Source organism: Euleptes europaea, chromosome 1 (assembly GCF_029931775.1).
Source record: "Euleptes europaea isolate rEulEur1 chromosome 1, rEulEur1.hap1, whole genome shotgun sequence".
Lineage (NCBI taxonomy): Eukaryota > Metazoa > Chordata > Lepidosauria > Squamata > Sphaerodactylidae > Euleptes > Euleptes europaea.
In genome coordinates this window covers 136,664,370-136,736,458 of record NC_079312.1, presented here as the reverse complement: position 1 = coordinate 136,736,458, position 72,089 = coordinate 136,664,370, and the positions used below count along the sequence as shown (strand labels likewise).

General features: G+C 44.8%; 2 protein-coding genes across 2 annotated transcripts; one reads left to right on the top strand and one right to left on the bottom strand.

Annotated features, from left to right (window-relative positions):
• Positions 1-2,953: 2,953 nt before the first annotated feature.
• Positions 2,954-8,902, top strand: GPR142 (G protein-coupled receptor 142). Its single transcript, XM_056867010.1, has 2 exons — positions 2,954-3,080; positions 8,046-8,902. The coding sequence occupies exons 1-2, from the start codon at positions 2,954-2,956 to the stop codon at positions 8,900-8,902; spliced, it is 984 nt and encodes a 327-aa protein (XP_056722988.1).
• A 20,744-nt stretch (positions 8,903-29,646) lies between these two features.
• GPRC5C (G protein-coupled receptor class C group 5 member C) lies at positions 29,647-44,158 on the bottom strand. Its single transcript, XM_056867009.1, has 4 exons — positions 43,133-44,158; positions 33,120-33,214; positions 30,979-31,125; positions 29,647-30,177 (listed from the first exon to the last, which is right to left on the bottom strand). The coding sequence occupies exons 1-4, from the start codon at positions 44,148-44,150 to the stop codon at positions 30,145-30,147; spliced, it is 1,293 nt and encodes a 430-aa protein (XP_056722987.1). The 5' UTR covers positions 44,151-44,158; the 3' UTR covers positions 29,647-30,144.
• Between the last annotated feature and the right edge of the window lie 27,931 nt (positions 44,159-72,089).

Genomic DNA, 72,089 nt, shown 5'->3' with positions numbered 1-72,089 from the left:
TGAGACTGAGAAAATCTGCACTAAGTTGAGCTGGATAAATAGGGTAATTGTATGACATGTCTTTTAGCTTCTGGACAAGCAAACTGCTGAGTCCGGTGATCTTCAGCATCTCCAGACCCAGGACTCACTTTTAATCCCCTGGTGGGACATGGGTCATACTGAACTGCAATCACATGACAGGAAATCATATAACAGGAAGAGGGGAAGCCAGAGTTATGACCCATCCAGTGACGAGGCATAGACCTTGGGCAGCAGACCAAAAAAACACCAGCCAAGAACCAGGAGGAACAAGCCAAAGGTGGCAGCCATGGAGGAATTCTCTCCGCTACTGAGTGGCCCCCACCCTCACTGTGCTGCTGCTTCTCAGCACATGTCCAAGGAGTGGCAAGAGGTATGACATCCGTGCCCACTACCCATGACATCCTTGCAAAAAGCCACAGACAACATACAGGTAGCTCTACAGTGATTCACAACCTAGCAGGTAGGGCTATGTGACCCACCCATATTTCTTAAACTGTGGGGTTAAAGACCAGTGCTTGTGCCCATCTCTCTCCGCCCTTAGATTGGAGGTTTAACTGAAATGGGGGTGGGGAAGGATTTGCTTCCCTGAGCTTTGGAGAATTAAGAAAATCCTGCATCCGCAACCCAAGTAAAATGTGTGGTGTTGTTCCAGAAGAGAAACTCTTACTGCCAGGTGGATCATCAAACCTGCTTGGGACCCCCTTCCCCCCCCACCAAGTCCAACAATCACTGGGCATGTTAACTCTTATACACCCCCTACACTTCTGTGCTCCAAGTCCCCCTCCCCAAATTGTTTATCTTGTCAGATTGCAGACGCTAAGCAGGGTCAGCCCTGGTTAGTATTTGCGTGGAAGACCACCAGGGAAGTCTAGAGTTGCTATGCAGAGACAGGCAATGGCAAACCACCTCCAAACATCTATTACCTTGAAAGCCCCATGGGGTTGCCATAAGTTGCTGTGACTCAACAGCCCAAAAAAAAAATTAAGTAGATGCTAAGCATTTATTCCAATATGGCTGAATAAGTATTTGCTAATGCTTTGTTTCCATATTTTGTGTGTATTAGGATATTTAACAGAACTCTGGATGTATGACTGGTAATGGTGTCCCATGGCCAGTCCACCATCTGTGCTGATCATTCAGCACAGTCTCACTCTCCCCCCTCCTCCGACTACTCCCAATCGGTCTGCATCAAAGCACTCACCTGCTGCTCCTCCCTCTAGGCAGTTGTCTTGCTCAGCCACCCTCTTTTGCTTCTGTCTCATCTTTGATCAGGGCTGGCTTTCAGCGTTACAAATCTGGTGTGCAGTAGAGGAGGAGATGCCCTGTTTGGCCATCTGATCAGGGAGAATCAGCAAGGACAGGGCAAGAGACTATACAGGACAACATTTCCTGCAGAAGAATCATCAAGGTAAGATTCCACCAGGATCTATCCATTGGGAGACTGTGAATAGCTTTCTGACTGGACTGTGATGTTCTCTGCGGATGGATGCTGAGACACAAGCCATGCAGTAAACTAGAGGCATAAGTGTCACGGTGTCCATTTCCATGTGGCCCAGAAGAGAGATGGATGGGAAATTTTAGCTTACTAGGAAAGAGTGAAACAAGTAATTGAGTTTCATTATAAAGGTGACTGGGCAGGCATAATCTCTCTCTATGGAGTTAGTGATCTCCTGTTCAAGGTGAGCTTATCTGTCAAAACACGCACATATATGTTGCCTTATCCTATCCTTCTATTCCCAAATACCATCTGTCTTGTCGAAGGCTTTCACGGTCAGAGTTCATTGGTTCTTGTAGGTTATCTGGGCTGTGTAACTGTGGTCTTGGTATTTTTTTTCTTTCCTTCTTTTTTTCTTTCCTAACACTGTCCTTCAGTGTTACTCCTCTGAAGATGCCTGCCACAGCTGCTGGCGAAACGTCAAGAAAGAAAATACCAAGACCACGGTTACACAGCCCGGATAACCTACAAGAACCAACCATCTGTCTTGTTCCTATCCCGGGGGTTTTACTAAGTGGAGCCTCCAGCAAATTTTGTATCTGGTCATCTGCACACATGTCTGGAACAGGAGCATTGGCAGCTACTTATCCCCAGCACCCATTGCTTTGCTTATGCTCACATAGTTGGGGGGGGGGGGGAATGACCCAATCCTTCTTCAGGGGCAATGTCCCAGTCACTCACCAGATGCAGGATATTCCACCTCCTTAAATAGCAGTCTGTTAACGTGGAGGAATTTCTAAACAACACACATATTAAAGGTTAATAAAACTGTATTTAATAACTATTCACAAAGCCACCCAAAAGCAAACAACATCTTGGCTTAGGAGGCTTCTATAACTTTTACCTCAGCATATCTCAAAAAAACACTGTAACAGCTAGAGGGAGAAAAGACAGTGGCAGTTAAATTCAAGAATAACAGTCTGCAGAAGGGAAGGGCCGATTCCGGAGGATGGAAAGCATCAGTTCAGTGCTTCAGACCTCTTCCCTCCTGAAGTCATAGAATTTTCTTTCATTCAATTTAGGCTGCAGAGACTTTCCAACACACATTTGCCTAGCAAACTAATGACCAGCCTTTAACAAACCACTGGTGGCTCCCTGTCCATGATCTGGAGGTGATGTGCCATGGCTCCATCCGTTAGCCTTGCATATCTAGCAGTGTAATCCAAAGCAAAGTTAAATGAACATAAGCCTGCTTAGGATGGCACTGCAGGGGTCCCAATGGAAAAAAACCTGCTGACATGATGGGTCAAACAGGTACATGAAGCTACTACAAGAAGTACATTTCATAGCATAATTTTTGATCCCTTTTACAGAAGAAAGGAGAATTTAACTGTTCAAGAATTTGTGAGGGAAATTTATTATTCTATATTGTGATTAGTTCTGAAATGTATTCTTAATTTCCCCCCCCCAAAAAAAGCTGGCAGGTTTTAAGAAAAGATGAATACGACTGATCTGGCATTGACAGGCAAGACCAAGGACCAAGGGGGAGAAGCAAGATCCACCTGTGTTGCTGGTAATGGCCTCGTCTTCTACTATTGCATCCTGTTGTGCCTGGGACTGCCAGGTAAGAAAAAGCTGACAAACTATTTCCATAAACCTATCAGGGAAAGGTGTGGATGATACCCAAAGGAGGGAAGATCTCATGGCTGAGGAATGAAACAAAGGCCATGAGACGATCACTATCGTGAACTCCCAAATTTCAGGGAGGATGGCATGAGGACCAGACTTGGATGGGAAACAGCAGGGGTGATAGGGCTTAGAGATGCATTCACCTGCATGATTTGCAAGCAAATCAGATAAGAAGCATGAGAACCCTGAAGAACTTGGTCTGCTTCAGAAGGATTCAAAGCCGAGAGGTCAGCTGTAATGTGCATACTTTTACAGGGAAAACAAAAAAGCAGAAAGGAAACAAAGCCAAACATTTTTACAAGGTATTTTTCCCAAGCGAGAGCTTGTTCATGAATTGCAGCTTGGGATCAATTGATCTCTTGAATTATAAATTAGAAGCATTTCATAGCTCCTTAATTTGCAAAAAGCTGTGCAACATTACTTTGGAAGGATGGCAACTCAGTGGTAGACTGAGTAAGCTCTTGGCATGTGGCTGTAATCCCTGGCATCTTCAATGAAAGGCGAGGTAACAGGTGGCTTGAAAGGCCAGTCCCTGCCTGAGACCCTAGAGAACTGCTGCCAATCACAAGTGATAAGCCTGAGCTAGGTGGACCAATGATCCGACTCTCCTGAACATAAGAACCATAAAAACATAAGAAGAGCCCTGCTGGATCAGATCATTGATCCATCTTGTCCAGCATCCTGTCTCACACAGTGATCAACCAGTTACTATAGAGCCGTGTTGGCGAACCTACGGCACGCTTGCCAAGTCCGGCAAGTGGAGCTCTCTCTGGGCGGCAGGGGCTTTGAACCGCGCTGCGCTGCTTGCCCAGCTGGGCAGTCCAGGGAAGGGGCGGGCTTTGAACCGCGCTGCTTGCAGGCAGCGGCGCAGTTCAAAGCCCAAGGGACTGCCCAGCTGGGCAGTGGGGGCTTTGAACCACGCCGCGCTGCCTGCCCCCCCCCACCCCCCCTCCCGAGCGATCCTGGCCCTGGAGAGGGCCAGGCTCGCTTTCCCCGCCGCCGCCCCTCTCCCGTGCGATCCTGGCCCCGGAGAGGGCCAGGCTCGCTTTTCCCGCCGCCCCCCTCTCCCGTGCGATCCTAGCCCCGGAGAGGGCCAGGCTCGCTTTCCCCGCCGCCCCCCTCTCCTGTGCGATCCTGGCCCCGGAGAGGGCCAGGCTCGCATTCCCCGCCGCCCCCCCTCTCCCGGGCACAGTCAGGCTGCCGCTTTCTTCTCCCCCCCCCCAATGCAGGCCAGGTCTACTCATAGGTTTCTATGCGCATAGAAACCAATGGGTAGACCTGATCTCCTTGGGGGGAGGTTTCAGTCAGGAGGCCAGGTCTACTGCCATGCAAATCAATGGGTAGACCTGGCCTCCGTGGGAGGGGGGAAACCCATCTCCATCCGGGGGCCAGGTCTACCCATTGGTTTGCATGACAGTAGACCTGGCCTCCCGACTGAGACCCATGGAGGCCAGGTCTACCCATTGGTTTCTATAGAAACCAATGGGTAGACCTGGGAAGCTTCCCAATGGGGACTCCCTCCACCCCCACGGAGGCCACCCATCTTCAGAGCCCCCCCCTTCCCTGGATTCCACGCCGCCCAGCTGTTGGCCCTTTGCGATAAATAAGTGGGTAAATAAGTTTGGGCACTCAGTCTCTAAAAGGTTTGCCATCACTGCTATAGAGAGACAACAATAGGGCATAGAGGCCAAGGCCTTCCCCTGATGTTGCTTCCTGGGACTGGCGTTTAGAGGTTTACTGCCTGTGAATGTTGAGATTCCCTTTAGTCACCATGGCTAGGAAACATTGGCAGGCCTATCTTCCATGATTCTGTCTAAGTAAATGGAACATAAATACACTTGTGTGACAACTGTTTTTGTAAACAGAGGCATGAAAGATTCCACAGAAATCATGGGGTATCATACCACAAATGAACTATGGTTTAGGGCTCTTGTAGGATTTAACTTTCTTCTGCTGTGCAAAATGGGGATGCTCAGAGCAACGGCATAAATTGACACCAAAACCTCTTACAATCTAAATACATGTCAAGATTTGGGATTCTTTGTCAAGAAATAACCAACAACGTTGCTCTTTTTTCCTGTGAATGGCTGCATCAATTAGAAATACTTACTGCAGTGCTAAGGGGAAAGTTATACATATTGTAAAATATAAAATAGAAGAGATTGACGTGGGAAAGGAAAGGCAATTCGGCTGGCATTTGCTTTCTACTTGTCGAGATGTCATTTCCAGCACTAGAGGGAGCCATGATCTCAGACAGATGCAGGAAATCCAGCTGCAGCTCTGGCAGGACTGTTTGGTGGATACAGTCTGATAATGAGTTTGCGCGTGGGGTGGGGGATAGGCCTGTGGTTCTTGGAAGAAGTTTCAACAAGGATCAGAGCAGCAGAAGGGCAGGGAGAAGGTTCAGACCTGAATCAGATAACTTTAATTACTACTACCAAGCATGCATGCTTCCTGACCTCAAACGCTCAGTGATAGAGCATCTGCTTTGCATCAGCCCTTGGTATCTCCAGTTAAAAGGATTGAGTGGTAGGTGATATGAAAGACCTAAGACCCTGGAGAACCACTACTAGTCAGAGCAGAGCAGACAATAGTGACCTTGATACACCAAGGGTCTGACTCAATATAAGGCAGATTCACGTATGTTGCGGACCCTGGTTCAAATAGCTGTTGTGATGCCCACCAGGGTTGGTAAAGAATAGAATTTCCCATCTGTTCAGTACTTACAGGTGAAATTAAGTCACTGATTTTAAGAACATAAATAGAGGGTATTAGTTGTTTAGTGTCCTGACCGGAATAGCCCAGGCTAACCCCATCTCATCAGATCTCAGAAGCTAAACAGGGGCCACTTTCACACATGCGGAATAAGGCACTTTCAGTCCACTTTCAATGTACTTTAACTATAGTTTGCAAGTGGAGTTTGCCATTTCACACAGTAAAATCCAGCAGCAAAGCGCATTGAAAGTGCATTATTCCACATGTGCAAAAGCACCCAGGGTCAGCCCTGGTTAGTACTTAGAAGGGAAGTCCTGGGTTGCTGTGCAAGGCAGGCAATGGCAAACCGCCTCTGAATGTCTCTAACCTTGAAAACCTTATGGGGCCGCCATAAGTTGGCTGCAACTTGATGGCACTTTTTTTTTTTTGCCGTCAATTCACAGCTGACTTATGGCAACCCCGCAGGGTTTTCAAGGCAAGAGACGTTAGGAAGTGGTTTGCCATTGCCTGCCTCCATGTCACCCTGGTATTCCTTGGAGGTCTCTCATCCAAATACCAGGGTCATGGCGTGAGTGGGGATTCGAACCTGGGTTTTCCAGGTCCTAGTCCAATATCTTAACCACTACACCACACTGGAAGTTCACACACACACACATTACATATTATTATATACACTGATTTTGTTGGGATAGGTTTTTTTTTAAAGGGTTTTTGAAGGCTGGTACTATGTTACATACATGCTGGCATATAAAAACCAGCAGGACTGAGAGACAAGGTGGCTATGCAGAAAGAACAGGTATAATACAAGGTGAGGTCAGTGTGGTATAGCAATTAGAATGGCAATGTAGAGCTAGGGAGACCTGGGTTCAAACCCCAACTCTGACATGAAAATCACTAAATGGCCATGGGCTAGGCCCCTTTCCTCAGCACAACCTACCTCAGAAGATTCTTGTGAGGATAAAATGGATGGAAACATTAATTTCTCGGATAAAGGGTATGAGAATGAAATAGACAAAAAAGGATTCACCTCTCAGGCTATGTAACCCTCCCCTGACAGCTTCCTGAAAGTTCCCGTGGCGATCCATGGAGACACCCCCCCCCAATAGAATCAGAGTCAAGGCCCTCATTCAGACACATTGATACTGTTCTTAGCATGCTTCCTTTAGGAAGTACAGGAAGGCCTTTATCAAATGCCAGGCCTCTTTAGTACAGGTTGAGTAACCCTTATCCAGAATGTTTGGGTCCAGATGTGTTCCATATTTTGAATCTTTCCATATTTTGGAATATTTTCATATACATAATGAGATATCATGGGGATAGGTAAAAGGTAAAGGTCCCCTGTGCAAGCACCGGGTCATTCCTGACCCATGGGGTGACGTCACATCCCGACGTTTTCTAGGCAGACTTTGTTTATGGGGTGGTTTGCCAGTACCTTCCCCAGTCATCTTCCCTTTACCCCCAGCAAGCTGGGTACTCATTTGACCGACCTCGGAAGGATGGAAGGCTGAGTCAACCTTGAGTCGGCTACCTGAAACCAACTTCCGTTGGGATCAAACTCAGGTCGTGAGCAGAGTTTGGACTGCAGTACTGCAGCTTTACCACTCTGCACCACGGGGCTCTTATGGGGATAGGACCCAAGTCTAAACACAAAATTAATTTATGTTTTATATATACTTTATGCATATAGCCTGTGTATTTTTTTTAAACAACATTGTTAATAATTTTGTGTACATTGAACCATCAGAAAGCTTGGCACACTGCTGAGGGCCTGTGAGTAATGCCTGCATGTTGTCTCAAAATGTCCGTATTTCGGATCTTTCCATATTTTGGATATCTGGATAAGGGATGCCCAACCTGTAGTAGCCTGGGCTCCCTACTCATCCACCCTCTCAAACACACACACACATCAATGAAAGGTACAGTCAGATACTTAATAATAAATATGATCAGTTTCTTCAACTTTTTCTATGCCTTTGTCATTATTCTGTTTGGAATCCCCACCTCTACCACCACCTTTCAATCCCACCCACCCCACTCCAAATATGAAACCAAGAACTAAACCAGCTTTAACCTGACCTGCTTTACAGGAGGAGATTATTATTTATGTCTAATGTGGTTTTTATGCTAGTACATCTCATCTACATTGACTCTTCATCATCTTGCTCTCCTCTCTTCCTTGTTGCAGTTAACATTTTAACCGCCACTGCACTATCCCGCCTGGCTATTCGCACCCAGAAATCCTCCTACTGGTACCTTCTGGCTCTCACAGCTTCCGACATACTAACTCAGGTCTTCATTGTCTTTGCGGGCTTTATAGTGCAGGCTGCCATCTTAGCTCGTGATGTTCCAGGAGCCTTTGACCACACCATCAATGTGCTGCAGTTCACAGCCAATCATGCCTCTATCTGGGTGACTGTACTGCTGACCATAGATCGTTATGTGGCACTCTGCCACCCACTACAGTACAGAGCTGTCTCCTACCCTGAGCGCACCCAGAAGGTAATAGGTGCCGTGTTTGCTATATCATTGGCCACAGGAATCCCCTTCTACTGGTGGCTTGATGTTTGGCATGATGCACCCACTTCCATGGACAAAATCCTCAAGTGGCTTCACTGCTTCATCGTCTACTTCATTCCTTGTGGCATTTTCCTGGTGACAAATTCTGTGATCATCTATAAGCTCAAACACTCAGGTAGACCCACTCGACGCCTCAGCAAAACCACAGCAATTCTGTTGGCCATTACAACTGTCTTCATTGTCCTCTGGGCTCCACGGACAATTGTCATGATCTACCACCTCTACGTGACTTCAGTCAATCAGGACTGGCGAGTACACTTAGCCATTGATATAGCCAACATGATAGCCATGCTCAACACCTCCCTCAACTTCTTCCTCTATTGCTTTGTCAGCAAGACCTTCCGGCACACTGTATGGGAGGTGTTGGTCTCCTACAGGCTCCCATGTACCCAATCACTGAGGAAGAATGATCCCTCTGATCCAGCCATGAAACCATTGGGAATCTTGCATCATACTTCAATCTAGGAAGATTACCGTCCTACTGCATCCAGCTGTTACTGTGCTGAAAGATCCCACAATTCAACTAATTGCTGGCTGCCTTGAACATATAGGTTTGGTATATTAGTGTGGTCCTGAACTAGGGACATTAGGCAACATCTTTGTAGGGTCTGATGGGCATGCATGTCTATGAACGTATACCGGTTCCTGCACCTGTTGCATTATGAATGCATAGATACAGAAGGTGCACTGGGGGAAGACAGACTTCGGATGCAGAAAGATGGACATTTACAAAGCACAAAATTAACACACTGGGTACATATGCACACAGGAAGCACTGTTATAGATAGCACTCCACCAAATGAGACAACAGAGAACTGGTCATCTGCAGCCTCAGATCACACAGCAAGTTACTGTTGCCTTGCTCCCATAACCATTCAAAATCCAAAGAAGTAGGGAACATGCATGTAAACACATTCTTGTTTATGTAAATGCTCATTTTGCCATGCAACTAGAGACTACAGGATACTGGCTTTCTGCAGAGTAAAATGGGCCAGTTTCAAGTTCAACAAATGGTTGTGTAGAGAAACTGTTGTTTAAATCACTGCTCAGCCATGGAACTCAGCAGGCATCTTTGGGCTAGTCACTGTCTCTCAGCCGAAACTACCTCAAAGAGATGGTGTGAGGATAAAATGGAATTATCAAATTTGCTGCCCTAATCTCCTTGGAAAAATGGTACAATAAAATGAATGATAACATGGCTCTTTCCAGAAAGAAATCAAACTGCTCTCTTCAGCCCCTGTTTTCTTGTTAACCTTGATTGATCAGGCAAACATCACTGTTAATGTGCAAGTTGTGACAGACATCAGAGATAGTGGCAGATGCACACTGCTGTGCAATCCCGGGGAACAGGCAAGACTTAATAAGAGAGATCCTATCTGCACTGATGGCAGCTGATATGTGTGGTGAAGGAGCAACACTTCTGGTTTCCACAGCTCAAGTTCACAATAAACATCTCTGGGTTTTGTTTTTCTTAATATATATTATATCTCAACACAGCACATATAAATATTCGTGATAGAATGGGATATCAAATATCTGTATGCCCATGTCTGTGCGGAAAAGTTATGCCCTTGTCCATTTTGGTGACTGTGAGAAAAGGAGAGACTGGCAGCATCAGGAGGGGTTACCCCATTATGTATTCCCAGCAATGTATTAAGAGTTTGAAAACGTTATAAAAAATACTGTTCGCACTTTGTTTGGCCCCTTTAGCTGTGAAGACGTCTTCCAACCATTTTTTCACTGTGGCACCCAAAAACCCTTTTAAAGCGATGTTTTTTATAACATTTTCAAACTCTTAATACATCGCTGGGAATACATAATGCGATAACCCCCAGGGTTCTGAAATGTGCGTGCTGAGAAGTGGGACCAGAAGAGGTGAAACACTTAGGTCTTCCCAGATGGCTGGAAAAACTGCAATATTTTCCCATTAGCACTTGACTCACACTATCTTGATCCAGCATCAACAGCACAATATCCTGTATAATGAATGGAGAAAAGCCCTTCTGCAGTCCTGCTGTGCAGTTGGCATGCAGGGAAGATATAGGCACCACAACACTAGAAGGGGAGGTCACATTATATTCTAGAATTGCGTTTAAAATGTCTTAAAGCAAAGGTTCATGAAATGGCAAGCCATTGCAACAGAGAAAGACGGTGGCCTTTCTTGGGTTTTTCCGTAGCTTACAACATAATTTTATGCTGTTAGACTGGAGTAAACCCACTGATATCAGTGAGTTTTGACTGGAATAACTCTGCATAGCATTGCAGAGTTAGTTTTTAAAGGGCTGCATGGGCACACTTGCACATTAGATTGCAAAAGGAAAACACAAGAACAATAGAACTTAATATCATGGTGGAAGGAGTTATTTCTTAGGTCCCAAGAATGCACAGACACTATCCAGTAGGGGGCTGTGGTAGGGTTGTGGGGTGCGTGACGGACAGGAAGCTGGTTTGTCCCTGGAGTGAAAACCAGCCACTCAGATGAGCCCATAGGATTGCTGCTCCAAGATCAAACCACCTTCGAGAAGGGAGACTGGGAGGTTGGAGGGAACACAGGAGAAGATGGAGCTGAGTTCTGCCCCAGGGGGAGAGCAGGGGCAGCTCAGGTCTGGCTCAGGAAAAAGAGCAGACAGAGGAAAGGGTAGTCCTGCCTGGTGGTGCGGCAGAGCGGTTTAGCTCTATCTGTGGGAGAGAACAGAGTACCCAATTGTTAGGCCTGTCTCTGGTGATGAGCAGACCTTGTACAATTTAGTCTGACTCCGGGGAAAGGGCCGGCAGGTGTGTGTGAAAGAGGACCCAACCTACTGGATAGTCAATAAAAGTCTGTTTGTGCCTGAAAGCACTGTAGAAAAGTCTTAACTACTCTCTGAAGTCATAACCAGCCTAAATTTTTGTGCCTCAGCCAGGTTTCTAATTTGTCTACCTGGAGCCCTGTGCTGCTGGTTTGATCCTTTAAAACCAACCTGTAAATAAAGAAATCTTCTTAGTTGTTTATATATTAATCCAGCCTCAGTGATCTCAATAATCTCCTTGTGCACCACTAAAATTACAGCGAACTCAGATCCTATGTACTCGCTACCTAGGGTTTCCAGGTCCCTCTTCACCACCGGTGGGAGATTTTTGGGGCGGAGCCTGAGGAGGGCGGGGTTTGGGGAGGGACTTCAATGCCATAGAGTCCAATTGCCAAAATGGCCATTTTCTCCAGGGGAGCTGATCTCTATCGGCTGGAGATCAGTTGGAATAGCAGGAGATCTCCTGCTCCTACCTGGCGGTTGGCAACCCTATCACTACCTGTAGAACACCTGGAAACTGAGGGGAAGCTTTACAGCTCAAAATGAACCTACATCCCAAAAATATTAGGAGGCTGTGTGCTTCCCCTCAGTAGGAAAAGAAGGCTTGTGACAGGGGGTAGGGTTGCCAGCTCCAGGTTGGGAAACTCCTGGAGATTTGGGGATGGAACCTGGGGAGGACAGGGACCTCAGTGTGGGACAATGCCATAGAGTCCACCCTCCAAAGCATTCGTTTTCTCCAGAGGAACTCTGTAGGCTGATCTCTGTAGGCTGGGGATGAGTTGTAATTCCAGGGGATCCCCAAGTCCCACCTGGAGGCTGGCATCCTTAGGCCATGGTACTCACTTACCGGTATTCTATACAGCACTCTCATTTGGTGCATTAAGAGAGAAAGAGATTATTTCCCCAGTGACAAAATATCCAAGTCTGGGTGGTGGGAAAGTGTGATTGCTCTGCCACAGAAGTGCTTTTGTTGTCAACACAGAAGTAAGAAAGTTTTCAAATTACACTAGATGCTTCTTCTGGCAGAATGGGGAGAATGCAAATTCTCAAATTTCTATGAAACAAATTCAAACAGTAAATTTTGGGCCTGGGATTCAGCATATGCCCACAATTGACTGACTAAGAGGCATCTATTGAACATGGGGGTGGGAGAGATACAGGGCAAGGATACCAGCCAGAGCTCAGGAGAACCAGCAAAAAGAGCACTGAACTTGCCCTATAAATGCCTGAGCCAGGACACTCCATTCCACACTTTTGAGAATACTGCCACTCATCACATCCCACCCTTTGCTCTGGCTCCCATAATATTTGCTTTTGGGTGGGTTTTTTCTCTGTGTCTTTCTCTGAAAAGCTCCCTTCACACCAGCTTTCAGGGGCTGTCAAATCTGGCTTCATCCCAAGGAGCTCCAAACACCACTGCTGAGAGACAGGCTGGCTATGTCCCATTTGGCTAACTTATACATCCACCTGCTCTCCTGCATGAGTACACGCACAGAGGCAGTCTGTTTTAAATACTACATCTATACCTGCCCCCACACATACACATTCATCCAGGTTCCTATATGCATATTGAAATCAGAAACCCACATCTAGAAGTCCAAAAGACGCCTGCTCTGCAACTGGAAGCTTCTTGTCTGATGTGTCAAATGGAAGCAGAATGAAGCCTCGCTCCACCTCTAGTTCTCAATGGGCGAAAACGCGCGGTCGCTTTAGCCTCCTTTCTTCCCTGTTCTTCCAGGGAAGAAAGGAGGCTAAAGCGACCGCGCGTTTTCGCCCAATGAGTCTGGGATGCACCACATCAGACTGCAGACTCACGGTTGTATCCATGCCACAGAAAACAATCCCTACACATAAGAGAACTGGATGTTAGAAAGAAGGGAGCCTATGCTTCTCCCTGTATGCTTGCTTTTGATGTGTAAGGAGGGATGTTTTTAATGGAGGAGTTTGAAAGTAGAGTTCTTACTGAGACCACAATGGTGATTGTTTTTCTCTGCTAACCTTCCCATGTTTCACATCTGCCACAATGTTGGGTGCAGGACAGCAGTTGCCATTCAATATTATAATGCAGGGATCCCCAAACTTTTGGACCTGCAGGCACCTTTGGATTTTTGAGAGGGGGTGGTGAGCACCACCCCAAAATGGCTGTCACAGGAGGCAGAGCCAAACCGAATACCTTTCTTCTAACACCTCCTGGAAAGAAGGAAAGCCTGAAGGAGAAATGGAACCACACACTGACTAAGGAAAGCCCAGGTGCTTATCAGTCCTCCTGATCCTCCAATGGAAAATTCTTTCATTTGAATGAGGACAGGCAATAACAACCCCTGCCTTACAATGGCCCTGCCCACTTTCTGAAAAGCTTGGCAGGTGCCAAAGGAAGAATTGGCAGGTACCATGGTGACCACAAGGACAACTGTTATAATGCATTTGGTTGGCTTTTGCCTTTTTTGTACATCCTGCACTGTATTACCCAGCTCTATGTTTCCTTCTCTGAGAATAAGATTCAGTTTTGTGTTCTGCACATACTAAAATTAGGCACTAAAATGGTTGGATTTAAAATACTGGCTACAAACCACCTACACCATCCCCAGATTTCAATTGGTATGCCACAGGAGGGCAAAGGAGACAGGGTCAGCAAAAGTAAGAAAGGACAGACTTGATTAAAGAGTGTTTTAAAAATATTTTGGCCTACATCCTGTTTTCTAGAAGTGGGAGAAGAAAGTCCTGCTTGTCAACTAAGGGCTGGCTGCTGAGGTGAGTTGTAAAAACTGAATCATAACTGGGATTAAAATAAACAAATCCAAGCCTGCAATGTAGGATTGCCAGTTTTTAAACCGGTCCCTCTAGCTGTCCTTTTAATATCAATTTGATCTGCACCAACTACCAGGTGATGTTATTTAGCTCCATGCCATGAAAAGCTTCAACTGCCCATGTCCTCATATTAAACCTCTATTAAAGGTTCAGAACAATCTACCTCTCTATCTGTCTGTGCTTGTCTTTGGCCCTGATGAATAGGGCTGGAACAACTACACTTCTGTGCTTTAAAATCATATTTAATTTCTGGCAGCTCTTACCTCCTTTGGCAGATTTTAATTAAACAATACTTGCCTGCCAGAAGGGGCTACATTTGCTCAATTTCCAGGCACCGTTCCAGAGGCAGATTGCTGTCCCTTTAGTTAACTGGGCAGCTTTGACAGATGAGCAGAGGAATCATACAGAGTGTGGAGACAACATGTTCTCAGAGCAAAGTCCATGTCACTCCATACATTTTATATGAGAATTTGTCATTTAGTAACTGCTGCCATCTTGGATTATAGCTGCTTTAAGCAGGCTGGGAAAGATTCAAGCATTTTTGATCACAATCCTACATTGAGATTTCAGTGGCACTCAAAAATATATCCTCTACATCAACAGAGGATGGCACAATAAGGAAGAAAACATGACGCCCCCTCTTTTTTCCCCCTTTTAGTTCCTCCACTGCTGGCTATTTCCTGCCACCTTTTAGTCTATTTTAATCACCTAGAACGCAAGACTTAAACATCAGGTTGGCTCATATATCACATGAAACCATGGTTTAATTAAACGAATAGTGTAGTGTTTCATCTAAAAGAAATCCAGTCCACTAACTAATAGTTAGGGTATGTCAACTCAAGGTCTGTTTCATGTTGGGTTGTTAACCACAGGTAGCATTAACAATGTGGACATCCCAGCTTAATCCTTGCTCCCTGGTGACAGTGCCAGCCAGGATATCTTATTTTTATGTTTGTATAGCCTGCATTTCTCCCTGATTAGAGATCCAAAATGGCTTTTCACATCACCACCCTCCACTTAATCCTTACAACAGCAGCCTCATGAGAGTAGGAGGTTAAACTGAGAGATTGTGATTTGGGCCCAAGATCAACTGCTGGTCTTTCATGGCTGAGTGGGGGATTCTAACCCGATTGTCCCAGGTCCCAGGCTGATACTCTAACCACAACACCACACCAGCACTCAATAGCAGCAAGGTCTCTGCATGGGAGATGGGGGAAGAAGTGGAGGCAATGAAAGCAGCATTTGCTCAGGCAAACTAGGATTTGAATGATCATTTGTATGTTGAATTCTGGTTTCACACACTAACACTAGTTAAAATCAATAATGGTTCTGCGTCACATTTGTACTCAGCCTTGGACTTACAATGTCCTGTTAAGGTTGCCAGCTCAGGGTCAGGAAATACCTGGAGATTTTGGGGGCAGAGCCTGAGGAGGGCAGGGTTTGGGGAGGGGATGGACTTCAATGCCATAGAGTCCAATCGCCATAGCAGCCATTTTCTCCAGGTGAACTGATCTCTATCGGCTGGAGATCAGTTGTAATAGCAGGAGATCTCTAGCCACTTGGAGGTTGGCAAATTCCTGGAGATTTGGTGGTGGTGCCTTTGGGAGGTTGAATTTAGGAAGGGATTTCACTTAGCACGCACCAAAGTTTATCTTCTGAAGCTGCCATTTTCTCCAGGGGAAGCATCTCTTTAATCTGGAGATCAGTTTTAATTTCAGGAGTATTCCAGGCTCTACCTGGAAGTTGGCAACCCTAAAATACACCTGCACATGCTGACAGCTGCCATTCAGAATACGCTGTTAATCCTGTCCTGGAAATCCACAGGTTGGCCACATGAATCCATGGCTCATAGCTATGCCCTAAAATAAAACTGTGTTCTAATCCTTTGGGGCGGGACAAACACCTGCCAAATTTACATCAAGTGTTCCTAAAACTATAATGCCCAGCAGGGCAAGCAAAGAGACAGCTGAACAATCCCAGACAGGTACTACTACAGGACAGGCCTAGGAGAGAAACCAAGAAAATACCACTAGTCATTGTCTACAGCTCCAGGCTAAAGCTTCTCCTGATCATCATCAAGGATCGAAAGCATTTCCTACATGCTCATCCTTCCCTGTCTTTTGTGGTAAGGCCTGTCCTTGTCTGGAGCAACTACTCAACACAAACAAATGACCTCTTCACTTATACTTTCTTCCTCTCTTGAATTGGAAGAATCCAGCAGCCAAAGTCATTCTCAATGTTGCCATTAATAACAACTACAATAACAATAATAAACCTGAGCTAATAGGGTTGTCTCCTCCCCCTGCTTCCCTTCCATGAGTGACTGAGTCATTAGGGGCAGATTGGATTCACTGCACAAACAACAAGGACAAAGACAGGGCCGTTGTTGCTCACTGCACTCAAAGTGTCGGTTTGGTTTGACTTCGTCTGCTAATGTTTGAACAAAGGATTTCCTGTTAGTGTTGATCTGCCCTCAGGCACTTCTGCTTGCCAGGTTTGATGGCCATGCTCATAGCCAACCCCACTCTCAACATGGGAATGCATCACGTTGATGAAACTTGATAGCTACTTCTCACCTCCCCTTGCCCAGAGCAGAACATGTAACTCAAAGAATGCTCTCAACCATAAAAATATATCAAGAGCACATGCCCCTATATTCGAATAATGTCAGTTTTTCTAACTGTAATATCTAATAAAACCAAATACATTAAAGCAAACAGGTAACTAGGATAGGGTTGTTAACCTCCAGGAATTACAGACGACAGAGATCAGTTCCCCTGGAGAAACTGCCTATTTTGGAGGATGGAATCTATGCCATAATACCCTGCTGAGCTCCCTCCCCAACCCAACCCCCGCCCTCCCCAGGCTCTACCCCCAAATCTCAAGGTATTTCCCAAGCAGGAGTTGGCAACCCTAAACTGGGAGTACCCATAAAGTAAGTTACAACTCTTGTCTTCCTGTGTTCCATTTTAACCACTGCCTCGCTCTTTCTTTACTATCTCTCTTCATATCCCTTGGTGAATGACGTATCTTACCGATGGTTCCGCTGACATCTAACTTCAACACTTACACATAACATCAACAGTACATTTGTCCCTTTGCAACTAAAATCCAGGGATTAAGTTCTATGCAGAAACCAACAACCACTTTGCCTAGGGTTGCCAGGTCCCTCTTCTCAACCGGCAGGAGATTTTGGGGCGGGGCCTGAAGAGGGAGGGGTTTGGGGAGGGGAGCGGCTTCAATGCCATAGAGTTCAATTGCCAAAGCGGCCATTTTTCTCCAGGTGATCTGATCTCTATCGGCTGGAGATCAGTTGAATTAGCAGGAGATCTCCTGCTACTACCTGGCAGTTGGCGACCCTAACTTTGCCTCTTGCAGGAGGCTGAAGTTAGTTCCAGCTCCCTGTTCTTTATTCACATTTCCTAGTTCCTGAATGATATTGAGGACAATTTAAAAGCTCTGCGCCCCAAAATAAACTTTGGACCATCACATATCATCCTGTGTTTCTGTATGTCACATGTGCACATGAGCTTCAGGAATTCCTGAAGCTGACCCTAATATTAATAAAAATTGTGTGCCATCAAGTTGCAACCAACTCATTGCAATGCCAGGGACATGGGGTTTTCAAGGCAAAAGATTAGCAGAGGTGTTTTGCCATTGCCTGCCTCTGCGTAGCAACCTTGGACTTCCTTGCTGGTCTCCCATACTCTGACAAGATCAGCCCAGTCAAGGCTATTCAGTCTCTCAATAATTCTATTCTATCATTAAACCAACCAGATTACCATTTATTTAGATGGTTCTAAACATTTTAAAAAATTATTCTACCAGCTCGATTATTCTCATCATCCACCCTAAACGCATCCCACACAAAATAACTGTGGCATGTTAATAATAAACATAGGGATGGATAGTAAAGGCTGAGAAAAGGGACAGAAGGCTTGGATTAACATAGCTTGCTCTCGAGGTCTAGTTCTTCTCCGTTTGCCCTGAGTGCTCAGTTGCTCAAAGAAAGCCAGCATCTATCTAAAAATAATGATTAACTGGGGTTTGCTGTTTGGCCTGTCAACCAGTTAAATATTTCTAGATGCACTGGTAATTAGAGTAATATTTAGCCCCAAACAAAGCAGTTTCTGGCATGGGCTACTTATGCAAACTCACACCTGAATGATCTGTAGGGTTGCCAACTCCTGGTTGGGAAATACCGGGAGATATTTGGGGTGGAGCCTGAGGAAGGTGGGGTTTGGGGAGGGTAGTGTAATGCCCAGATATAAGGGCTGGTATAAAATACTATGTACTCATATGCACACACATGGAAGCTTTGGGGAAGTTGGCATCCGGGAGCCATGAACCAACAAATCATGCTCTCTGTGCCTGGTACGGCCTTTCACCAGTAGAGAGCTCTGAATTACCTTCATCCTTAGGAATGTGTTTTCTACTTCCAAGATCACAAGACCTAGCACTTGCTTAGAGATGCCTTTGGGCAATATCTATAGGCTATGCTAATTAGAGTGGAGTAGACACCTAATGTGCATTGGTGCTTTTGTGTATCAATCTGCTTGTCAGCAGCCATGGGCCTACCCCATGCGAATGCATAAATGATACTAAGCTTCCTTTGTTTCTCTGGTGAGTAACTCTGCATCTTATTTGTGGGTTATTTCACCCCAGGTCTGTGTTTAGCTAAATAAAGAACTGTTGCTTTTAACCTCCTCCTAGTTGTCTTTATTGGACTTTATAAGACAACCAGGCACTTCAGTAGGAACTTCAATGCCATAGAGTTCAATTGCCAAAGTGGCCATTTTCTCTAGGCGAACTGATCTCTATCAGCTAGAGATCAGTTGTAATAGCAGATCTCCAGCTAGTTGCTGGAGGTTGGGAACCCTACTGATCTGCATGAGACCTTTGGGGTCTGTATAAGCACTGAAGGGGTGGCTGCATACCATTCAGTTGAGGTGCAATTGTTATCACCTGTTTACTTATTGCAGCGGTTTTTAGACAATGTTTCAACCAGGCTATGGCATTCCAGACCTCTCCCAGATTCACTCCTGGTGTTTCCCAATTGCTCATTTGTGGTGACTTATTTGAATAGAAGCACAATCTTTTGCCACATAACGGCTATTCTGTCATTGCTTCTGGAGATAATCATGACATGTACTGAAGATAATCATGACATGTACTTTAAAAGAGGGAACTTCTGTTGGTTAATGTATAATCAACTAGTTGAACGACTGAGAAAAGATTGCTTTGAACAAGGGAAAATAAGGGAAAACATTGAATATGAGAGTTTGATAAACAAAGAAAAGGATAATCTTTTGGGCAAGATATATAAACTTTTACTTAAGTATGAAACCGAAACCGAGCAAGTGAAAATATGCATGGTAAAATGGATGCAGAATTGCAGGAAAGAAATTACGATGCAACAATGGAAACATCTATGGTTAAAAATAAACTTTACAGCTAGCTATAATCTGAGAGAGAACTGGTATAAAAAGTTTTTTAGATGGCATATAACTCCAATGGACATCAAAAAGATGAATAAACACGCAGATAGCCAATGTTGGAAATGTAAAACAACAGACTGGACCTGTTTTCATACCTGGTGGACATGCAAGAAAGTTAAGAGATTCTGGATGGACATTCACCAAGAAATGTGGAAGGTTTTAAAAATAGACTTTCCTTTAGTCCCAGAGACAATGCTACCAGGAATATTGTCAACAGATCTGAATAATAATAACAGAGAACTTTTAAACTATATGAAAACGGCAGCCAGAGTAGTCTTAGCATCAATGTGAAAGCAAGATGAAATACCACAAATTGAAAGATGGTGAGAGAAAATGGCAGAGTTCGCGATGATGGCCAAGTTGACACATTTGCAGAACAAAAGATCTTTGGGGGAGTTACAAAGAAAATGGAAAAGTTATTATGATTATATAAATCAGCAATTATGACAAAATACGATAGTGATATGGATAAATTTATGTTAAGATAGACATGCAATAGTCCTTGAACTGTACTTTTATTATATTTATGTAGCAGATATTTCAAACATATCAATCTTATTAAGGTGCAGTTTTTAATTTAGAATGTTATTTTTTACTTAGAATATCTATGAATTAGTATTAAGATGAATAATATTAGGCATAACATTAAAAACTAGATGCAGTAAAAATCAGGACTAATATAGTATTAGAGATCCTGTACCATAGTTTCTGTAAAATGGATCTTATTATTAATAATTAACCGGTAATTATTTTATAATATCATGGGTATAGGCGCACTTTGGAAGGGTGGATTGGCTCTATGTATGCAATTTTTCCTTTTTTCCCTGTATCTTCTTAAAAATAATTTAAGTTTTTTTTTAAAAAGAGGGAACTTCTCTAAAATGAGAAACCTGGTAGAGAGGAAGTTGAAAAGAACAGTTAGGAGGGTTAAATCTCTGGAAAAGGCTTGGGGGTTGCTCAAGTCCACATTACTAGATGCTCAGCTAGATTGTATTCCACAGGTCAGGAAAGGTGGTAAAAAGTCCAAGAGGTCACCACCATGACTAACGAGTAAGGTGAAGGAAGCTATTCGAGAGAAAAAAGGCTTCCTTCAGAAACTGGAAGGATTGCCCAAACAAGGGAAACAAAAGCCAACACAAACTTGCACAAAGGAAATGCAAGCAAACAATTAGAGATGCAAAAAAAGATTATGAGGGACTTATTGCTAAATACATCAAGACCAACAATAAGAAATACTTCAAGTACGTTAGGTGTAGGAAACCAGCTAGGGTAGTGGTTGGACCATTGGATGACAATGGGAGTAAAGGAACTAGGGCTGTCAAAAAAAAAAAATTCGGTACAGTTCGGATTCGGCCGAATTTGGCCCTTGTGGGTTCGGTACGTGCCGAAGTCCGAACTCCCCCACTTCGGATCCGTTCAATTCGGCGGGAATTCAAAGTTCGGGAAAAAAATTCGGCCGAATAAAGCCATTAAAAACACAACCGCGCCTTTCCGCGGCTCTGGGGGGGGCATTTTTGGGCTTAGAGGTCCCAAACTTTCAGCAGAGCTTCAAAGGACGTATATTGAAAGACTCCCCAAGTTTTGTAAAGATTGGGTCAGGGGGGGCTGAGATATGGGCCCTGAAAGGGGTCCCCCCCACCCTTAATGTGGATCTCTCCGCAGAGCTTGCCGCCCACGCACAAAGCTCCCGGCCGGACAAACAGCTGATGAGAGCAAGGGCGGGGCAGGTGCTAAGAACTTTGCAAAGCAACACAACTGCAGAGCAACCCCTTTGCAAATATGCAAAGGGCGGGGCAGGTGTGAAGAATTTTGCAAAACAATACAACTGCAAAGCAACACAAGCACGCAATGCAAAACCTTTGCAACAGTGCATAGCAACACCTGACACCTGGGAGTTTGCATACCATGGAAAGGGACAGAGGCAGCTAGCTATGCATAATGAGCAGGAGGGGGTGGAATGTCTCCTTTTGCATTGGACTTGGGACCAGGCAGATGCATTCTTTAAGTCACCATTTGAAAACCAGTTTTGAGCAAGCATCAATAACCTAACTGATCTTATGAATGAGGAAAAACCTGAAGAATAAAAATGAAGCCCCCCCTCAAACCAGGGAGAGAGAGACTGGAGGGGGAACACACACCCCAGGCAGAACCGGCAAAAGCCCCCTTTGGCTTCCCCCCCCCACCCACAGAAACTGCTCCCTCCCCACACACACACACAGACTCTGCTTTCCCCCCACACACACACACAGAAAAGAAAAAATATAGATTAAAGCCCCCAAAGGGGTCTTACTGTGGCTGTCTTCTGTTCCAGCAGGAGGGGCTGGGAGGCTGGGTAATCCAATATGATTCCATTTGTATCCAATATAAGATCCATATGTATGCATCTCTCGAGGGTGATCCATTCATCCCAATAGGGGAAAGGGGAAAGCCCATATCTCGGGGGGCCCTGACCCAATGTTTACAAAACTTGGGTGGTCTCTTAAAAAGCCTTGACTGAATTCCCCTGAAAGTCTGGGATCGGCACACCCAAAAATGCGCCCCCTGCAGCCATGGAAAGAGAAAAGGGGGGGAGCCAATATTTCAGCCCCCACTGAACCCATCTTTACAAAACTTGGGTGGTCTCTTAAGAGGGATTCTCTGAAGCTATGACAAAAGTTTGGGGGCTGAACCCCCAAAAAAGCGCCCCCTGCAGCCACGAAAATGGAAAAGGGGGGAGAGGAAAAAGGGGTGGAGCCCATATCTCGGGGGGCCCTGACCCAATGTTTACAAAACTTGGGGGGTATCTTAAGAAGCCTAGTCTGATGCTCCGCTGAAAGTTTGGGGTCGGCACACCCAAAAATGCGCCCTCTGCAGCCATGGAAAGAAAAAAGGGGGGGAGCCCATATCTCGGGACCCCCTGACCCAATGTTTACAAAACTTGGGTGGTCTCTTAAAAAAACCTGTCTGAATATCCCCTGAAAGTTTGGGGTCGGTACCCCAAAAAATGCGCCCCCTGCAGCCACGGAAAGGAGCGAATGTGCATAAGCACCCCCTCACACACACATGAGGATTTCCCTCTCTCTCTCTCTTTCCCCGGCCGGCCGCACATCAGCTGATTCCTCCAGCACTCAATCCTGACTGATTGGCCAGAAGAAGACCCAGCTTGGCCACCGATTGGCCGGGGGAGGAGAATGCTGCTTACTGACGGTTATGCTGCTTACTGACGGCCGAATTGGCCGAATTTATTCGCCGAACTCCCGAACTCACTGAATTCGGGCCCCCCCGGTTGCCCGCCAGTTTTGAGTTCGGATCCGTCCGAACTAAAAACCGCCGAATCAAGGGAAATTCGGCTGATTTTCAGTTCGGGCCGAACCGAATTGACAGCCCTAAAAGGAACATTAAGAGAGGATGAAACGCTTGCTGAGAAACTAAATGAATTCTTATCTGTCTTCACTGTTGAAGATATAGGGCAGATACCTTCTCCTGAACAGAGGCTTTGGGGAGGGGAGAATGAGGAACTGGGGCAAATAGTGACAACAAGGCAGGAAGTCCAAGAACGTCTTGATAAACTGCAAACTAACAAGTCACAGGGACCAGACGGTATTCATCCTATAATTCTTCAAGAACTCAAATGGGAAATTGCTGAACTCCTAACAACGATATGTAACATGTCCCTCAGATTAGCCTCTGTACCAGAGGACTGGAGAATGGCCAATGTAACACCTATTTATAAAAAAGGTTCCAGGGGGTACCCAGGAAATTACAGGCCAGTTAGCTTAACGCCTGTTCCAGGTAAATTAATGGAAAGCATTATTAAGTATAGAATTGTCAAGCATATAGAAGGGCACGCCCTGCTGAGCAAAACCCAATATGGCTTCTGTAAAGGTAGGTCCTGTCTCACTAACCTTTTAGAGTGTTTTGAAAGTGTCAATAAGCATGTGGACAGGAATGAGCCTGTGGACATTGTGTAATTGGATTTCCAAAAGGCTTTTGACAAAGTCCCCCACCAAAGACTGCTAAGCAAACTTCATAGTCATGGATTGAGAGCTGGCTGAAAAACAGGAAGCAGAGAGTAGGAATCAATGGTCAGTTCTCCTAATGGAGGGATGTGAGTAGTGGGGTCCCTCAGGGATCTGTGTTGGGACCAGTGCTTTTCAACCTGTTCATCAATGACCTGGAGTTGGGGGTGAACAGCAAGGTGGCCATTTTTGCAGATGATACCAAATTATTTAGAGTGGTTAAAACAAAACCGGACTGTGAAAAACTCCAAAAGGATCTCTGCAAATATGGAAGAATGGGCATTAAAATGGCAAATGAGAGGCAATGTGAGCAAGTGTAAAGTGATGTATATTGGGGCAAAATGCCAGCTTCACATATACACTGATGGGATCTGTGCTGGCAGTGACAGACCATGAAAGGGATCTTGGGGTGGTAGTGGATAGCTCGATGAAGATGTCAACCCAGTGTGCAGCTGCTGTGAAAAAGGCAAATCCCATGCTGGCCATAATTAGATGAAGAATAGAGAATAAAACTGCTGATATCATACTGCCCTGGTACAAATCTATGGTGAGACCACACTTGGAATACTGTGTAGAGTTCTGGTCACCACACCTAAAACGGATATTACAGAGCTTGAGAAGGTGCAGAAGAGAGAAACAAAAATGATCAGGGGACTAGAGGAACTGCCATATGAGAAGTGGTTAAAACGTTTAGAGCTATTTAGTTTGGAAAGAAGGCAGTTAAGGGGAGACATGTCTATAAAATTATGCATGGTATGGAGAGAGTAGACAGGGAGAAGCTTTCTGCCTCATGATACTAGAACGTGGGGTCATCTGCTGAAGCTGGAAGGTGATTCAAAACAGATAAAAGGAAGTATTTCTTCACACAACACGTTGCTAAATTGTGGAACTTCCTGCCCCAGGATGTGGTGATGGCTGCCAACTTGGAAGGCTTTAGGAGGGGAGTGGGCATGTTCATGGAGGAGAGGGGTTTTCATGGCTGCTAGTAAAAATGGATACTAGTCATGATGCATACCTATTCTCTATAGGATCCGCTGAGCATGCCTATTATATTGGGTGCTGTGGAACACAGGCAAGACAATGCTGATGCAGCTGTCTTGTTTATGGGCTTCCTAGAGGCACCTGGTTGGCCACTGTGTGAACAGACTGCTGGGCTTGATGGACCTTGGTCTGATCCAGCATGGCCTTTCTTATGTTCTTCAGAGGCAAGAACAACAAGAAAATATCCAGAACCAAATAGCATTAACCCAAAAAAACAAAAACCCCAGCAGGGGCTAAATGTAACTACAGATATAAGGAGTCTTCTATAAAGGCCTTTGCATATGTCCACTCTGAAGCTATATTCATCAAACTCCAACCTTCATAAAGCAGAAGAAGGGGGGGGGAAACCCGTTCTTCACAAAAACTAGGTAAGGGTTAGCATCTCCTGGGTCTGCTACTACTGGCAGCTACTTACTAAGTATGCACACTGCACCAAATGTCTCTTTGAAAAGAGCAAAAATATCATTAAAATCAATGTATGATTGGGGCAGTTTTAAAGCTTTTTAAATACATACAGAGATAGAGAGCGAGCTTTGGGTGCCTGCCCCTGTAGTAGCCCTGACTGGTTGAGGCCAAGACGGTTGCTGTTTGGACGGCAACTGCTTGGACCTACCTGTTAAGATACTTCCAACCTGACACAGATATTTAGCAGCTGAAGCTTTTCCTGGTATGGAGATATGATTAAGGAAGCTTCACAGGCTTCATGATCAGCCTAATTTCAGGTGTTGTTAAAGGAACAGGAGCAAGGACTGGAAAATAAACGAAGGAGAAACTACTGAAGCTGGTTTCAATCATGCCCCTTGAATCACTGAGTGCAGCTGATGCAGAAACTGGCTCTTTTATCTTGACATCTAGGACCCACTAGCAAGCCCCCCTCATATAAAAAAGTTACTGAGTAACAAGAACAAACATTTCAAACTATTTTTACTGCAGCCAATCTCAAGCAGCCCAGAAACAAGGCCCTCAGGGGAGAGGTGGCTCAGACCAAAAGAAGCTTACCACAGAGCAGGTGTTGTCCAAGCTGGAACAGACTGGCTCAGGCCAGCCAAATTGCCTGGTGACCAAAATGTTAGTTCAGAGAGGTTCACTCCTGTGGTCAGGAGGCAAGCGATTTCCAAGAGACCCATCCACAGATCCAAGAGACCTAAGAGCCCAGCTGCTAAGGAAGCACCAGAGTTACAGCCTGTGAAAGCATCCCATCTTTCTCTGCTCCTCAGCCTGCCTCAAGGAGAAAGAGGTCGCTGAGCTCCCACCAGCCACAGACAGAGGCACTTCAGGTGCTAAATAATTCATGGAGTTTCTTTTTGCTCAGACTGCCATTTCCTGAGCGGCAAAGGAAAAAATGCTGCAAATAGGAAAGGCTATCGGTCAAGGAGATGTGCCTGACCTTGGCATGACCTCCATCTGATTTTTCTTTTTTTGAAGCTCTGCATGATGTTATCCTGAATGTAATTTTTTAATGAGTGATAATGGTCAATTCATGTCTGCTGCACAAAAAGAATTTGGCACAGCAAACTTTCTGGAGTGTTTGAATACAAAGATATCTCTTACCACTCTTCTGAGTCTTGCCTCACCCCCTTCATTATGGAAACTGGTGCCATCCTTCCCCCCCCCTTCTTATGTTAATAAAAACACATGCCTACTTGACTTTTAAGAAAATAAGGTACTACATTTCTGTTTCAGCAGACTTCCCAGTAGGATTGCCATCCTCCAGGTGGAGGTCTGGAGATCTCCTGGAATTACAAGTCATCTCCAGACTACAGAGATCTGGTCTACTGGAGCGAATGGCTGTTTTTGAGGGTGCACTCTATAGGATTACTCCCTGCTGAGGTCTCTTCCCTCCTACCCTCCCAGGCTCCACCCCCAAAAATATCCAGGAATATCCAGGAATTTCCCAGCCTGGAGTTGGCAATATGACATCTGAGAATAATTTTGTTGCTGTCATGCTGTCATGCAGCTATTTTGGAATTCTTTGTTATCATGCAGTATGCGACGGAATGTTTACTGCTGTGCATTTTAAGTAGTAGATAGAATTGCCCTCTCCGGGGGTGGAGACTGGGGAGGGTGGGGTAAATGCCACGGAGTACACACATACAGCCGCCCAGAGCAGCTGTTTTCTCCACAGGAACTGATCTCTGTAGTTTGGAGATCAGTTGTGATTCTGGGAGATCTCCAGGCCCCACCTGGAAGCTGACAGCCCTATATTAAGGTTTTTTAAAAATTATTTTAAAGGATACATAAATTTGCATTACTGAAGCAGGAAATGCAGAAAGGGCTTGTGTGTCATTTGTAAAAATGCCTCTATGAGAGTTGAATAAAACTCAGGACTGAGCTCTAACAGTTGAACAGACTTCCTCTGTTGGCAGGTGCAGTGTTCACAGTACAGGTGAACAGCCAAGGTAACAATCCATAAAATGGAAAACAAAGTAGGACAACTGAACTTGACAAGCCAGAGAACAGCAAGGCCATTTATGCATGGCTGATTCCTCGTGGTCACCCCGCCGACTTCTTTGGGGCTTCCCTTTGATTATGCATGCCTTTTCCGAATGTCAGAGGTCGCCTTGCTCTCCCCACGCATTTCTGCAAGCTTTGCCCACTTTTTCTGGATTCATGTTTAGCCAGCATCCAGAAAAGGCAGGGAAAAACATGCGGAAACACACGGGGAGAGTGAGGTGACCTCTGACGGTCAAAAAATGCAAGTATAAGCAAGGCAAAGCCCTGAAGTAGTTGAAGGGGTGACTGCGAGGAAACAGCTATGCATAAATGGCTCAAGTAACGGAGACAGGAACAAGGGCAATTGATGAAGTACAGAAGGGCAATTGAGACTAAAAAAGTGTAGCATGCTTGGATTCCATAGAGGAATGGGACTGGCTCCCCATGATCACCTGACCCCAAGCTCAGTAGGCTCTAGATAGCAGTTTTTGTTACTGTCTTGAAATGCCAGTTATGACACGCCCAGCCTCATTCAACTGTTAGTTTGCTGAGTAATTTGGGACCAGTCATGACCTCTCAAGCTAACTCATTTCACAGGACAGTTGGGAGGAGGCGATGGAGGAGAGACCTGGGTATGCTTCCCTAAGCACCCCTGAGAAAGAAAGGTGGGATCAAAATGTGATAAACATCAATTTATTACATTTTTATTTCACTCCTCCTCCAAGAAATCCTCAATCATCTCCATCCTCTAAAGAAAGCGTGGGGGGGGGGGGAAATGTCAACAGCAACATTTAGGAAAAAAATGATTTATTTGCCAGATAACTGGGCTACAAAGCCAGCTCTAGAAGAACACACTTCCTTTAAATAACAACTGGATTAAAATTTAACACACACATTCCTCCTTACCTTCTTCTGCCATTCATTCACAGCCAGCATACTAAAAACACACACACACAAACCTGACATCACACTTTGTTAACTATATATTTTTCGCCCAAATGCTATACACACCAGCAAAGCACAGAACTTCTCAAAATGGGTAGGTAGAAAACATGACTCAGTGCAAGCCACTTCGCAATTCACTACAGTTCAGAGGACTGCAAATTGGTCCTTTATACTTCTAAGCATAAAAGGACAGAGCCTTAAGGCAGGATGTGGTCCTTCCTTTCTGATGTATAAAACCCGCCTGCCTGGAGAGCTTAAAACGAAGGCCCATTTACAAAAGGCACTGCAAACACCAGCCTCAGAGGACAGAACAAGACTGATGAGAAAAAGCATTGCTAGGAGCGTGCAGACTGTCCCTACTCTGTTTCTGCAACGCTTCTCCCCAGCCCCGCCTAGGGTTGCCAGGTGGGTGGCTTCAGCGGGCAATTGCCCAGCTGCTCAAGAGCGGGGATCGCACATGGGCGCGGCCGCAATCACATCACTTCCGGGTTTACCCCCGGAAGTGCTGCTTCAGCACAGCTGCTTTGGCACTCAAATCCCCCAAATGCCAGCATTTTCGGGGGTTGAGTGCCAAAGCGGCCACGGTAATGCAGCGCTTCCGGAGGTAAACCCGGAAGTGACGTGATTGTGTCACGTAGGGCTGCTCGTGCAATCGCCCCGGCCCCACCCCCTCAGAACCTCCCACTGATGGAGAGGGGGGACCTGGCAACTCTAGCCCCACCCCCGGTCAGCAATGTCTGTTTCCTGCCTTATTCCTCTCTTCTCAATAATGAGGGCAAGCTGAGCAACTCAACTGAACAGAGAAGAAGTAGGGAGAACATTGCGTGCATAAAGGCTATGTTTAGCCCATAGGCCAACAACTGGCACATAGTGGTGAGCAGGGGAGGGGAGGCTACCTTGAAGGCCAAGGTGCCTCCTGAGATATGTACAGAGCCCAACTGACTGTGGTACGTGCTCACCGGGTCAGCATCCTATTTATCAGGTAGGCACCCTGTCAGTGAGCACGGCTGCATAGAGTTTACTATCCATAGAAAGACTATGGGCGACAGAGGGCTGCGACTGGCCGCTGAGCTCTCATCAGAGGACCCTTTTGATGATACAGCTACTAACAGGGAAAGTTTTATAGATGAGTTAGAAAATATTGTGAGGGCTCTGACAAATTCCCAAGATGCACGGAAACAAGGATTTACCATCGGACTCTTCACAGGACCTCTGCCCAACCGACAGGTATCTCTCTCTCTCTCACACACACACACAGACACCATTAATTGCAATATCCAACATGTTGAAGAGCTGGCCCTCAGGAAGCCATCAGTAGTTCAAAAGCACAGGGTCTTATATCACCCAGAGTTGTTGGGATGTTGCCTTCTAAATAACAAAGGGTGTCCCCCATTTCCCACTCTGACATTGAGCAAAGCTGCCAAGCACTGAGATGCTGCCTTAATTTGTGTCAAGAAAACAGCAGGTGAGAGGACAGCAAGGATTTTGGGAGCTGCATAGCACTGTCATACTCCAGGTCTTGGGCCAAAGGCAGGAAAGCTATCAGACAGCTCGCCACCGCTCAGGTCAAGAGTGCAAAATGTCTTGCTGCATATGATAGTGTCTCTCCACAGCAGGACAGGCATCTGTATGAACTCCATCAAGAGAACAGCAATACGACCCTTCTCAGTTGCAGGGTTTGGCAACAAGATGGAAAGCAGGGGCACCCAACAATCCACCAAGAGGCTGAATTGCAACCAAGGAGAAATCTTGTCAATATCAGCAAAGTCCTGTTTGTACAGCATAAACACAAGGGGTTTCTGGAGAAGGCCAGACACTTACAACAGAGTCAACCTGGTCCATAAAGTTGTGAAGTAAAAAAAATGGGGGAGGGGCACTCCCAAAGTGCTGGCTAGATGCACTGCAGAGGTGGCACTAAGAATAACCTGGATGACAGCTCCAAGCAGAACAGAAGCCCCACTTTCCAGAATTAAAAACAGCAGATGTATCCCAGTGCTGTGACCCATATTTTAAATAGCAGGGACCAAGCAGAGCACTTGGGATATACACAACAAAGAGAAAAACGTTGTCTCATCTTCCAGGATGAATCTCAAGTGGTTAATTGAGGCCTAGCCCCATCAGATGCTCCTTCAAGAAGGCAAAGTTAGCATGGTCTCCTCCTGTTATGGGGTCTGCCAAAATCAAGATGTAGGATGTTACCATCTGCTCTTGATATATGGAGATGAGGCCTGAGGCAAAAAGATACAGAAATTAGGTCATCAGGTTTTGTTTAGTAAAAAGGTTTTTGCTTAATCACAAGTAACTAAAAACTAACGAAATATGAGAGAGAGACAGAGACAGAGAGAGACAGAGACAGAGAGAGAGAGAGAGAGACAGAGACAGAGAGAGACAGAGAGAGAGAGACAGAGAGAGACAGAGAGAGACAGAGGGAGAGACAGAGAGACAGAGAGAGAGAGACAGAGAAAGAAAGAGAAAGAGAGAAAGAGAGCCTGCCTAACTGGGAAGGACAGGGAATAATTATTACTGCTACTCTGTTCCTAAACTTGGGAGAGGATTCCAATCCTGCAGGGTAGTCCTACTTGGAATCAACAGACCACATGACCTTTCCTCCCCAACCCCGGGTTTGAAGGTGTACCAATAATGCATAATTCTACATATTCTGAAAACACACTAATCACTTCTCCACAGTCAGAACACTTTTACCAAAATGAATTTCAGACTGCATGGGAGTAAACATATAATATATAAATAGTTTTTTTTTAAAAAATAGGTTTTTAAAAATCCTAAGAACATTTTCCAAAGAGTAAGCCCCCACTTAATAAAATTGGCCTTACTTCCAAATAGACCAGCTTACATTGTTCCCTCAATGAGATATATTCCACAGGGACAGTTGTGTTAGGCTCTTTGTTGTTTTGACAATGGACTAGTACATGGGATTGCATTATTGCAGAGTTCACCTGCTATCTGTCACCTACCACCCTACTCCAATGCTTACAGCCACACTAGCCAGTGCCTAGTCTTTTATGCACCTGTCCACTCTTTCCATCCTTCTGTGTCACTGGCTGCTTGTTCTGTGAAAGGTAGGCATCCTCGGCACGCAGTGTGGAATTGGCACTGCCCATCACTTGGCTGTTGGCTGTGGCACGCGGGAGGATAACATCATAGGTGCCTTCCGTCTAGAAACCAGGCAGAAAAAGAGGATAAACATTAAGATCTGGGCAGTGAGAGAGAGAGAGGTCAACAGTTTTACTCCAATCTATCTGACAGTCAGTGGAAAAGAGGCAAGCATTTTCCTGATCTTCACCTGCTAAGATTGTAGCCCTTGCTCACTTACCTTTTTAATTTGTCTTATTAAAGCATTTACTGCCTTTCCCTATGGCTTACCTGGGAGTCAGCGAGGGTTGCCAGGCTTGGTTGCCTGGCAACCAGCAGGAGACCAGAGGGGGGCATGGTTGGGGTGGCCATCAGCAATGGCATGATGTCACACCTCTCTAGTAATCAGTGGAAACTCTTACCAAAGCCCATTGTACTTGGCAAATTGTTAGAAGCACCAACAGACACTTGTCTGCTGACCTCAGTTGGCAAGTGGGAGTATATAGACTTTCTTATATTACCTACTAATAAAAAGAAAGCTGTGAGTTTCACATTAATGTGAGGGGTGGGGGAGACAATAAGGAAGGAAACAAGGACAAGAGAGGTTGAGAAATGGTATATGAAGCCAAAGAAGGTACATTATCAGTTGATTAATCATTTTCTTTGGCACCTAAAGAACACTAGTATGAACTATTTGTTCCTTTTCACTTGGTCCCTTAGCAGCAGACTTGTGTGCACTGCAGAGCAGTCCCAATCTGCCAACAAGATGCCCAAGTACATCTTGATTCCCAGTGATGCTACAGCTTGAAAATAGCTGAACTGCGGCAGCCATTGCCTTGGTGCTGATATAAAAGTAATGTCCTAACGTGGCTAATTTTAAAGCATTGGGTAAGCCTCTCTAGGGGCCTAAGTGAGGGACAGGGCTCTCGCCCTCTGCCAGATTCCATAGATCTTGGCGTACATCGTGACTACGCCACATGACTAAAAATGGAATTGCCTTGCTCAGGTCTTTGAGTGCCATCCTCATCCTCTACTGATCTACTAACCAGTATGTATAACTTGTCACTAAAATCAGCCACTGTACCAGAATACTGAAGAGCAGCAAATGTTACACTGATTTTTAAAAAGTGGCCCAGAGCAGAAACTGAACATTACAGGTGAATTAGCCTGACATCTGTCCCAGGCAAATTAGTAGAAACTTTATTCAGGGATGGAATTATTAGTCACACTGGACTTTTGACCAGGTACCTCACCAAATATTTGTGGGTATGCTTAGCAGTCATGGGATAGAAGGACAGATCCTTTTATGGGTTAAAACAGGCTAAATGAAAAGAAGAAGAGTGTAGGAATAAATGGACAGTTCCCTCAATGGCGGAAGGTAAGCAGTGGGGTCCCACAAGCATCAGTATTGGGGGGAAGTGCTATTTAATCTATTCATAAATGATGTGGCACTTGGGGTGAGCAGTGTAGTGGCCAAGGTTGCAGACGACACAAAATTATTCAGGATAGTGAAAACCAAGGCCAACTGTGAAGAGCTCCAAGAGGATCTGCACAAATTCGGTGAGTGGGCCACAATGTGGCAAATGAAGTTCAAGCAACAGATGAAGCTGTAAGCCTGTTTTCTGGACTGTATGACATGGCTTAATGCTCAGAAAGAAATATATCTGCACACAGATGCTTGGGGGGAATGGGGCTTTCAGTCTGAAGTGGCCCTCCCTAGAAAAAGGCCAACAGCCTCATTTGCGGTGTGTTAGAATTAGGCCTCTATCTGCCTTAGAGAGGGAGGCTAGCTCTCAAAGACCTGAGCAAGTCGCTTTTCATTCCCAGGAGGCAGGCACACAAATAGCTGCTACTTGTTATGAGCTTTAGCTAGAAACAAATTTACACAGAACGCCTGGATTTGACACTTCAGGCAAGACAGACTTCACCTGGTCAGGCTGCCCAACCTTTCCCAATAAACAGCTAGGTAAAGGAGCGTCAGTTTTAAAAGCATGTCACACTCACTACACTAGTCCAAGAAGTTGGACTAGAAGGATAAGAAAAGGGATAGGAAAAGCCAGCACAACGGCACACTCACAGGCCCTTTGTGCATGAGAGCCATCTCTGTGGGCTGGTACACACTTGTCAGTATCTGCCCATTGTATCCACTGTATGGTGACACGGGTTTTTTAGCTGAAAAGTAGAAACCAGAGGACAGCATTTAAGCATAAGACATTAACTGCTTTCACAGACATAGTCAGTATCCAGATAATATGTTGTAAGCTACCAGAGAACAACTTATGGAGGCAAATGGTGGGTGTACTGTACAATCTAGCCATCACTTTAATACCTTGAAAATAACCTTGGGTGAATTGGCAGAGCGCAGAGAAAAGCGACTCTAAAACCTTTCCCTCTCAGTACTTTATCACCTGTACAATAGTAAACAATGTCCCAGAAGTTCAGCCACTTATCACTTACCGTTTACCTTCTGTAATCAAAAAAGCACCTAGAGAAGAAAACAACTGCTGAAAAATATGCATTTTGACATTAGGGTAACTTTTTAACCACAGCACGTAATATATTGGGATTTTTTAAAAAGCTGCACAAGTTTCCCCCTGAAAAACTCCAGTCAAGCCTTTCAAGGTGCTCTGATTACTAGGGGTGCCAATGGAGGACAGGCACCCTCCAAAGCAGCCATTTTCTTCAGAGGAACTGATTTCTGTAGTCTGGAGATCAGCTGTAATTCCAGGAGATCTCCAGGCCCCACCTGGAGGTTGGCAAGCCTTCGAATGACCATCCCCTTCCACAGAGAGATATGTTCTTAGGGTAGGAACATATCCCCAGATACAAAAAAAAAAGTTAGAATTTTTTTAATTGTTCATGTTTTCTCTATAAAATTCACAGAAGTGTGTCAGTTTTGTAATAATTAGGATTGCCAGGCCCTACATGCCTGGCAACTGGCAGGAGGTTTGGGGTCAATGTCTTTTGCACCACTACATCACTCCTGAGGAAAAACTGCAGATGATGTAGCAACACACAGGAAGCACGAGACTCCCCCCTCCTGTTTCAGCCCTGGATGGCTGCCAGCAGGAGGCCTCCCACCACTGCAGGAGAACTGACTGCTCTACTAACAACTTAGGATCAAAACATAGGTTTTGTTGTCGGGTATGGGTACAGATATAGCCAAGATGCAACATGTATAAGTTTTTTCAGAGGTTAGTTTAAACCAGGGATGGGGAACATCCGGCCCGGGGGCCGGAAACGGCCTGCGAGGACATTTTCAGTGGCCCTCAGGAGCTCCAGGGCCCTGCTATCAAAACATGGCACAGCAGGGCGGCTTCAGGAACAGTTTCGAGGAGGGCCCTGGAGCTCCCGAGGGCCACTGAAAATGTTAATCAGCGAGTGGAGGGGGGAGGGAGAAAGACGCTTCCCCCAAGGCTGCCTCTACAGCCACAGCATGCAGGAACGCCGTGGCACACTTGAAAAACCCCTCTCACCGCCTGTCAGCTGTTGAGTGGCAAGAGGGGTTTTTTATAGTGAGCCACGGTGTTCCTGCATGCCGGGGCAGCGCATGCAACCCCGCGCAACCGGGCTTCAACCTTCCCGCCTCCCCACCCCGCCCCCAGAGTCGCCTAATTGGCTCCCGTGCGGATGCTCCACCGCCGGGAGCGGCCGGCTTCTTCTTCTCTGCCCCCCTCTCACCGCTCAACAGCTAACAGGCGGCAAGAGGGGGTGAAGAAGAAGCCAGCCGCTCCTGGCGGCGGAGCATCCGCATGGAAGCTGATTAGGCAATTCTGGGGGTGGGGAGGTGGGAAGGTTGAAGCCCGGTTGCGTGCGCCACCGGGTATGTGTGTGTGTGTGTGTGGGGAGACTTTTCTCTCTTTTCTTCCTCTTTTTCTGTCACTCTCCTTTCTCTCCCTCTCTTTCTCCCTCTTTTTCTGTCTCTTTCTTTGTCTGTCTCCCTCCGTCCTTTTCTTTTTCTCTCTGTCCTTTTCTTTCTCCCCCCCCATTTTTCTTTCTCTCTCTCCCTTCTTTCTTTCTTCCTCTCTCTCTCTCTCCCTTCCTTTCCTTCCCTCCTTCCTTCCTTCTTCCTTCCTTTCTTTCTTTGGCCATTTATGCATGGGAGGTTTTGCCTTGGATTTGCCACTCTCTAGACAAGATGCACATTTTTCCGATCTGAATTCTCAAAACTCAACAGTAAGCCTCCATGCAGAGTTTTGAGAATTCAAATGGGAAAAATGTGCATCTAGAGAGCAGCAAATCCAAGGCAAAACCTCCCATGCATAAATGGCCTTTCTTTCTTTCTTTCTTTCTCCCCAAAAACCTCCCGCTGCTGGTGAAGAGGATCTGGCAACCCTAGCCTCTCCCCTCCCACCCCCGCCAGGAGATCTACTACCGGTATGGCGCCCCCCCCCCCCCGAACGATGTGATAAATATGCAAATGGCCCTTGGCAGAAAAAAGGTGGGTCCTCACCCCCGGTTTAAAGGCTCAACATCTCCTTCCAAGCAATACCTGCTCGGAAGGCAGCAAATTTGAATACTGAAACAAACATTTGGATTACATTGCCATAACTCCCCTATTACTAGAGAGGTTGACCCCAAAAACAACCTTTCCCACTCAAATTTTCAGGCCTGCACATAGCTGTGCTGGGCAGAAAAATTGAGAAAATAACCAGGCTGGAAGGGATCCCTACAAAGAAGAAGTAGGCCAAAGTATTCAGGATAACCCTGTTGAGTTCTTTTAATAAAAACCCTGCTTTCTAACTCTTCCACCAAAACAAGAGCTACACCTGTGCTCTGCATTCCTTTCTCTGAGGCCTAAGTGAGGGAGAGGAGACATGCTCACTAATGTCCTCCCCACCCCCCACGCATCCTAAGGATCCTTAAACAGTGAGGAAAATGGTCTGATCTCCTCATAAATTGGAACTGGTGGGGTGACATAGGGTTGGCTTCTCGAGATCACTTAATGGAATTGTTCAATTTTGACATGGTTTGCTTAACTTCAACTCACAAAATCAGAGTGGTTAAGCTGTATGGAGAAAGGGTGCTTTACATTTTATTCATCTTTTTCCAATGAAAACTTTATACCATCTTGTATCAGTTTGTACCTTCTTTTGTGAATCTAGGACTAACACTTAAAAAAAATTAAAGTCACACCAGTAACAAAAAACCCCAAAAAGTAAGGCCCTACACATATTTACTAGCTTATTCCTTAGAGATATTTTTAATCCTGCCTAGATCTGTATCTAGAATAACTAGGGTTGCCAACTGCCAGGTAGTAACAAGCGATCTCCTGTTAATTCAACTGATCTCCAGCCGATAGAGATCAGATCACCTGGAAAAAAATGGCCGCTTTGGCAATTGAACTCCATGGCATTATAGAATCATAGAATTGGAAGGGACCACCAGGGCCATCAAGTCCAACCCCCTGCACAATGCAGGAAATTCACAACTACCTCCCCCCTCCACACCCCTAGTGACCAGAAGATGGCCAACATGCCCTCCCTCTCATCATCTGCCTAAGGTCACAGAATCAGCATTGCTGACAGATGGCCATCTAACCTCTTCTTAAAAACCTCCAGGGAAGGAGAGCTCACAACCTCCCGAGGAAGCCTGTTCCACTGAGGAACCACTCTTGACTGTTAGAAAATTCTTCCTAATGTCTAGACGGAAACTCTTTTGATTTAATTTCAACCCGTTGGTTCTGGTCCGACCTTCTTGAGCAACAGAAAACAACTCTGCACCCTCCTCTATATGACAGCCCTTCAAGTACTTGAACATGGTTATCATATCCCCTCTCAGTCTTCTCTTCTTCAGGCTAAACACACCCAGCTCCTTCAACCTTTCCTCATAGGACTTGGTCTCCAGACCCTCACCATCTTTGTGGTCCACTGAAGTCCCTCCCCTCCCCAAACCCCGCCCTCCTCAGGCTCCACCCCAAAAATCTCCCTCCAGTGGCAAAGAGGGACCTGGCAACCCTAAGAATAACTGAACAATTTTGATATTTAATTTGGGTTTCAGAGTTATAGTTTTTTTTGGGGGGGGGTGTTGTGTGTGTGTGTTTTTTCAAAAACAGGCTCCAGTGCCATTAACATGACACATACAAATTAAGCATATGAAACTTTTCCTAGCATGGACATAATTTACAGGAAAAACTTCACATATTAAATGCCAAGCTGGAAAAGGCACAGTTTCAAAATAAAACTGATTGATTCCCATGTGTGATTCCCATGTGTAACTATCTCACATATATTCAGAATTCATTTTGACTGTGAAAACAGATGCCACTAGGAGAATTCAAGAGTCTTCACCGTGGCTCACAAAAGATCTTTATGAGGAAAAGGCAATTTCTCTGTATCTTCCATGCTGTTATTTTCTGCTGGAAGCAAAGCGAAAAGCACTGACTAATCAATGAACCAAAGCGCAAGAGCCATCAAAAAGTCTGCTGGGGCTTTTGTTTTTTTACATCAGCCATAAAACAAAGACTTGTTTATGAATAACTACAGACAAAGTAGGATTTAATGAGCACACTGTGCAGAGAGACCTTGCTAAACAAGGAAGTCCCCTAGGGTTTGTGGAACTCAAGAGGCAAACCTCGTTGTCGTAAAAGTCCTGGCAGTCATTAAGTCACATATATGGCATTGGCCAATCAGGTTTTCCCATAAAGATTTGTGAGCCAGCCAAGATTCTGTATCACATGTGAAATGGAAGTCATCTTGGCTTAGGGAATGGGGGGCACGTGAAGGGGCGCCACCAGTAACTGCATGATGTCACTTCTGGGAGGCAAAAACGAAGTGATGTTATGTCTCTCGAAGGATAGCTGAAAATCCATAGAGTACCCAGAGATTTCTACTGTAGACGGACATCACTTCTGGTTTCTCCTCAGAAGTGACATCACACCATCACTAGACAGTGATTTTAAAAATTAATTTCTCCCACCGGCCACAGGAGTGGTGGCTGGAAATAACAGCCATGGGCAAGGGATCTCCCATGGGGAAATTGGCACCTCTACACTCTTGGTACCTTCACTGTATTCCTCTATGTAAGAATCCTAAGAATACTTTCCTGGGAGCAAGCCCCACTGAATAAGCCTGAGTAGGGTTCTGAATAGATCTGCTTAGTATTGTTCTCTACATGAATGAAATTGCTTTTGTCTTCCTGCAGCAATGTAGCATGGGTGTCCCTTGCTAAGCTTGCCAACAGCTTGGAGAAAAAGGACCCTTTCCCTTTAACTGGGGCTTACCCATCAGGTAATGTTATCTGCATTCCATGAAAAGCTTCAGCTGCACATTTCCTCACCTTAAGCCTCTGTTAAGGGGCTGGCCCTGTTTTCTCCAGGCCTTTGACAATCGTAGTCCCTCCAAAGGTTGCTACATTAGCATTTATTAAAAGGAACAGTTTGGAGTTGTGGTGCCAGAAATAAGGGGTGGTGGAATAGTGGTGGAAGCCCTAAACTCTACAGTGAAAAGAAGATTCCTGGTTTGATACAAAAGTATTCCTGTGTTACAAACAAGAGAAGAATACACAGGTGAGACAGTACCTATCAGAAAGAGCTAGGGTTGCCAGGTCTGGCCTGGGAAATTCCTGGAGATTTGGGGGTAGTACCACTGGACAGGGAATTTGGAGAGGGATTTCACCTAGAATCTATGCTATACTATAGAGCAGGGGTGGGGAACCTTTTTTCTGCCAAGGGCCATTTGGATATTTATATCATCATTCGCGGACCATACAAAATTATCAACTTAAAAATTAGCCAGCTATATTTGGTCAAACATTTAGCCAAGAGGCACAACCGGAGACGGCTCCTAGTGTCTGCCACGTTGAGCGACTCACTTTTGAGCGAAACGCCAGTCTTAGATCCTTCTGAGCTAGAGATCTGCCAGGACCCACGGAGGGCCAGACAAAATGATTTCACGGGCCTTATACGGCCCCCGGGCCTGACGTTCCCCACCCCTGCTATAGAGCAAGGGTCCCCAATGTGCCACCCATGGGCACCATGTCACTTGCCAACATCTTTCCTGGTGCCCACCAAATGGTTTTTAGAATATGGACAGGGACGTGTGGGACTTTTGCCCAGCAGGGCTTCTGATTGGCTATTCAGATTTTTTAAAAGTCACTGCCACCGCAGCACAAGGATCATCACTGTGTGCCTGAAGGTAAGCTGTGTATATGCAAGAAAACATTTTTAAAACAATATGGTTATTTTGAAAGGCATCTTGTAAAACAGTTTCTGACTGAAGTGTTGAAGGGTTACTATTACAGTTATGCACAACCCTCTCTCCCAGATATTTTGTGGCTGGCTCCAAGATTCATAGCAGCCATTTTGTGGCTGCTTCCACCACCCAGTGTCAAAGTTCCAAAGGTGCCCACAGGCTCAAAAAGGTTGGGGATCCCTGTCATATACTTTGCCCTCTGAAGCTGCTGTTTTCTCCAGGGAACTGATTTCTGCAGCCCAGAGATCAGTTGCTATTCTGAGAACTCCAGATCCCTCCTGGAAGCTGGCAACTATTGAAGGACTGCAATAATGTAATTTATTTTCTAGACAAAGTAAATGGGTGTAATAGAGAGGAAGAGACATAAAGAAGAGACAGTGAAGTAGGGCAAGCCACAAAAAAGTTATGTGTCATGAAATAACTGTGATTGGCATGATATGCAGTTATGAACTAAGGACAGCTTTACACAAACAGCTTGGGGCTCCCCTCCCCCTTGAGGCTCCTCTCCCCTTTGGTCTTTATCACAAAGAGGGGATACCCAAAATCCTGTCCTAATCAAGGTGATTTGCTTCCTTGTAAACTTATTTAGGATTGCAGCCTGTGTTTATTTTTCTTAATATGCTTCCTTGATCAGCAGCATTGAAATGTTCGCACATCAGTGTACCACTTCCCCAGGCTAACTGAACATGCACAGCAGCTTTGCACAGGTAGCGGTGCATATTAAACAATATGCTGTGCAAATGTCAAGTAGCATGAATGAGTTATTTTGCCTTACCAGCATCACATGTAAATCAGGTCTAGGAGGAAATCACAGCAGATTTGAAGTTTCCCGCCAGATGGAGAGCAATCTGCTACTTTTGAAATACAGTTGAATTGAGCAAGCTTACAAAACTTCTAGGAAAGCGTGCAAGAGTTTATATGATGAAGCAACATCTAATGAGTTCTCAATAAACCTAAAGATTTGAAACCTCAGACCCCCTCAGGAGCAAATTTTATTAAAGGCACTCTACTAGCAGCCTACATGTCACTAAAATGTGTCATTTTTACAGGCAGTGCGCATGCTCAAGTGCTGCCTGTATTCATGAACTTTTAATTGTAGCCTGACATGCAAAACTAAGTAATGCTTAAAGGCACTATAGCGGGTCTATTAAAAGGCTGTAGATAGAGCTTCTACACCTGTTAGCATTCAGGTATTCTCAATACTGTGGAAAGCCAAAATGGGTCAGACAAACATGTTCAATGGGATTTAGGTGGAGTCTTTGGTAGGAGGTGGACAGTCAAGCACAGAGGCTCAGCAGCAAAGTGAGCTTGTTTACGCAAGGTTTTCAACACAGGTGGCAGCAATGAAGGAAATCTCCTCTTCTTCAGAAAACCTCCTCATTTATTTATATCTTACACTTCATCAGGAAAGCTGAGAATGGCTTATGAGGATTTCTTCCCTCCAATTATAGCTTAAACAACATAAAATCATGGTGTGCTCTTCCACCATTTTCTGAACCTTCTGGAAAAATCACCCCACTAAACCTAAGAATTACTATTTAATGGCAGGTTTTTAAAAATACTGCACATATACTAGGGGCAGTATTTTTAAAAACCTGCCATTAAATATTAATTCTTGGGTTCAGTGGGGTGATTTTTCCAGTAGGTTCAGAAAACGGTGGAAGAGCACACCATGATTTTATGTTGTTTAAGCTATAACTGGAGGGAAAACTGTTTGAGAAATTTTCATAAGCCATTTACTTTTTAGTGTACAAGATACAATACACAAACATCCAATAACAATGAATATGCTAAACTAACTTATTGTAAAGAATCTAAGACAAGTAAAAGAAAAGAAACTAGCATAAAACCAGCAGTGCAATCCTTTGCTACTTCAGCCTACGCCCACTGAAATCTGCTGGAGTAACTGTATAGGGTTGTTACCACACCATTCAGCTTACAGCTTATTATCCTCAGGGACGATCTGCGAGGTTTGGCTACGAATTCAAAATTTCTGCCCACATTTCACCACTTTCACCATTGTATATGTTCTACCCAAGAACATTTTTTCCCTGTCCGCACTTCCTAGTAAAAAAAAAAAAAAAAGACAGGGTGTTCCGTAGGGGAGCATGGCATTATTCATGATGTCACGAATGCCCAAGACGCTCCCCCCACTTCCCGTCCCTTTTGTTTTTGCGCATGCGCTCTAGCAGTGGTGTGAAGGTGCACTGTGATTGGCTGGGTTTCCTAGTTCCTCAGCTAGTTTTGTGTGTTGCTGGTATTCATACGCCATTTTGAGACATCACCTCATTTGCACGACATGTAGAAAGACCCTAACCACAATGTCCATGCAGGCACACACACACACCCCACAATCACAGAGTTCTAATCACAGTTCTGATCAGAGAGCCACCGTCCTCTCAAAGGTTAGACCCACACTCCAGCATTCCTTCACTAGTAAAAATACAATAATTTTTTAAAAAATAAAGAGCAGGATGAAAAGGAGGGAGATGGGAATCTTGTCCGTGTGATTATGTGGTGTAGGAACCATTTCAGAGAACGCTGAACTAGTCATCACCACCGCGGAGAAATGCCCTAAAAGGTGAGGAGCCATCAATGCTGCCCTGCGAGGTGGCATTGTGCACAGAATCCATGTCAGCCACAGGCTTGCAGAAGGGGACTCAGAGCTCATGCTGCCAATAAAAGAGCCCTGCAGCCTCCTCCAACTGCTCACTCTTGCTGGCCCCCTCTCTCCCTATCCCTTTTTTTCCCAGTTCACACAAGCGGGGAACTCTCTTTCCCCTGCCGCCCCCCCCTCATGGGTAGTCAGCCAAGTCCCACGAATAAGTTACAAAATGCAACAAGGAAATAATGGAGGGGGAACCAAGTTCACAAAGTAACAGTTTAAATTTGAGACGGCACATGTTGCTGATTTTAAAAATCCAAGGAAGAGGAGATTAAGGCTCCTCCTCCTAATCTTCAAATAATTATCCTTTGACTCTACTGCTCTGCAGATGAAAATAAACTAAGGAAATCAAGATTTGTAATTACTGTAACATTTACAGTCATTCAGATCAAGTTACTAAATGTATGTTAGAAGCAGGAACATCAAAAATTTCATTCTACTGTGTTCTAAGAGCAAACAATGCATTTAAATGTTTGTTTTTCTGTTCACTTTACACATTCTGAGCCAGGCATCTTCTTTGCAAGAACTGCTTTTAAAACCTTGGATCCAAGCTATTTAGCTGCTCAGGCTTAGTAAAGCGTCTGCATGTGCAAAGTAAACAAAGTGCTCTGCTTTGGTTAAGCAGCTCTAAATTCATTAACATCAATTAAATGGTGGAACGGATCAAACGAAAGGCAAAATAAGAAAAATCAATTCCAAAGTAGGGGGGAATGGAATCAGTCATAAGAATGTGACTCAAAGAAAAAAAATTGATAAGTCTGTCTTTATACATGCCAGCCAGCTTTTTTGAGAACTGAGCAATAAATCGAATCCAATATTTGAAACAGTGCCACCCTCATGCATACTACTGTACACATGGAGCCTCCAGACCCACCCCTCATGCGTGGTGTGGTTTTTATCACTTGTCTACCTAGCTGGAGAACAGATAGCAGCCCAGCAGGGGACAAAAACAAAGTAGCAAGGCAAGTCTGGCTCTGTATCATAGCCAGGTCCAGAATAATTTCTGCTTCTGTCCAGGTGTGCCACTTGTGCATTCATACTGCACAAAGAACTTGGACACGAATCTGGCAAACCCAACTTTCCTTGAAATCGTTTTTTTTTTTTAACAAGCCTTGCAGTCTTTACAGCCAAAGAAAAAGGCGATGTACAATTTCAGCAAGCACAATACGGAAAATCACACTTCATGCAGGACACTCTTCCACATCCACCACCAATGATTTTGCCGCTGCTTACCTGAAGAAGGTTCATCCATTGAGAAGGCTTTGTTCTCCACAAACATGCTCTGGGATTTCTGCTCCTTGAGGATTGTTTCATATCCCACTCCCCTGGTAGGGTAGACATCATCCTCATAGACCTGCTCTGGCCCTGGTCTGATCAACTGAGAAATCTCAGGGATGACGTAAAAGAAGACAAAGACACAGGCATTGGAGATGAGAGCAATCGCCAGCGTTGGGTCGTCCCAAGATAAGTTGCCTTCCTGCTTGTTGCCGTAAACATACATGACAATCCACACCACCCAGATGGCCATGGAAAATGAAGTGGTGAGGAGGATGAAGACAGCATGTTTCCTCCAATGCTTATACCGTCCACACAAGACAGGCCAAGTGGCAACAAAGCTAGCCACTTGCAAGAACATGACATAGATGAGCGCCATGACGAAATCAGCATTGTCCACAAGGCAGGGGTCCTTGGATGCACCGCTATTCCTCACTACAGTGATAATGAGCCACTCCGCATTGATAATCACCTCAACCAAAACAAGAAGCAAAGCCACACCAAAGGTAACCCACCCCCGGGGACCATGGTTCCGCCGGGCGAGGAAATTCAGGCTGAGGGAATGGGCAACCAGGCAAGAGAAGCAAATAGCAAAGAGGACGCCGAAGAGGAAACGTCGTGAGGCACACGTCGAAAAATATTGCTTGACAATGAAGGTAAATGTCAGGCAGAACAGCCCGAAGGTGCCCAACAAAAAAAAAGCTTGAGTCCCTATTAAGCTTTTCTTCCTGTGGTCCTGGACAAAAGGCGTGCTGGCCACCAAGATAACAGTGAGGACAAAGCTGGTCACAACACCAAAACTAGCCACCGCCTCCAACACAATGCCCCAGGCTGCTGTCAGGTCACAGAGGTTGTAGTAGATGGATTGAAGGTCCTTACCACATCCTGGCGGAGGGGTCTCTTGCGCCAAGCACACATCAATGGGAAGTGCTAAGAGCCAGAGGCATAGCAGCAGTATCCTGGGTGTAGCCACCATTTTGGAAAGAAGGCAAGGATTCTTTGGCACTTTTGGAAAGAACTTAAAAAAAAACAAGGGGGAAAAAAGGACAAAGTTAAGAACTATTAAAGGTATGTTGCGCACAGGCCTGGGTGTAGTCTATGGCCATTTATGCATGGCTGTTTCCTCATGGTCACCCTGCCAACTACTTCGGGGCTTTGCTTTGATTATGTTTGCATTTTTCGACCGTCAGAGGTTGTCTCGCTCTCCTCGTGCATTTCTGCATGTTTTCCCCATGTTTTCTGGATGCTGGCTAAACACAAATCCAGAAAATGAGGGCAAAATGCGTGGAGAGAGCAAGGCAACCTCTGACAGTCAGAAAATGCAAGCACATAATCAAAGCAAAGCCCAGAAGTAGTCGGCAGGGTGACAGCAAGGAAACAGCCATTCATAAATGGCCTATATTTTAACAAAAGGGAGTTTGTAGCATATTGGTTTAATTTTTGCAATTAGGATTGCCAAATGAGAGAAGTGTCCCATTCTTTTCATAGAGGTTTAATGTTTGGAAACAGGCAGTTGAAGCTTTTCATGACATGGAGGTAAATAACATCACCTGGCAAATAACATCCCATCAATCCTCTGTTAAAGGGACAGAATATTTGTCTCCACCCCTGCTCATTCCACTGAATCATCAGGCATTACCTACATAGATTTAAACTTATTTTCAGAACCATACAGGCTAGAAACTTTCTAAGAGATAAAAAATTATAGTATCTGTATACTTTCATTTTGTTTAAGTATTTTATTTTGTTTACCCTGCTGTTCCAACCCAAAGCAGCTTACAATACAACACATCCAATTTAAACAAATAAACCCCAGACACCACATCCGGAGCTAGCAAGAGTGTCCAGGTCTCCGATAGTACTCTCCCCCCACCCACATCAGTAGTCCTAGGCTGCGGCAGGGATTAGGAAATGGAGGTTGCAGTGCTACAGGCACTTTTGAGGGAACAAGCCCCACTGAATAATATTGGGCTTATTTCCAAGTAGACCTACTTAGAATTGTTCCCCAGCACTGTTAACTGACAGTCATTCAGAGCAGAGTAACATATTGGTGGTAGTAGATATTTAAGTGAAGGGTACTGGCTCACTTGGTACACACAGTTTATGTGCGCTTGCAGATATAAGACCCTGGGTTCATTCCATGAGAAGTCCTGCACCTGAGATATGGAATGTACTTTTTGCCATTCTGGGTATCCCTAGCCTGTGGTGGTGACTGTGAGTGAATTTTAAGTTAGCATAAGTGAAGCCATCTTTATTTTCTGCAGGGTTCCTCTCTGGCTAAAAATGAACCTTTGTACCCTGACAGTGTTTCTGCTGGCTTTGTTTCTCTAAAAAGATTAATTACTAAAGAAGACAAGGCATCTGTCCTTGAATACTGATAAGGGGGTACAGAGTAGAAATTTGACTATCCCTCCCTGCAGCTTCAAGAAGCTAGATACAGTTACATTTATATGCATTTATATGTCAATCCTTGCTTACGTCTAACTGGATGATATAATTTTTTCTGCCCTAGTAACGCTGCTAGGAAAAGTTGAGGGCAGCAGGAAAAGAGGAAGACCGAACAAGAGATGGATTGACTCAATAAAGGAAGCCACAGCCTTCAATTTGCAAGATCTGAGCAAGGCTGTCAAAGACAGGACATTTTGGAGGACTTTCATTCATAGGGTCGCCATGAGTCGGAAGCAACTTGACGGCACTTAACACACACACACACACACACACACACACACACACACACAGTAACGCTGTGGTGTCATTAGAACTATAGAAGTTCTATGCATAATGAACTTAGCACAACTTCCCTTGTCTTCAAGTTACTACTTGCATTAGGTGAACTTCTCAGCTCGCACTTTTAATAAAGAATCACTTTAACGGCTGTTTTGTTTGGAGTGCATCATTTGGAACCCCGTTGGGACATACAGAAAATTTCTCCATCATGACTTAGGGCAGTAATCTAATTTGGTATAAGGCAGCTTGTTATATTTTTACCCAAAGGTCCTGCACAGATTAAAGCATAGAAATAAATTCACAGCAACACTGAAACAATCGTAACAAAGAATCTGGCAAAGCAGCACCTTAATGAATAGCCTATCTATTGTGGCATAAGCTTTCATGGGCCAGAGCCCACTTTGTCAGATGAATGAAATATTATCCTCAGTTGGTGTCATTACAAAGTGAGGCCAAAAGGCCCAGCAATGCAATGCAAGAGATAGGTGTGCCACGTTACAATGCAAAGCACAAACAGAAACAAAACCAACTAAAAAAAGTCAGACTTTTTCCCCAGAAGAGGAAGCAAAGCCAGATTAAATGTTTATGAGCACTAAAAGACCTTCTGGGTAATGATCTAGCTGCTCTCAGCCTCTATTGAGACCAGCCTGATAGTATCTAATCTGCAAATTAATTCCAACACACACACACAATCATGTTAAACTCTCTTTCGGAAACTTTAAAAACAAAAACAAAATCAAGGTGACTTTTGAGTCTGTTTCAGAATGTCCAGGGGCACAATGGTTTCTGAAACGCTTCCATTTTTAATCTCCTGATTTGTGTCTATTTGATCTTTTGCATATACAGTCTGGTTTGGTCTATGTAAATGGCTAGCACATGATTAGGGTCGCCAGCTGCAGGTTGGGAAATACCTGGAGATTTTGTGGTTGCAGCCTGAGCAGGGAAGGGTTTGGTGAGCAGAGGGACTTCAATGGGGTATAATGCCATACAGTCCACCTTTGAAAGCAGCCATTTTCTCCAGGGGAACTGATCTCTGTCACCTGGAGATCAGTTGTAATAGTGGGAGATCTCCATCCGCTAACTTGAGGTTGGCAACCTTATATCATATTAGATGATCCTGATTATATTGTGAATGAGAAGATGGACAAGACCAGATAGGTATCCAGGAGCCCCCTACTTAAACACAGGCCCAGCAGAGTTTTTTTTTTAAAAAACACCCAACAATTCATCAGCTACAATAGATCAACCAATGGGTATACAAACGCAAGGACCATCCCCAATAATCCAACTGCGAACTCTGGGTTGGGAAATTCCTGGAGACTTGAGCGTGAAGTCTGGTGAGAGACCTCAGCAGGGTATAATTCCATACGGTTCATCCTCCAAAGCAGCCATTTTCTCCAGGAGAACTGATCTCTGCAGTCTAGAGACCAACTGAAAAGCTTAGAAATTGCCAGGCCCCACCTGGTATCTAGAAGTGTATATTGACTTGAGGGACACAACCATGGGACCCAGCAACATCAGCCATACATTAAGGGCTGATTCACCCACACATCCTTTACTGTGATTTGTTTTAAAGTTTTAAGTTGCTTTTCTGCATTTAAAAAGTCCACAAAGTAGCAAACAATAAAACCGGAGAGTAAAACAAAGGTTAGAAACGTAATAGATCATTCCACAGGCCAACTCACCCTCCACACACACACCCCAGGAGCCAGCAACATTAGCTTTCATCTGGGGGCAACTGCCCCCATGTTGTCAGAAGGCCAGACAGTTGTGGAGAGAGTGCTACAACAGTGTGCTGGTTGGCCAGATGAACAACCGAACTTCTGCCGTTCCTCAGCCTCACCCTGGTTCCAGCTTCTAGGGGAGGGAACTATGAGGCAGTGGGAATGTAGATCACTGTAGAAATGCAACAGGCAAACGGGTTGCATTAGCAGTACTGTGTGTATTAGGGCAGACAGGGAACTGAAAATGGCCATGGAATAAACCAAGCTGACCAGTCCTTGAAGCACCAACAGAGGGCACTGCCAAATGGCAGCAATGCAGGAGGAAGCAATGGTCATCATTGCTGCTGAAGGATCTGAATTAAGCAGGCCTCTGAGGAACTGGAAGAGTTGTAGGTGTGTGAGTCTGCTTGCTCCTTGCTATCAGTGGCCCTCCAGGACCGCGGCCCACTGGGAAAATTCCCTGTAAGTTAGTGAGTGGCCGGTCCACATGGGGTGTGTATACCAGAATTCCACACAAGTATGTGTGTGGGGGAAGAGACTGATGCAGTACATAGTATTGGGCACAACACTTAGCTTTCCTAGAACATCTCTTTTCTTTTTCAAAAAAAAACAAGAAAAAAAAAACAAGCGTTCTTGCCATTATAGTAAAAAAAAATGGGCTTGAAGATATTTAGGCAATGCCTGCTAACATCTTGAAATACACAGTAGTTGTTGAATAATGGTTCCAAACAGTTGGGAGACTGGGCTAAAACGCCTTGCATATTTCCTTGCTTTCCTTCATGACTCAGCAGCATAATACATTACGCAAAAGAAAAGTTTATGCAAAGACACTCAATTCACCTAAGTTTACACAGGTCACAGAATTCAGCTTTTCTTGGTACAGAATTTGTTTTTTAGTTCTGCATTTATTTTTTGCTATACACTGTCCAGTACATTATGCTCTGGTAGTGCACCTGATTGAGTTCTAACTCACATAGGTTTTTGCTGAAATAAATTTTGTTTGTTTTTAAGGTGTTACTAGACTCCTGCTTTATTTGGCTGCAACAGATTAACACGGTTACCCACTGGAACTGTCAAAAACATGGTCTCTATAATGTACGCTGATCATGCCTTTCTACAGAATCCTCATCACTTCTGGAGGGGTGGTAGATAGGAAGCGGACATTTGTGATTATTTGCTCATATTTATAGTCTCTTGTTTTTCCTACCCTCAACAGAAAGACTCAGCAAAGTAAACCAACAATATATAAAAGACAAACGGGTCAAAGCAGGTCAGTGGAAGGGGCCTCTCCCTCATTCCCTCTCTAACACAAGGGCTGGCTGTGACTGGAGTCCTAGAAAGAAGGGGCCAGGCTGGCAGTCACTCTCCCTCCCTCTGCCAGTGGCCACTAAGGGTGTCCGAGATAGGAAGGGCTGTGTGGCAGTTGCTTTTTCTGAGGGCCACGACACTCACCGGGGGGGGGGGGCAATCTCCACAATATGCAGCAGTACGTCTCAAGACAGTTTAGCTGTAGTTGGACCAAAACAAAGATTAACCATTCAGAGTCGTCGTCCCTCCCCCATTAAAACATTTCCCTGGCCAGCCATGTTCCCATGAGAGGGCATCAACACACAGATGGCTGGCCTTCTCCTGGCTGCCTCTCAACATTTCTTGGTTCCCAAGCTTAGAGAATTCCAGATGACTTCCTAAAAAGGGGAAATCTCTCACATGCCTTCCAAATCTGGGTTTTGTTTTGGTGGCTGGGAATACAGGCTAGTCCCCCCCTTCCTAGGGCTTTGTTCTTCAGCCTGTGAGAACTAGTTTTGCTTCACCCATCTCTCTCATTTCGCTTATTTAAAGAGGCAGCTCCCCGAGCAAGTCATGTATACTGGCACTCACTTTTGGGGGCATGCTCAGTCCTGGTTACCTTTACACAAATCAGCAGTGGGCTACTTCAGGCCCCAAACACAGGAATCCATACATTCCCTGTATGTAGTGCACATTCTATTTCTGCACACATCTTCCCCAATCCCAGTGCACATGCCAAACAGCAAGCTACCTGACTGGTCCTCTATGCTTTTCAATTATTGCAAAAAAACAGCAACCCAAAAAACAACACCCCCCTAGTGTTCTGGCTAATGCCATAAAACTAAATTCATTCATTCAAACACCCCCCCCCCCGTTTTGGCAGTCTCTACCAAAATATTTTAAATATTCCTTCTGATCATGCAATTTGTTCTTCAAACCAAGTACCTCAGACAGAAAGGTAGCAGCTAAACCTTTTCCTGGCACCACATCTCCCATGCTATGGGGAAGCTGCAGCTCTCGGCATTTTCAGCAGCTGAAAGCACGGGCTCTCCAAGAGCAAAAAATTATGGTATATATGGGCTACACTGTTAAGGGTGACAAGTGTGAGCAGTCTGGTTTATTTATACCCCATGTTTCTCCCAAAACAGTTTACAACCTCCTCTCCTCCATTTTATCTCCACAACAAGCAATCTTGGGAGGTAGGTTAAGCTCAGAGAGTGTGACTGCCCCAAAGGTCACCCAGCAAGTTCCCATGGAGGAATGGGAATTTGAACCTGGATGTCCTAGATCCTAATCTGACACTCTTGAACTCTATACCACATTGGCTCTTCAGAGGAGGTCATTAGATTAAATGATCTTTCCCATTTTTCAGCTCCCCAAATTTAATTATATGGAAGTCAATTGGAGAACTCTCCTCACTCCCAAATTTACACAGATTATCATGGGGGAAATGTGTGTTTTTTGGTCACCAAACTCAGATAGTTTTTTATGGCATGGGATGTTACACTCCCCGTCTTGAAGTAATTTTACCACCTTGCCAAAGCTAAACAGTTCTGTCTGGTGTTGTGTAAATGGACAGAGCTTTAAAGGCATTCAAGTGCTGCCTTGGGGATGGAAGTGCCAAACCAACTTGAACAGCTACTCACTGTCAAAGGCTTATTGGTGCTTTCATTTATTTGTCATGTGACTGGAGGTCAGCCCAGGTGTCTTGTTTCAGTACATGCACTCCAACTAAAATTATTTCCTGCAATGTCAACTGGCTGGGTTGTTATAGTACCCACTTTAATCCTCACAGTTTAGCCATTTAAGCATTAAACCACAAAACTCACAAATGCATTTGTGAGCATCTCAGCTTTCAACAAAAAACACACGCAAAACATTCTTTGGTTATAAAGGGGGGAAAAACAACCCTAGAGCTGAGATGTTAACGTTATTTCTTTTTTAAAGCATGGTTTTATAATACATTGCATTAAGTTGTATGGGGAAGGACCACATCCCAGAAGAATTTTGGAGGTTAGGGAATGATCACTGCGGCTCTGAGGATCCCGCCTTCATTTATTTTTCTGTGTAGAACAGTGTCGTGCAAGGAATGATAGCTGCTCTTCACTCTGAAAGTCACTGATTTGTGGTGCAGCTCAATTCTGTTTTTGTTTTGTTTTTGCCAATCCTTTCAAGTAACTATAAAAAGCTACACTTCCAGGAGACATGCAGATTTATTACCTTGCTTACTCCTTGAGGAGGCTCACTCCATCATCTTTCTCAGAGGAGAAAACCACAAACTTTTGAGTCACCTAAGGCTTAACCGCCTGCCCACATAATCATCAGGATGCTCACAGGCTGCACGGGGTGGCTACCAAACCATTGCCACACACAAGGTTTGGGTTTCAACATGGGTTGGGGGGGGGGTGACATTTCTCTAATCCTTCCAAATGTGCACTGGAACCTATATGCTCAGTGTAGAAGAGGGTGATGACTGAATTGCTACAGGCGGGGAACCATCATATACACGCTTCCCTGGTGCTTTGCCTATGGCTACCATATGCCCAATAGTCATGAAATGGACCCTCAGTCACAGAACGGGAACTACAGCTCCCTGCTGTAGTTTGCCCTTTCATTTTCTTAGCATTATGGTGGTCTCTCATGATGCAGGGAAATAAGAGATAATTATCAGCTGGACAGAGGCAAGATGAGGGCGGATGCAATATTATGGCATGAGCATTCCTTGCTCCTTTTCACCACTCCCTGGTACAGCGTGTAACTCCTGACCACGCATTTCTCTGCACACCCTTTAGGAGATAAGCCGGGGATCAGTGGTAGAGTAACAGGTTCAGTACCCAGTATCTCCAGTTAAAAGGATGATTCAGTAAGTGATGAGAAAAGGTCTCTACCCAAAATCCTGAAGGGCCACTGCTAGTCAGAGTAGACACCACTGTTCTTGATGGTTTGTGTCTCAGTAGAAGGCAGCCTTGTGCGTGTACTCTATCCCGTTTCCTTGCACACTCCAAAAAAGGCGTAAGCTTCCCTTGATGCCATCTCTGGCAGAGCCCTGCTCTACTACCCCCTCATGCTGACAAACAATATTTACTCAACATTAACCAGCCAACTTCTACAGCTGCAGAAGCCCCAGTGGGAATTATAAAAGAGAAGAGGCATGAGGCTTACTTGCGAGGACATTACTACTGGCTCACTAGACCATAGGTCACGTTTTATCCTTTTCCTTCCTGTTTATACCATATTCTGGTTGAGCATTTGCTACTTCTTTTGGTAATGCCCAACATTACTTTGGGTTTGATCTAACTTAGGACATTTTTATCCCACCCTTTCTCTGAGGAACTGAGGACAAGGTACATGGCTCTCCAAAGTTCAATTTTATCCTTGCAATAACCCTATGAGGTAGATTGTGCTGAAAGAGAGCAATTGTCTCAAGGCCACCCAATTAGATTCACAGCAGAGTGGGGATTTGAACCCAGATCTCCCCAATTCTACTCTAACCATGACACCATATTGGTTAACACTAACCCAATATTCAAATCTTGCTCAGTGGTAAAGCACACACTTTGCATGGCAAAGATCCCAGGTTCAGCCAGTAGCATCTCAGGTTGGAGGACTGGAAAAGACCCTCCCCTGCTGGGCAGCCACTGCTAATAAGAGCAGGCAATATTGAGCTAGAGGGACCAACAGTGAAAGGCAACTTCACAGCTCTGCATTTTGCAGTAACTCCCAATTAACACCATGTGACATCAAGTAACTCGTGGAGACACAGTTTGAAGGAAGAAGAATAAGGTGCTACTGTGAAAGAGACAGTTCTGACATCTGGTTTCTGTGCCAGCTCATGAGGCAAAGTACATTTTTAATGTACATTTCTTTGTTCAGCGTCTCCATTAGTCTCTCATATTAAGCACCAGGCATTTGGATAGATCATATATCACTGCATTTAAAGATGACAAAATAAGTACTTTCCACACATGCTTTATGCATATTCTGGGCTCACCTTTCAAAAGGCAAAAAGTGATCAGAAAAGTCATGAATAAAATGCTACCTCTACAGTGGCGTAGGGGGTTAAGCACAATGGACTAGGATCTAGAAGATCCAATTTCAAATTCCCGCTGTGCCATGAAAATTGCTGGGTGACTTTGAGCCAGTCACACACACACACTTTCAGTTTAACCAACCTTGCAGGGTTTTTTTCAGGATAAAGTGGAGGAGCACAAAAACAGTGTGTCATTGTGGGCTCCTTAGAGGAAAGGGCTCCTTAGAGGAAAGGTGGTATTAAAAATGTACTAAATAAATAATAAATCACAGACAAACCCCTGAGAGCGGCAAACAAGTTATAGAGCAGTCCAGTCAGACTTGAAAGGCCCAAAGGTATTCTGTATGATTCACTCTTCTTCAAGAAGTAGGCAGGATTATCGAGGTGGCTAGAAGGAGTGACTGGATCTGTCTCAAGAGGCTCACATGGTCCCATAACAAACAGTGCAGTTCGAGCATAAGAGGTGTGACTTTAAATGGCAAAGGGAGGTAACTGCAAAGAGCAACTGTTTCTCTTGGCACAAGACAGAGGCTTGGATTGACTGGGGATGGTTTAAGAGCTTGCCTTGGATCCTATCATTGCTAGGATCCACAACCCCTACATGCTTTGCAGTGGTGGGTGAGTCCACTTGCAGGCATGCTTACTCAAAAGTAAACTCCACTTAATTCAGTTGCCCTTGTTCCTAGGAAATATGTATATATAATTTCCTTGTTCTTCACCCTTTCCGGTTGTAGGTAAAATAGTATCAGCCTTTCTGGGCGAATCCGATGAAATTAAATTGGAAAACTTACTGTCTGATAAAAATCCCTGGGCATCCAGACAAGCTGCTAAATTTTGCCTCGGGATATGTAAGACTCAGGGGAACGACAGTAAAGCAAGCTGTAGACTTTTATTCTTCTGTTGTACTGAATCATTGTTTTAAATCTGGGACTTTTGTTAAATCTTGTGATAACGTTTGTTATACTGGTCAAAGACTGCAATAAAATTTTTTATATAGGTAAAATAGTAACAAACAGGAACTGTAAGTCATACATACAGAATATAGGGGGAAATGCAAGAGCAGGGATATGATCAAGAGATGTACTGGAAGGGCCGTATTCCTCTCCTAAACGGAGCCCTATCCCCACACAGCTGGTGAGTTCATGTCTTGCTTGCAGTTACTGTGCCCTGGAATACTTCTCAAATTAAGCCACAACCAATTTTAAAATTCTAAAAATTTTCCACAGCCAGCTTTCAGGAACAAATTATTGAGATCCTTAGTCTGACAGATGAAGATTTGATGGGAGACTCATACACATTTCTTTAAAACTGGATCAGAAATTATGCAGACTGGCCAGAATTATCCAGGTCACGCAGGGTGTGGGGGCTGGATAAGCAGAGAAAGCACCAGTTTTGCTGGGGGGAGGGGGGTTACACAGTGCCAAATATGGCATTTGGTTAGGTCATCTGCATTCTATGGATTCCGTATTTCTCCACCCTTAGCCAGGAAAGTTATTGCACCCCGGCTCAAAATCCCCAGAGCAGTTGACCTTTTCCTATTTTCATAGGTGGGGACAAACAAGCAACCCTTCCTCCTGGCTACTTTGTAGCCCACCAATTCTTGCCCGGTCTGTATATTCTATTATCACCACTTGGGCAAAGTAGGGAAGCCCTTCACAGAACCAACAACCCAACCCAGGTAGCCTGGTTCTCTGCACCCACTTGCTTTACTCCCACGCTTTATCCAGAATGGCACCCAGCTGCATTTTATTCATGTCGTTCTTCCTTCAAAAATGTTGAGGTAACATACAAGAGGTTGTCCCATGTTAGCCTCACAGTAACCCCTGGAGACAGACTTGGTCAATCAGAAATCTTTGTGACAGGGCAGAGGTTTGAACCCAGGGCTTTCTGGTCCAGAATTCAACACTACACCACTCGACTGAGCTAATAGTCTACTGTTTGTCTACTTTAATCCTAGCCATTAGAAGCCGTTGGAGAAGTCCACAATTCAGAATGCACCAGTTGCATTTCTAGTTATCAGGTCCTTCCTCGTTTGTTTAAAAATAAGAGAAAGAACGAGAGAATAGCAACACCAGGAGCTAAAAAGAAAAGACGCCTCACATTATGCCTTGCAAATTTTCAACTCCAAAATCTCTCCACAAGCAGCTCGACCTTTGAAAGAGTGACCGGGTATCCTCTTGTTTAAATAACACTCCTCAAAGATAACGTATAGACTGGAGGGGGGGCTTTCCTTCTCCATTTTCATGGGGTTCTCCTTTTAAAAAATGCTCAAGACTCTTCTGCCCAGCCTCATATATGGAGTTTCTTTAAGGCAGAGGTGGGGAACGTCAGGCCCGGGGGGTGTATAAGGCCCGCAAAATCATTTTGTCTGGCCCTTCGTAGGTCCTGTTTTTATCATTCTCGCTATATGCGAAAGTTTCCACCCAAGTAGCCATGATGCAAACTATTAGATAAATTCATGTTTTATATGAATGCTGGTTAATTAACCAGCATTCATATACAACACGCACTTATCTAATAGTTTCCACCTTCGTGGGTCCTGGTAGATCTCTAGCTCAGAAGGATCTAAAACTGGCGATCTGCTCAAAAGCGAGTCGCTCTACATGGCAGAAGCTCTGAGCCCATCTCCGGTCATGCCTCTTGGCTAAATGTGTGACCAAATACAGCAGACTAATTTTTAAGCTGATCCTTTTGTACGGCCCGCGAATGATGTTATAAATCTCCAAATGGCCCTTGGCAGAAAAAAGGCTTCCCCACCCCTGCTTTAACGCTGCCATTTGAATGCTACGCCTAAACGCACGCTATCAAATTCAACAACACAGCTGCGTGTGATCATTGACACGTTATAGTTCACAGTGGGTAGCCGTGTTAGTCTATCTGCAGTAGTAGAAAAGGGCAAGAGTGCAGTAGCACCTTAAAGACTAGCAAAAATATTTTCTGGCAGGGTAGGAGCTTTCGTGAACACCCTGCCAGAAAATATTTTTGTTAGTCTTTAAGGTGCTACTGGACTCTTGTCTGAAGAAGTGAGCTGTGGCTCCCGAAAGCTCACACCCTACCAGAAAATATGTTTGTTAGTCTTTAAGGTGCTACTGGACTCTTGCCCTTTTCTACAACGTTATAGTTGGCAGGGCGAACCGAAGAGTTCCTCCGAAGCCCAGCCTGCAAAGGAGAAAGGAAAATGACCGCGGGAGAGCGCGCGCAAGGGGAGGCTCTTTTACTCACCCATTTATTCGGAAACCTTAAGGGAGGGCAGAAGTGGGGGGGGGGTGTCTCGTTTCTGTGTAGGGAACACCCACCCCAGCAGCGGCGGAAGGTCTCAAACTTTGAGGGGTGGGGGAGAGAGAGAAAGAAACCCCTCCGAGAGAAAGGACTGGCCCGCGGAGCAGCTCCACGGACCACACGGCTGAAGGGAGAAAACCGCGCCAGCTCTTACCGGCTCGAGGGGCAACTCCCCACCCCGCTCCAGGAGGACAAAGCCAAGCGGTGCAACGCGGGTGCCGCCGGCCCCTGCAGCCTTCCCCGGGGCCAGAGCCGAAAGTTGGGGCGCGGGGAAGCCGCCGGCCGGCGCAAGGGGCGTGCGGCGCTGCTGCTGCTGCTGCTGCGCACAGGAGCGGCCGCGGGAGAGAAGGCGGCTCTTCCTCGGCTGGAGGGGCGCCTGCTGCCGGCCGGCGCTGGGCAGCTACGAGCCTGACATCACCGTGACATCAGCCCCCATTCAAGGCTCTTATCAGGCCCCGCGAAACCCGACTGCGGGCGCGTCAATCAATCCCCGCCGCGCGCCCTCCGAGCTCGGCGTCTCCACCCGCACCGGCGCGCGCCGTGCGCACCGCACCGCCCACGCAGACCTGGTTTGCTGGCCGGCGCGCCCTTTCGCGTCCACGCCTCTTCCCTCTTCCTCGCCCTGCCTTCGGCGGCAGGGCAGGTGCAAGGAACCCCCCGTGCAAACCCGCCGGCCCCGCAACGGGGAGGTGTCCATTGGTTCTCGGGAGATCCCCTCGGGGCTTTGATTCTGAAAGGAAACGCGGGGAGGGAAGGGCAACGACGCAGGCTAGGAGGGACTTTACAAGTTCCCGTGTAGTAGAAAAGGGCAGTAGCACCTTAAAGACTAACAAACATATTTTCTGGTAGGGTGTGAGCTTTCGTGAGCCGCAGCTCACTTCTTCAGATACAGCTAGAATGATCTGAAGAAGTGAGCTGTGGCTCACGAAAGCTCACACCCTGCCAGAAAATATGTTTGTTAGTCTTTAAGGTGCTACTGGACTCTTGTCTGAAGAAGTGAGCTGTGGCTCCCGAAAGCTCACACCCTACCAGAAAATATTTTTGTGAGTCTTTAAGGTGCTACTGGACTCTTGTCTGAAGAAGTGATCTGTGGCTCATGAAAGCTCATACCCTGCCAGAAAATATTTTTGTTAGTCTTTAAGGTGCTACTGGACTCTTGTCTGAAGAAGTGAGCTGTGGCTCACGAAAGCTCATACCCTACCAGAAAATATTTTTGTTAGTCGAAGGCTTTCACAGTCAGAGTTCATTGGGTCTTGTAGGTTATCCGGGCTGTGTGACCGTGGTCTTGGTATTTTCTTTCCTGACGTTTCGCCAGCAGCTGTGGCAGGCATCTTCAGAGGAGTAACACTGAAGGACAGTGTTACTCCTCTTCAGTGTTACTCCTCTGAAGATGCCTGCCACAGCTGCTGGCGAAACGTCAGGAAAGAAAATACCAAGACCACGGGCACACAGCCCGGATAACCTACAAGAACCAATTTTTGTTAGTCTTTAAGGTGCTACTGGAGTCTTGCCCTTTTCTACTGCTGCAGGCAGACTAACACGGCTACCCACTGTGAAGTTACTGCGTAGTGATTTGTTGTGCATTCTGGACTAGGCGCTGGTATCCGGTGTAGTCCGATTTTAAGCCCTAACAGAAACTCAGCCTTGAGGTTCATTGATATTCTGACCCAAGGAGAAGGAGCTCTAGACTGGCCCGAGGGATCTCTCCCACATCTCGATTGTCACAAAGGAGCCCTTGTCAAAATACATTCGAGCAGGTGGACAGATGTAGCTCTACCTGGCCCTTTGTGCCAAAGAATGAGGTTCAGTGATTTCGAAGGGGGAAACAGCATTAGTAGAATGACAATGGCCCCAGTAGTAATTCAGACACTCATTCGGCCTGCCCTTCCTCACAGGGTTGTTGTGAGGATAAAATGGAAGAGAACAAAATAAGCTGCTTTAGGTCCCCATTGGGGAGAAAGCTGGGGAATAAATTAAGTAAGTAAATAAAAATACACTTTGTGTGCTCCTGGCTCATTGTGGACAAATAGCAAGTTTTCAGTCACATTTCAGTTAAAATAAACATTTTGCCCTGAAACAGAGATTCTACATTTTGATCATTTCAATAGCCTGCTTATGTAAATACGCTTTACACTTTTTTATTCTGTTCCCACGACAGCCCTGTGAAGTTTGCAAGGATGAGAGGGAAAGCAGCTTGCTCTGAATGTAACATAAAAATTACTCCGTCTACAAAGACAAATCATACCTATGCTGTATATGGACTGTCTTTTGCTCACTGCAGCATGCACAGGAATTATTTAAGGATGCTTTTGTTGGTCCTAATAAACAGGGATTACACTATTGTTGTTTTGAGAACTTGAGAAAAAAGTTCTTGCATAAAGGGAGCCATATTTTGGTTTATAGTTGGCCCAAATGGATGATAAAAGATTGACACTTGATGGAGTTGCTGACATGGGCCCAGGCCACCCTAACAAAACCTAGTCTGCTTCTGCTCAAATTAGGTCAAGTTCTAGGACTTTGCTTTTCTCTTAAAAGGAAAATAAATTGGCCAATACTTAATCCAGGATCGCCAAACACCACTTTACCATCCGACACATAAAAGTAAAGACTATTATGGTATGCAGTGTGATGCCTAAGTGTTATGAAACACGTTGGCATACCAAGCAAGTTAGAATAATCCCAGGGCAAACTCAACACTGGAAAAGTAAAAAAAAAAGGCAGTCGTGTGGCACCTCACATTTTCATTGTGGCATAGGCTTTTGTGAGCCAGAGCCCACTTTATCAAAGGTTAGCTACTGAGAGATAAAGAGCGCTCTATGACCGCTTACACCACAATGAATTTTTGCATCTTTAAGGTGCTACAAGATACTCCAGTTCTTTATGTGCAGACGACCAATACAGCTATTCCTCTGGAATTGGAAAGTACATCTGTGATGGACACTGCAAAGGAACTGGGATCACTCTGCAGGCAGGGGCCAACTGAGAAGTCTACATGACCCAGGAGCAAGCTGAGCCCAACATTCCTACCCTACTGTGAACCAGCAATGCAGGGGCTGCTCAGCTCAGACCTGGCCAGTGACTATGGTTGCTTCTAGCTGCCAGTGGCCATATGGGATCTTTCCTAGTAAATTAATGGCTAGTCCTCCCTACCTATTTGAGAAATAAATGCTCAGACTCTGTTAAAGGTGCATTTGAATGTGAAGTCTTTAGGCAGGGCCAAGATGTATTGAAGGAAACATTAGAGAAGCCAAAATAAGGAAACTGAAAGAAAAATGTGTATTAACTAAGCACTGCTGCTTAATGTGGGATTAGAATTAAAATGAGAACATAAGAACTGCCGTCCTTGGATCAGAGCAAAAGACAATCTGATCTTGCTTTCTACCTGTAGTCTGTCAAATGCCTTGGCAAGCTCTAAACACAATGCGTGACAGTGATGGCCATTCACATGATCCCAAATTGAAAACAGCAGCAGTTTAAGATACTCCCCCCTTTTTTTACAATAAGTGGGTCTCAAGGAACATGAAAAAGATGGCATAACATAGTGAGCTAGGTCCACTTTACATATCATGAGCATTGTACAAAGCCAGTATGCAATGTGTAACTGAATATTACAGCAACTTAAACAAGAATTCATTAGTCCCCCAATGAAACCCATCAAGACTGAATCAAGGCTGGAAACACCCATTACAAATGTATAACTGTAAATTTAATCTGGGAGTACCAAACATATTGAGAACTATATAATTCACATACCAAACATCTCTTTTGGTCTGCTGCTCTTGCCTTCTAATTCAAGCAGCGGCTCGCTGAACTTTAGCTAGCACAAAAGGTCAAAATACATCTGGGAACTGTTACAGAACTCTTGCACATCTACAAAGCTCAGTACAGATGGTTAGTACAGGAGATTCCAGTACTGAACTGGGCAGGAGGCTTAATATCTTTTTAATGTGATAACTGAGCTTTGGTGTTCCCGATTCCGAATCCCAACAGATATGCAGAGGCTATACAAGAGTGAGGAGAAACAAAATACCTCTGGCAGAAGTGTACATCCAGAAGGCTGGATGTACACACCAACACAATCCTCTATAATTTTGGAACCATGCTCCTCTTTATTCTACCAAGCATTTCACCACCAAGCAATCCTATCATTAGCTAAAATTATCAAGAGATATTCCAATTAGCACTCATGTTTGCTGCATGAATTAACCTTACATTCTATGTTTGATAATACAGTGACCCTCTTGTGCTTTCTGCGAGACCCCAAAGGTAGTGAAAGTGCAGATACAACTTACTTCAGTATTATATAGTTCTTTCTTTCCAAGAGCATTTATGTAACTTAAACCTTTACCAGCGTGATCTCTTTGTAATGTAATCAAGTCTCTGCTTTAACCCACTTTCTGCACTTTGATACTGAAAGACTGCAATGCAGGTATGGCTGATTGAACACTGGCCTGGCAGAGCGACATCTACCCATCTATCTACCTTTTCTGAACACCCAGCATAAGGCAGAGTCGTGTGACATGAAAGCTTGCTTTCAGCATTTTAAAATATTAGTTAGTTCAGTCAAGGGTACAGTTTCAGTTGCTATGTGCCACCACCCTTTCTTGCTGAGCATGTTTCTAATCTAACAATACTCTTCTTAAAGTGTAACCAGAAGCCAATGAACTGGAAACTGGGGGAATGCCAAGCCAGCCAAGCCAAGCTTAGGAGCAGAAGTACAAGTGCAGGATTCTGTTAGAATAAGAAAATGTTCTCAGGAGCTAGCAACCCATGGGCCTGTATCTAATCGCCGGTTGTGTGGGCAGAAACATCTCCTTGGAGGTCATAGAAGAAGGGTTGGTAAATTTAGTGTTCCAGAGAAGGGATTCCCAAATAGTGGGTCACATGATTCTTTATGGGCCGATCAACATACTGCTAACAAGGAATGTTGGAAAACAAAACTGAGGTTCAGGTCACAAACACAACTTGAAACCTTCGTTTAGTTCAACTAACGGTGGTTAACAAGAATATCTGAACACGGTTCATTCTACTTACTACGGTTAGTTTGGATCTATTTAACCAAAATCTGAAACCATGGTTTGAAGCTGGTTTATCAACCACTGTTAGTCTTAACCATGCTTTCATGTGATGCATAAATGCAGACATCTTGGCTTGTTCCCTGGAAATGCCCTTGTGCACTCCAATTGAACAGATGCTCAGATCAGAGCAAAGGCAATTAAAACAGCATTTCTTCAGACAAACTAGGATTTGAGTGGTCATTTGAGAGCCAAACCCTGATTTCACAAACAAATCATAATTAAAATAGTTTTTGCATTATGTTTGAACTGATCACAATTTATTGTTATGGTATGTAGCAGTAACCCTATTCACATATTACAGTGAATGTATGGACATACTGCAGGTACATGCGTACATCTGTTTGGAAGAAAGAGCCAATGTCGGTATACTTTGCAGTTGACATTAGGCACCAGTACCTGGATAAATGTGGGGTTTGAATCAGCTGTATGTGTTTTGGGTATAACATGAGAATTACTCAACAGACATATAAAGAAAAACCAAGTGTACACAGATTCTACATGTGTTCACTGTAATCTGTGAACAGAGCTACTAGGGTTTCTTAATCTAGGAGCTAATACAGTCATTAACCATTTTTGTCTGAAACATGTACATAATAACCTTTCTGTCATTATATAAATGCAGAGTACTGACAAATTTATTTTTATGTTATTAGATACAACATTATGTGTTGGGTGTGGACTTGCTTTTCATGAAGCTTTTAAAGACACAGAAACCCTGCCAGAAAGTAAAAGGCAACCAGCCCTATATGTATGAGCATATCCAATGGGATCCAGTTTACTTTTTGCAGAGTAAGGATCATCCATAATCTTTGATCCATATCAGAGATGAGCACTTACCCGGGCCTCAGACATGTGTCAGTCCAGTTAAGGCACTTGAGGGCTGGATCCATCCAAGCTTTTTGCTCAGTCTTACCAGTGCTTCTCATTACAACCTCCCTCCCACATGACTTTTGTCCATACAAGTTGCATGATCTCCAGCATATTTTTTATGTGTGTCTGGTCAAAGGGGACACCCTCCTCACTTTTTCACCAGCAAAAAAACTGGTTGGTTCTGACCCTGGAGGCTGTGAATTTGAGTTTTGATTTCATGCTTTATGTAGCCCAATCATAAAAGGTATCTAACTCACTAATCTGGGGACATGAACAGGGCAGTTAGACAGAGAGCAGATTACAACCGTCTATAGTTTATTGCAGACCCCAGATATAAACTGTACCATAGCCATCAAGACAGAAGATTTAAGCCCTGTCTACAAAAAACATACATTAGTTGTATAATATTTCAACTGTCCCTATTCCCCAAACTACCCTGACCTGGATGGACCAGGCTAGACTGATCTTGTCAGATCTCAGAAGCTAAGCAGGGTCAGCCCTGGTTAGTACTTGGATGGGAGACCACCAAGGAATACCAAGGTCACCATGAAGAGGAAGGCAAAGACAAACCACCTCTGTTAGTCTCTTGCCTTGAAAACACTACGGGGTTGCAATAAGACGGCTGCGACTTGACAGCACTTTACACACACACACATTCCCTAAAATATCGTGTAGTCTGATAAGGTCTATTTACTTATTTACTTCATTTATACCTCTCCTTTCTCCCCAGTGGGGACCCAAAGTGGCCTATGTTGTTCTCTTATCTTCCATTTTATCCACCCAGCAATCCTGTGAGGTAGGTTAGGCTGAATGAGTGTGACTAGCCCAAGGTCACCCAGCAAGCTTCTATGACGAACAGAGATTTGAACCTTGGTATCCCACAAGCCTGAACTGACCCTAGAAGCTAAAATGACTAAACTGAGGCTATCGTATTTTGGTCACATTATGAGAAGACAAGAGTCACTGGAAAAGACAATAATGCTAGGAAAAGTTGAGGGCAGCAGGAAAAGAGGAAGACCCAGCAAGGGATGGATTTACTCAGTAAAGGAAGCCACAGCCCTCAGTTTGCAAGATCTGAGCAAGGCTGTCAAAGATAGGACATTTTGGAGGACATTGATTCATAGGGTCGCCATGAGTCGGAAGCGACTTGACGACACTTAACACACACACACACACACACATCCCACATCCCAGTCCAACACTCTAACCACTACACCTATTCTCCTCCCAATTCTATACAGAATTACAGTACTCAATATTTCCTGGCAGGAAAATATGAGTGCCTGTAGCATGGATATGCCCTTAAAACACCTTCTCACTTGGCGGATAATTCAGGATGGATTAGAGATACCCTTTGACCAGCTAACCTGGATCCCTGGTTCTCCTCTGTTGCCTGAACTTGAGAACTGCATGCTGCCTTGTGGCCCTCTGGAAACTGCTCTCAGCCACTCAGCTGAGGGGTTGCTATTTTGAGAGAAAGAGGCACCTAGAGGGGGGAGGATCCTCCTGAAATCTGAACGCAGCAGTGCCAGTTTCCTTTTCTGCATTTCCACCTCCTGCAATGACAATGAAAAAAAATTAAAATGGCTGCTGACCCAGAGCAGAACGAACTTTACATGTGTAAGAATCCTAGTAGGCACATCACACACACACTCACCCCGCAACTGGAAGCTGTACCTTGCTTCCCAGGAAATCTTATCATCATTAATTCTGCAATAGATTGCAAAATACTTTTTGCTCACCTGCAGTTTGTGCAATGGATTCCTTTAAGCAACCTAAAGGTAAAGGTCCCCTGTGCAAGCACAGGGTCATTCTTGACCCATGGGATGATGTGACATCCCAACATTTTCTACACAGACTTTGTTTGCGGGGTGGTTTGCCAGTGCCTTCCCCAGTCATCTTTCCTTTACCCCCAGCACGCTGGGTACTCATTTTACCCACCTCGGAAGGATGGAAGGCTGAGTCAACCTTGAGCAGGCTATCTGAAACCAACTTCTGTTGGGATCGAACTCAGGTCGTGAGCAAAGCTTTGGACTTCAGTACTGCAGCTTACCACTCTGCACCACGGGGCTCCTACTGGTACTTTAAATAAAAAGTGTTTGGGAGGAACCCTTGCCCCCCCCCCCAACAAACACACACACCGCTTTAATCTGGGGAGGGAAGAACACTTTTTGTTAGAAAAATACAACACAGCAAAACTATACCCTTTCTATATGATTACATACATTCAACCATACTATCTTTTCTTTTCATGACACAAACTACCTGACAGATAAGGATATGGGTCATCTTCTGTCCAAAAGGTATTGACTAAGTTATGGGGTAGAGAAAGTGATCCGAGAGAACTTTTCCTTCCTCTCTCAAAATATTAGAACTTTGAGGCCATCCAATGAAGTTGATCAGCAGTAGATTCGCGACAGACCAAGGGAAATACTTTACACAATGATTAAAACATGGAATTCACTGCCAGAGGATGTAGTGATGGACACAGGCTTAGATGGCTTTAAAGGGGGACTCATCTATCTGTGGCCATGGTGACTGAAGGAAACCTCCACATTGAGAGATAATAAACCTCTGAATACCAGTGCTAGGGGGTAACATCAGGGGAAGGCCTTGATCTCTATGCCTGTTTGCTGGCCCGCCAGAGTATGGTTGGCCACTGTGTGAGACGGATTACTGGTCTGATCCAGCAGGGCACTTCTTCTGTTGTTGAACAAACCTGCATGTGAAATGGCAATCTCTCTGGGGCTTTTGTGTTCAGGTGTTGAAATACCCTACAGTGGTTTTCTCTGCTTCCAACTCCTGCATGTGTAAATGCACACAGATTGGGTTTAACTCAAGGATTTTATTCCTAGAAAAACAGGAGAGGATATGAAATTTTAAGAAGGGCAACCCTGCTGCACATGTGTCCACACACTGATAATGTTTTTAGAAGGCATCTCCGAAATACGGATAATTAAAAAAAATGGACCAGTACCTGGTAATGTTGACTGTCCCTGGTAAATGGAGACCGTATAATTTGTCCATCTGGCTCTGAGCTGGCTCTTTTCCAACTGTGGATATCTTTGGGGGGGGGGTTTTCCTCCAGAAAGTGATGACATAGCATAGTTGTGCAGTAACCATATTTCAAAAGATCTTCTGATCCTCAAAGGACTCCATAAAACACTTCTTACAAGCATTTTGTGCAGTCAGAATTCACCAGATGCAGCTAGTGTACTATATGGGGTGGGAAGTGCTGAACATAGACACCAAGCAGCCCTAACTGGTTTCCTTGTGGCAGGAATTTCTGTAGGCAACAGCCTACTGACATCTGGGTCTGATGGCTCAATTTACAGTGCAATCCTATGATGAGTTACTCCAGTCTAAGCCCATTGAAGTCAATGGGCTTAGGCTGAAGTAAATTGCCATAGGATTGCACTGTTATTCTGCTTTGGTGATGATAGAACTAGTCAGTCTTATTTAACTAATTACCTAAGGCAGTGGTAGCATCAGCAATGTGACCAAGCAGGAGTTTGGACATAGAGATAACGAGATTAAAACAACCTTGAGCTTGAACCTTCCTTTCCTATGTGAAAGTTGTAATACTGGTTAGGTGCATGAACTATGATCCCAGGAGTCCTCATTTCAGATCCCTTCTCAGTGACGAGTTCCCTGGCCAGCCTTAAGGAACTGTATGAGTAATATATAGTGCCATCAAGTGCATGAATCATCCCAGGGTACAAGAAAGCCGGTCCCTGCCTCAAGGAGTTTACAATCTAAAACCTGCCATAGGGGAGATATGTTTAAATCTTTCTGTGTGTGTTTTAAACCTCTACATTGTTTTTGTGTTTTGTTTCCTTGCAAATATCCACCTTGAGTCCAAGGAAATAAGATGTGATATAAATATTTTAAATAAAGGGAGATTGGGGACAAATGCGAAAATATGCATTCTGTAATATGTGCTTCTGGCAAACCACCTCTGCTAGTCTCTTGCCATGAAAACCCCATAAGGGGTCGCCATAAGTCGGCTGCGACTTGATGGCACTTTACACACACACAATATGTGCTTAGGTAAGTTTCAGTAGGGAAAGGGGATTGTGCCAAAGGTGAAAAGGCAGTCTTCTTCTAAATCAAATGATTTGAAGAACATTAGAAAGGTGGTATTATATAATGTGCAGTTCCAACTTCAAGGCAGTAGCCAAGGCAGGAGGTGACCAGGACTACATTTTTGCTGAAAAGGGAGAGGCAACATAGTCTGGCAGCAGGCTGAATATGGGCACTAAAAGAGAAGAACCTTGGTTTTCACCATCCTGAATAATTTTTTGTCATCTGCAACCTTGGCCACTACACTGCTCACCCCCAGTTCCACATCATTTATGAACAAATTAATTAACATCAGCTCCAATAATGATCCTTGTGAGACCCCACTGCTTACTTCTCTCCATTGAGAGGTCCTTTTATCTCTGCTTCCTTTCGTTTTACCAATTTTTAATCCATACAAGGACAAATCCTCTTATCCCATGACTTCTAAGCTTACTCAGGAGTCTTTGGTGAGGTACCTTGTCAAAGGCCTTTGAAAGTCCAAGTATGCAGTCAACCAGGTCACTATTATCTCTATGTTCAAAGACTCCAAAAGGTTGGTGAAGCAGGACTTCCCTTTGTAGAAGCCATGCTGATTTTCCTTCAGCAGGCTTTGTTCCTCTATGTGCCTAATATTTCTATCATTGATTACAGTTTCTACTATTTTGCCTAGGACAGGTGTTAGACTGTCTGGCCTGTAATGTCCTAGTTCTCCTCTAGACCCCTTTAAAAATAACTGTAACATTTGCTACTTTACAGTCTTCTGTAACAGTGACTGAATTTAGTGACAGGTTACATATGCATGTCATATACCGGTTAGTAGTCAACTATCTCCAGGACCTGGAGGCTTGTTGGTTTTTAATTTCCCCGGTAAGTCTAGAATTTCATCTCTCATCACCTCAATTTGACTCAGTTCTTCAGATTCCCTTCCTGAAAATAGCGGCTGTGGCCTGGGGACACACGCCACACTTGCCACAGTAAACACAGATGCAAAGAATTCATTTAGCTTCTCGGCCATCTCCCCACCTTCCTTTAACTCCTTGGTCATCCAAAGGCCCAAATGCCTCCCTGACTGGTTTCCTGCTCTGGATATAATTAATGAAATGCTTATTGTTTATCTTGATGCTTTTAGAAATCCACTCCTCAAATTCTCTTTTTTTCTTGCATGATTATTAATTTATGCTTCTTTTGCCAGAGATTGTGCTCTCTTCTGTTCACTTCACTGGGGCATTCATTGCCCAGCATTGACAACAGAATACCACATTAGGATGACCTTCCATTAATGCATCTGTAATCCCCTGCCCCCCCAAAAAACACCCTATTTGCTTTCATGGCAGGGCAGGAAGACTATAGCTAAGTGAATACCCCATACAGATGGTGAAGAAGAAAACCTTTCAGCAATGTGTAAGGGGGGAGGGGGTGAAAATGGTGTTGTCATCAAGCCTCCCAGCAAGGTGAGGATACGGGTGTGTCAGATATGCAAGAATGTCGCTGCTGCACTCTCCCTTGTGAAACACTGGAGGGTGTGGGGAAAGAGCCTACTACCCTGCCTATCCTTGATGGATTCTTGCCCCCAAGTTGGCCCACTTTACACTTGGTGTGCTAAAGCTTAGCTGAGGGAGCGTTTCCACCAGCTTGGCAGCAGGATGCTGCTGCTGCTGTGGGAAAATGTGTCCTTGAGCAACAACAAACAAAGCCGCCTGACCCTGAGCTGCCACTCCTGCCAGCAGTAAATGCTGACCCATCACAGAAGGCAACCAGGACACTCGCTGTTTCCTTGAGATTATTTCTTTCCACAGCTCAGGTTTATTTTCAAAAAGTCCCGGCCCTGGCTTGCACCACACACTTAACACATTGGCACTGACCTGTAAATTCTGAGAAAGTTCCAGAAATAATCGTTACGGGCCTCCTGCAGAGCTGGCCACCGAGAAGGGTGGTGGGAGGCCTCCTCCTGTTCCTGTTGGGCCTTCAGAACGACACCTGGGCAGCTGGCACCAAATAGCTCCCCATGTAGGTTTCTGTAGAGGACAAACGAACATGCAAAGCTGCCTTGGGGTAGAACCACGTGATACATAACCTCTGTACTGACTTCTGTTTTAGACAATGAAGCCATTGGGGGCAGAAATTTAAAGAACATTGGGGGGTACTCAACCCCTCCCCATCCATTTTCTAACTGACAGTCCATCCCACCCACATCTACTGATCTTAAATCTGCTGGAGAAAACTTACGTGGAAGTGGACATATGTAATGTGTGGCACTTGACCACGACACATGGGTTGTCAACCTCCAGGTGGAGCCGGGAGATGTCCCAGAATTACAGCCGGTCTCCAGACTACAGAGATCAGTTCCCCTGGAAAAAATGGCTGCTTTGGAGAGTGGACTCTGTGGCATTATACCCCACTGAGTTGGCAACCCTTCCCCGTGAGGACTTACAGGCAGATGAGCTCATCATGGGAACTCCATCTCAACCATGCAGGGTTTCAATATGGATCAGGACAGTGGTGTAAAGGGAGAAGGGGATCCTTCCTTCCTTCCCTCCCCTGTGCCACTTCCCCACTCAGAATGGCCTCAGGGCAAGATTTATCCTGATGACAGATGCACATGTACTGATTTACTACATAGGCAGCTAGGATTGTCATCTCCAGCCTAAGAAATTCCTGGAGATTTGGAGGTGGTGCATGCCTGTGGAGGGGGAATTTTAGGAGGGATTTCATCTAGAATGTATGGTATATTGTAGGGTTTTCCCTCTGAAGCTACCATTTTCTTCAGGGGAATTGACTTCCATAGTCTGCTGATGTTGTAGTTCTGGGAAAACTCCAGGCCCCATCTGAAGGTTGGCAGCCCTACATGCAATTGCTAGCTGGCCAAATAGGGCTCCCGGGACCATTTTGGCTTAGAATAGCTTAAGGAAAAGGCAGGAGCCCTTTGTCCGTGAATGTCATTGTCCCAGTGAGAACTGAGGCCCTGCATGACAACTGAGTTCCCCTAGAGAACTCACAGCTGACGTTTTACTGTAAGTCTTCACAATTTTGCATGTTAAATGTAATATGTAGTTTGGCCCTAATACGTTTTCCCAGTTGGGGACAAAGGCAGAGGTGGGAAGGAGTGGAGATTATATTTAGTGGGAAAGTGGGCTATAGGGGTTAGGCTGAATAGCTCCTTTCCTTCTGCACCAGTAAACAAAACTGTAGCCCTAGCATCTGCATTATAAAATTTTTTAGGAGTCAGTAAAAAATGCATCTGAAAACTACATGAAATATAGGCACACCTTTATAGTGAATCATACTATTGATCCATTCATAGAATCATAGAGTTGGAAGGGACCACCAGAGCCATCAAGTCCAACCCCCTGCACAATGCAGGAAATTCACAACTACCTCCCCGCTCCACACCCCTAGTGACCAGAAGATGGCCAAGATGCCCTCCCTTTCATCATCTGCCTAAGGTCACAGAATCAGCATTGCTGACAGATGGCCATCTAACCTCTTCTTAAAAACCTCCAGGGAAGGAGAGCTTACCACCTCCCGAGGTGGTAACCCAGTATTCAACCCAGTATGGTCCACTTGGACCATATGGACCAGTATGGTCCAGCATTCAACCCAGGTGGTAACCCATTCAACCCAGTATGGTCCACTTGGACTTGAGAACTTTTAAACTGGAGATATGAGAAATGGAATCTAGGACCAGTGTGGTGTAGTAGTTAGAGCAGGGGTCCCAGTGTAGTGCCGTTGGGGGCCATGTTTCCCACCGACACCATTTCTGGCACCCACCAAGTGTTTTTAGGAAGTGAGTGGGGCCAGGTAGGGCTTTTGCCCAACAAGGCTTCTGATTGACTGCTGGAGATTTGATTAGTTGTACAGATTTTTTAAAATGTTGCTTTGGCAGCAGCTGCCACCACAACACAAGAGTCTATACTGTGATATTGAAGTTAAGATGTGGCAATCATATTGGGGCTGGATCCACCTCCTGTGGCAGCCATTTTGTGGCAGCTGTTTTGTTGCTGCATCCACCTTGCCATGTCAGAATTTCAAATGTGCCCGCAGGCTCAAAAGGTTTGGGGACCCCTGGGTTAGAGGGTTAGATTAGGAAGCCCATTTTTTAATATCCTGTGCCAAGGAAACCTGCTGGGTGACCCTGGCCTAGTTACACACAGAGATCTTAACCTACCTCGCAGGGTTGTTGTGATGAAAGTCACTTTGGGCCCCTACTGAGAAGAAAGACACGATATAAATGAAGTAAATATCTGTACAATATATGTTCTACCACTATTTGACAGATTAAGTCAAGTAGCAGTTTGGGGGTGAGAACCCTTTGTGTACTATTGGATCAGGAACTTGGAGGTTTATGTAGAACTAATGTGGTCAGCCAAGCAAACACTTCACGGTCAATTAACTTATCAATCAGTGATGTGGCTTCTCTGGAAAAATTAGAATTGTAAAATTTTCTACAGAACTATCAGATGCCCTAACCATGATCTGATTTACCAGGTTTATTTTGACTTATATTTAGAAACAACTTTTAGAAGTACCTCAGATTAATTTTATATTCTAATAGCAACACATACTTGGACTGACCTATTTGATAAGCAACAATCCAAATAAAGCGCAGCTTAAAAGTTAGATTCAAACAAACACAAAGCTTTATGTGGAAATTATTTTTATTGGAATAATACTCATAAAAATTGTAAGACAATATAACATATACTTCCCTTACATTGTTCAAATTAAAAGAAAAAACCTGAAGGCACTGAAAACTGTTGGCTGGCTAACTTTAAGCACACCCAAAGAACTGTGGATGATACGCCATGGATGAGGTTGCCCACTAACTATTTCAACAGAGATTGCTTACACATGAAAGATTTGCTCTTGTTTGGCACCCAAAGGGAAGTAAAAACAAGTTAGGAGCAATGGAGCAACCATACAGCATGGTTCCCTGGTCATTCTTTTTGCAGGATGTCCCTTGATTTGCTGTGATTTTACACAAAAACCTGGTGTGATAACAACCTTTTCGGAATAGTATAAAGTGCCTTTGAATATCATGTGGATGAGAAGATGCCCATTTTTAAAGGTCCCCCCGATGCCATTTTCTTTGCCTCAGCCTCTTGCCACCATTTCCCTCATATCACCTTAGAGCTTTTGGAAAAAAGGAAAATTGCTAGATCATTATAGAATTATAATGTTGTAATGAACTAGTGACATGATCTACTAGTTTCTCTCCATTCCCAACTTTAATTTTTTTAAAAAGTCAAGTCTAGCCTTTTTCATTGTGGAGATATTCTCACACTAACCCTAGGGATAATCACCTGGGGGGAAATTAGCTTGGCTCCTATACCTTCTTTCCTCATGTGCTCCTCTTTCTCCATTGTGCAGGCAGCCAGTGCTGTGGAGCATGCTTCCTGGCACTAGGCATTTCCACTCTCATGAGACCAATGACTCAAAAGGAACTGAAAAGTGCCTAGCACTAGAGGAATGTGCTTCACAACAGGCAAAAGAGGGGCGCAAGCAGAAAGAAGATCCAAGTTCCAAGCCGTTAATTAAAACTTTGAAACCAACAAGCTAGCCTGATATTTGTTCATTTTTATTAATTTTATGAAACAATCTTTAGAAATCGAGCTTTTCCATGGAAAAATAAAGCACTGGAAACTTTCCCACCCTACATCTCTGCTTCCAATTTATTACAATAATGCAATCTCCTAGTACCTCTGATAATCTGAGGGTACTTAATGAAGATCACAGTTTTGGTTAAATAACCTGACACAAAACCTTCATTATTCAGAATATTATTTCCCATGTGTTGCTTTACAATGCCATTGGCATGGAATAGTATTAGAGAGGGGGTTAAAATCTAGTTAAAAATCCAT

Bases quoted from the DNA above. Each gene is read 5' to 3' on its own strand.
- GPR142 (XM_056867010.1), top strand. From the start codon at position 2,954: ATGAATACGACTGATCTGGCATTGACAGGCAAGACCAAGGACCAAGGG. The intron at 3,081-8,045 runs GTAAGAAAAAGC...TCCTTGTTGCAG, and splicing joins GTTGTGCCTGGGACTGCCAG to TTAACATTTTAACCGCCACT.
- GPRC5C (XM_056867009.1), bottom strand. From the start codon at position 44,150: ATGGTGGCTACACCCAGGATACTGCTGCTATGCCTCTGGCTCTTAGCA. The intron at 31,126-33,119 runs GTGAGTGTGCCG...CCTGGTTTCTAG, and splicing joins CTCTCATGCACAAAGGGCCT to ACGGAAGGCACCTATGATGT. The intron at 30,178-30,978 runs GTGCATAAAAGA...TTTTTGCCTCAG, and splicing joins AGGATGGAAAGAGTGGACAG to GCCTCATCTCCATATATCAA.